Raw genomic sequence first — 72,089 nt, 5'->3', positions numbered from 1 at the left:
ATGATTGTCTTAAAGAAGACCACCTAAAAAGGTTCTTGGAAAAAGAATATCTTAAAGAAGACTACCTAAAAAGGTGCGGTGTGATGTATCGACCAATGTATGCATGATTTATGTATTTGCATGATGCTCCAATGCTAGGTTGTTGGTAACCAAGAGCGTATATAGCTTGCTAAAGTTGTAAGGTTGTTGGATGCTAGCGCGATTTCCCAATACCTGCTTTTGAACTTTGATGATCGTAGTTAGGAGAAAGATTTGTCGGATGTTGTAAAGCGTGAGAATGCCTTTTCCTTATGTTGTGCGCCTTGCCTCGGTTTGAACCTTTGAATTGCTCCACGCCTTATGGATTTGATATCCAATGCCCCAGTGTTTAGCGGGAAAAGATGCCTATGATCTCCAAGTTATGAGGGAAATGCTCCACGAAATAACCTTGACATATGCTTTGCCATTTAGATTTGAGGGTGTGCCCTTGATCTCCAGGATATGGAGGACTATCCATAGTGTTCTATCCTTTGTATTTAAATTCTTCCCATGTTTGACATGCCCCTGTTTGTTATTGCTTCGAGATGTGCCCCCAAGTCGATTGAACCTTAGGAAGAATGCCCCCTAGTAAATAGGATCTTTGGTTGTATGCCCCTGCAATCCTTGATTTTTTGCCCCTGTTAAGGGGAACCCCCTAGATGTGATTCCCCCCATTCCAGAGTCTTTATTAGCAATGATCGCCTTTGATTAACCAATTTCGAGATCTCCTTGATGCTAAGTGTATACTTGCGGATGACGTTGTACCATTTGAGAAGTAACTCCAATGCAATGTGTATGCAAGTTTTGAAATCGAAGTCCGTTATGAATTAGGACGGGATGATTTAGAAATGAATGCTTGAGGAAGCGCAGTGGTTAGAAATAGTTTTAATAAACTTTAGGAGTCAGTATAACGGAATCTTGCTTAATATGCTTTCGTGGTTGACCTTGCCTCAATTAGGACTTTTGAATGTTGTAACTTGGCCTTGGTTCAGGGTTTTAAGAAACAACAGATATAAGGCTCAAAATTTTATTTATCCCACCCCTTTCTCCTTGATGTTCTCCAAATCCTAAGAATTCGCCTAATCCAATGGATGTGCTTTGTATGTAAGAGAATCGTTTCAGTTTTGATGTTGAGCAGAAGCCTTAGTAGAGATCCAAGCACTGATAACAAAAATGTTGTGAAGATCCAAGTATTGATGTGAAGCTTTGATGGTTTAGCAGTCACAAGATTATCCTTTGTATTTCGCCTTTGTTTTTTTATCCCTTATTTTGCATGAACCCAATCCTTTGGATTTGATTCATCGAGATGCCCTAATTTTTGCGTAAGTCGTTTTTGTTTTCTTTTATGAAATTTTCCGTTTTGACTTATCGGGCGTTTCTCCTTTTTCTTTTGAATACTCCTTTTGATCTTTGGATTTTGAATATTGTGACTGCCATGAATTTGATTTGCAAGCTTCGTCTTTGGTAATTCCTCGATCTTGAATGATGTATTGAGGAAAAAGATGTTGTGAATGTTGTCTCCATTGCTTCCTCAATCTTGGATGAACGCGAGGAAGAAGATATGCTTGAACCCTCGCTTTGCTTGATCCTTATGCTTGCACCTTTGTTTGGATTGATTCTCTTGACAACCAAAATACACCATTGAATTAATCGAAATCTACCCTGCCCCTGGTTAAAATCAAGGTTTAATTGAAAAAGTAGAAACAAAATCCAACTCCTGGCTCGAGGGGGTAACGAGGGATTAACATCCTTATGTCTCCACTGTTTGGGAATTGAAATAATGCCTGTACATCCTCGGCTCGGTCTTACCTAGAAAGCATATGTTTAGTTGGACTTAGTTATTTGTATTCGTCATTCTCCCTTAAGTTTGTTAATAAATCCTAACCGTGAAATTGAGAATGGCACAGAAGTGCATGAGTGGAAACTCGTAGCGGTGAGTGAATGAATTGACTCCAAAACCTGCGTGGTCATCCCATTAGAATTGCTAATCCGAAGGTACAACTTTTATCCTGAGTGACACTTAGCGATCGTAAGGGTTGAAATTTTGACATGATAAACACCTATTAGTCCTAGGGACAATCTCCTTTGTAAATCCATTGATCTTGTTTTACTCCTTAGCTCTTTAGACTTGTAGAAGTAAGGGCAACCTCGAATTTTCCTTGGGCACGTCGAACCTGTCGGGAATAATTATAAGCGGTGGATTTTCGTCGTATCGGAACTTCATGAGTTTCCTTTGACTGAACCTCTTTTGCCTTTTTTTCTAAGGATAGCACCACGCCATTTGCAGCCTTCAAAGTTTGTAGATTGATAGAAAAACCTATGGCCTTTTTGCCCCTTGGTATGGAGTTAGCATATGTCGCATTCCCTCCATCGTAGTCACGCATTTTTGTTCGGGGTATTGCCCCAGTTGGATTAATCCTTGCTCCCAGGTTATCGTAGAGCGTCCTTGTAAGTTTTCTATGTTCGTAGATGAACCCCCTTATGACTAGATACCCCTTGAGTGTATCTATGAGGGAACTTCGTTGTTGAACTAATCCTTGCTCAATAATAACCTTTGTTGCATTCACAATCCTGTTACGACAAGGCGTGGACATGTGGCTGGCATGGTGAAAGGCGTCCTCTTTTCCTTAAGATCATTCTTAATTGTTTATCCTCCTTCTTTCTCCTCTTTAGTTTTTCTCCATGAATCTCGGGAACTCGGCTAGCACGGTAAGTGTGGGTGCGGGCGAAGATATGAATGCAAATGTAAATGTATGGATGCATGAAAATGCAAATGCATGCATATGCACAAGACTCCTTGTATTATAACTCCTTGCATGCAATGCAAACGTGTGACGTGTAATCCTAGGGATAGCCTTAGAGGCGAAAATTAGACCCTCGTGAAATACTTGCAAGATAGATGCTATGACACGCCAATGGAAATCCCTTAGATTCGGGAGTATGTAGAAGGTAGCGGTTGGTGACCGTTCAAGACAGTCGCCAAGTCTCATGGCCATCGAGAGGCCAATCAACGTGCATTAATGAGGACGTCCTTCATGGGAAGGATACGTCATTGTAAAAACACATCGACGTAAAAGAAAAATCCCTACAGGCTAGGGAGTACATAGAAGTAAGCACGGGGTGACCGTTCAAGACAGTCACTGAATCACATGGCCATCGAGAGGCCAGTTGACGTATGCCACTGAAGAGGTCCTTCGTATGAAGGGCACAATTTTGGAATTAGAATCCCTACAGGCTAGGGAATGCGTGGATGTAAGCACGGGGTGACCGTTCATGACGGTCACTAAATCGCATGGCCATCGAGAGGCCAATTGACGTGCGTAAAAAGAGGTGTCCTTCGTGGTAAGGACATGGTCTTAGAAATGGGGTCCCTGTAGGCCAGGTAACGCGTAGGTATACCTGCAAAAATTAAATGCAGGACATTCGCCGTATATAAATTGCATATGTAATAAGCATGTAAGCACATAAGCCCTAGGTTCATAGGTTCGACGTAGCGGCTTAGGGCGCCTACCCTTCCCATTGGTATGTTCTAGAAGGTCTCATGGGGTCGTTCGTAGCCGCCGAGACTCTCTGTCTCTTTGGATTTTAGAACAACTCATTTTATCCATGAGGTTCGAGTTTTAGGGGTAGGTTCCCAGAGAGATCAGCCAAATACCAAGTCCAGCCCTCAACAAGGTCAAGCCTCATATCAGACCTTTCCGGATATTCAACCCACTCTGAGTAGAATTATAACAAGACTCGTAGGCGATGTAATTCCCCTCTGGTCATTATTATAATTCCCACGCTTAGGTTTAACGCAATTTATATATAACCCAAAAAGTGCAGTAAAATAGCAAATATTCACGTAAACAAATATTTAATTAAATTACTGTAAATAAATGTAATTATTGTAAATAATTGAAATTGCAAGTAAATAATTGAAATTGCAAGTAAATAGATAAATAAATAAAATTTAAATATTTACAATAAACCATAAACCCTAAAATGGCGAATTAGCCTAACCCTAATAGCTAGCCACAAACCTAAATAGTTTGCCAAACCTAAACCCTGCCAAAACCTAGGAGCATAATAATTTACAGTTTTGTTATCACTATTCCCCAGCAGAGTCGCCAGCTGTAGCAACCTGCCCTAAAAATAAAAGTTTTAGAGTCGCCACCTATTCTGAAGGGCGAATAGGAAACCCTACGCAGTTATGAGATTCAGGGTAAGTTATTATAATGAGGTCGAGGGAAGGTGTTAGGCACCCTCAACCCTTTCTGATTGGCTTTGAATCTAAGGGTCAATTTTTATGGCTAAAAATTAAGGTTAATAGCTAAGGAATTGAATAGGGCGAAAATTGAGATTTGAAAGTGAATTGAAATTGTGAGGGGGGAGACTCGCCTTGTTGCCAAGTGCCTACGTATCTCCTTATGGAGAATCAGAGTCAACGTAGTTCGGGCACAGGATTGTACGCCTTAGAGTTTGAAATTGATTAAAGGCTTTTTGAATGGCCTGTCGTAGTTTTGAAAGTTGTGAATTGAAAAGGATGAACATCCGTAGTATCGTGGTTTAGTGTTTTTTAGATGTTTTGGGCGTACAACCCTGATTTGATATGTCACCGTTAGATGCGGTGACCAATGGATTTGGTCAGTATAGCTAACGGATTAAGGGCATTGCTGATTGCTCAGATCGATAGATTGATCATCGCGGGCAGCAAATTGAAGGTGTTTTAGTTTGTGTATTTTTATCTCTCGTCTAAAGCGACTGATAGCTTCAATCGGGTCGAGGAGATAATTAAATAAAGGATAAATTAATTAAAACATCATTTCTCGTCTAATGCGACTAATGGGTTTAGTCGGTTCGAGGAGAAAATTAATTTAGAATTAATTGAATTTATATTAACAAAAAAATCGAATTGATCAAAATTATTTCTCGCCTAATGCGACTAATAGGTATAGTCGGTTCGAGGAGAAAATTTAAAATTAATCAAGAATCAATTGAATTTTTGCCCAAATGGGATTGGGGCAAACCCTAATATTTGAATCCTATCTAGGGTTTTTATTATTTTTATAATTTAAATTAATTAAATTAATTAATCGGAATACTCGAAAATATCGGGAGAAATAATATAAACCTAAACCTAATCCTAATTTATTCTACTTCTAATCCTAATTAATTAATCTAAACACAAATAATTTATTAAATGAAAATACAAACATGGTTAGAGAAAATCTGGCTGGGATTGTATGTGACTGGGCTGAGTGTCCATGGTATGGACCTTCATCTCTCTGAGCGTTAGATCAAGATTGATGTGATCCTACAGTCCTCGCATGAGAGTGCATGCTGGGATCCTCCAGACGAGCAACACCAGATCTGAGAATTGATTTGTTTAAAAAAACATGCTTTTGCTTTGGGTGGGAATCGAACCCACGTCTTGCGCATAGAAACTTGAGGGCCCTCTCTCCACTACGCCAGATTTCACCTGTTGATAATAATACGATTGCGAAACATAATATATGAACATTTTAAATGCATACTTCGCGCGCCCAGAAACCCACGCCTCTTCTTCTTCTTCGTTTGCGACGCTGTGCTTTCGTTCACATGCCCAAATTCCTGCTTCCTGCAACGCAATCCATAAACGGAAAATGATATCATGATTCGACTTAAAATCAGGTTCTGAACATGATGGCATCCCTGGTTTGGTCCAATTCCAATTAGTTTTAGAAAACCCCAATCCGGAGCTTGAGGTCCCAACAATGGTGGATCTTACAAATGGCCACCAAAACCAAATTAACTCTCCAGAAAGATCATCCACATCCATATAAACGCAAACGTACGACCAAATTCAATCCATGATGCGCGTATTGTGAAAATCGGAGATGAGAAGATTTGTTCAAACTGTGACCAAGAGGGGCGTGATTCTGAAGTTATTGACGGACAAGAACGATGCAATTAGCTTCAGACAACCATGGAGAATCGTTTGGTAATCTTGGACTGTTCTGAATCAAATCGAACCTTGGTCTGCGATTTCACTCCCTTCCACGGATTTTGTTCTTCAGTAAAGGCCCTCTTTTTTTCGGCCAGCCACCCCCCTCTGCTTTGTACCTCCAAATTCTTATACATGGCCTTAGTTTTAGGTTAACAGAAATCCAGTCTCTCAATGTGATTGTCTTGTTTTGGGAAGATTTGATTTAATTTGTACAAAATCCATTTTAATCAAGAAATTGCACTTGATTGCAAATCACCATTAAAACTTCCCAATTTTGATCCTTTTCTATTTTCAACCTTTTTCACGTTTCTGCTTGGCTATTTGGGGTGTATATCACAACAAGACTTCTTTTCCCTTATTTATTTATTTATTATTTAAGTGAATAAAAGAAATCAAATGATTAAAAAAATAATGAAACTAATGCTAATCCTATTAATACTAAATGTTAACCCTAATATAATAAATAAAAATAACACTAATATAATATATTTTAATAAATCCTAATGATAATCCTAAGTATTAACAATGATTAACTAGTAAAAACAAATGAAATTAATAAATAAAAAAACAAATGTTAGTGAAAAGAAATGTAATCACAAAAAATGATAAAACCCTTGTCCTAATTGGGCCCAAGTGTTTGGGTCCCAAAATACTTGTTATCCACACCTCTATTCCAATTTATAGGAGAATGGGCTTAACAATAAGAATGTTAAACCCCCCGACCCTTAATTTAGTTCCCTTGATAAATTACTTTACCGGAAATGATTGGGCAAATTTTGGGGTATGACAGAGGGTACAAAAATATCTGATCATCTTAGTACTTTGAATAATATTGTTTCTGAGCTTGAATCTATTAAAGTTGAGATTGATGATGAAGATAAAGCGTTAAGACTTATTTTGTCCCTTCCACCTTCTTATATTCATCTCAAACCTGTTTTGATGTATGGGAAAGAAAAGTTGAGTTTTGAAGAAGTTGCAACTAAAATTATTTCTGAAGAAAGGAGGATGAAAAGTGATGAAAGTACTTCATCAAACTCGGCGTTGGTAACTAGAAGTGGGGCTAATGGGAAGAAGATCCATGCAAATAATATGGTGTGCTGGAAGTGTAGAAAGTCTGGGCATTTAAAGAGAAATTGTCCAGGTGAAGCAGTATCTGAAAAAGACTCTGAGGCAAGTGCTAGCAACGTCTCCCTTGTATTGGGAGATGATGGGGATCCTTTTTAGAAGATAAAGTGTGTCCTTATGGTATTTCCGCTATACCATGCAAAAGGACAAATCATTGCTAGCGGATTCAGAACAACACCGGGCATTGGTTGGCATTGATGCAAGGTGTGTGGTGATATGTATCGATGGCTGAAGAACTTCCTAAAAGCCAACATGGGAGTTGCACCATAGTATTTCAGCAAGGTTTCGACGAGAAGAAAAGTTTTTGGGATGATAGTTTCAAGTGTAGTATACTCTTTATGGTGGAGTATGATAATTTGATTTGTCAGTATAGACAATGAGAATTATGATTGTTGGTGTAGACAATGAAGATTGAAGACCATTACAATCAAGGTGGAGATTGTTGGGGTTGATTGTATGTCTAATGTTGCCTAAATTCTTAAATAAAGAAGGAAGTTAAAAAGTAGCTATTTGAGAAGTCCCACATTGCTTAGTGTGGTGAAGCAAGGGGGGACCAAGGCTATATATTGGACCTAAGTTCTTTGTTTTTAGATACACTAGTCAAAAAGCACTTTAAGCTTATATTTGATTTTCTTTGTTCTCTTATGCTCTTGTATTAGAGTGTTGTGAGATTTAGTTTAAATATTTGCTTTGTAAGAGTGTGGGTGTACTAGGGGATTGAGGTGAGAGTAGAGAAGTCTATGTGTTGTAAAATTTTCACATAGTAATAATTCTCTGGTTGTCTATTTAGACAACGGTCGTGGTTTTTCTTCGGTTTTGGAGTTTCCACGTTATATTCTTGTGTTATTGGTTGTGTTCTATTTATTTTTTTCTTCAGTTGTGTTATTTCCCAACAGGATTTTCCCGTTGCTAAATTATTTTTAAATTGGTTTAAGTCACGTGACATTCTATATTCTATATCAGTGCCCCTCATAATTTTATTAATTGACTTTAATTAATACAATGAACATAAATGATTAACATAATATCATTTGAGAGTTATGAGGCTAAAAACAATCTTTTAAAAATTAATGGACTAAGGTAAACTCGAATACAAAAGTATGGTTAAATATATTTTTGGTCATAATAAAAAATGACATGTTTTGCTTTCCACAAAATTATTATGCATATAGTTTTAGTCTCTACTGTTAAATCAATGTGTATTTTTGAATGATATTTGCAGACATGTTTAGAACATTATAAAAAGTTTCTAAAAAAAACTCAAAATTTAAATTTAATTTCTAAAATCATTATCTTTTAAAATTAAAAAAAATCATATTTAATGTTTTTTCATTCTAAAAAAAATTCTAAAATTTGATAAATAATATTTTCCATCATTCTAAACATGTATGAAAAAAAATTAAAAGATAGTAATCAAACAACTTTTAAAATTTTAAAAAACATCATAGACTAAAACTGCCTGCATAAAATTTTTGTAGGTACTAAAATATATTATTTTTTAATAGAGACTAAAAATAAAATTTAAAATATTTATAAGGATAAAAAAATATAATTTAAAAACTTATATTAAACGTTCTTTGAAATAGTTAAAAAATAAAGAATCTCTTTTATAAATCACTATTAAAAATTATTATCAAATACTTTCGTCTGTTTTAAAATAGTGTTGTTTAAATTTTTTGCACACAATAAGGCATTCTATTTTTATTAAATTATCATTATAATTTTGTTGAAAATAGTGTACATAATAATATTTACATAACACAATTATAAAAATAACAATTATTTCTATATTAAAAAGTAATAATATTTATTTCAAAACAAATTTTACTTTTTAAAACAACAATTACGAGTAATTATTCAAATAACTTTCAAAGTTAGATAATCATCGTTTTCACTCTTAATCCAACATTGGTATTCGGCTTTGTGAAACATACTAGTATATGGAAGATATTATTTTAGTGTAAAATATCTATGGATGAATGAAAAAAAAGAAGTTATGATTTTGGTGCGTCTGTTGTCAAAAAATAGTTTTTCATTCAAAGATGTGATCGTAATCTAAGTGCAAAGGTTCCATCAAATCAAGGATGGTGACCTCGTTATCCAATACAATACGAGCGTTAATGTTGCCTGCGACGTGTAAAGTATAGGAAACGAGGCATGTGCTTTCGGATTAGATTTCAATTATTTCATAGCCACCTGGTAATGCTCCTCAAAACATGACAAATTATCTAAAACAACCTCATATTTCATTTAATCACCTGAATATCAGTAGTCATACATTTCTACTAATTTTTATTACAAAAAAATTGATCTTTTAAATATGTTAAATAATAAAAAATTATCTGAACTATATATAAAATATTAGAAGATTTTCTTTTCATAACCAAATTTAAAAAAAAACCAAATAAACTAATATTTCAAAAAAAATTATCCTACTAATCATGTTTGGAGTTTTTTTCCACGTAAGTGCCATGTGGGATGATGTCTCCTATTTTTTTTTTTTAAATTTTACCTGCAGATTAAGTGTTACATGCGAATTTATCAACGAAAATATTTAATGTTTGGTCTACAGGTAAATCTACAAGTATCATGGTTAGTGTGGTAATTTTTTTAAAATATTAGTTTGGTATTTTTTAAAAACTTGATTATTTAAAGAAGTGAAAGAAAATATTACTCTATTATCTTTTATATTTTAATTTTGTGTTTAATGGAGATACAATGTCATCCAATGAGAATATATCATTTTGCCATGTCATCTCAGTAATTTAAAAATAACAGTATTAATTATTGAAATACATGGTCGTGATTGGTTGACATTGTAATATAGTGTCGCATTACCATTTTCTCTTTAATTTTTATAGAATAATTAAATTAATATAAACTATTTTATACAAATATTAAAAATAATAGTATAAAATTACAAAAACAACACATAAGCCAAAACCAAAGCAACACATAAACCAATATAACCGCGTAACAAAATTAACTACTCACAATCCTTAAGCCATCAAGAGTTGAGTGCACCATTGGTAAAAAAACAAAATTGAATTCTTTTATATTTGATTTAAGTTAACTTCTTTATAAAAAGTTTAAATGATACTATTTGGCACAACACATATTAATTTTCACTATGAAGGTATTTCATAAATTATCATAATTCTCTTGTTCCGATTCAGCCAAAGAATCAACTAAGATCTGTCTAATTCAAAGCTTCAATCTAGATTTCGCAGCTTAAAAAATAACAAACAAGTAAGCCGTCGTCAAAAAGTTAACATCGGAACCTATTTTTTATACCCATTGAAATCGTTGAAATTAATTCAATAGTCTATCATACTCCACACCAAATTCACTGGGAGTAGTTTTAAACGCCACTTATAAATAAACACGATCACATGCCATAAATATATACTCCCTCTGGCCTTATTTATAAGCAAAGATTCCTTTTATAGGTTCATTGAATAATGAATGTATCTGATCTGCATATTAGACTAGATACATTCATTATTCAATGAACCTGAAAAAGGAATAGTTGCTTATAAATAAGGCCGGAGTAGTATAGTTTATTCACTCTAAGTTGCATTTGATTTGTCTGACTTAGAAGTTAAATGTCAATCTTACTCCACTACTTAAGATCTTCACTACCATATCCGAGAGTTTCTACACCTTTCATCCACATATAATCAATTTCCTATTTTACGTTGGAATACCACTAATTTATTATTCTTTAATTATAACATTATATGATTAAGAACAAAGTTATTTGGAAATTACTTTTATATATCAAAAAACAAAAACAAAAAACACTTCAATATATAAGAATTATGGTTTAATAATTTGTTTTAAAATTTTATAGTTTTTTTATAGTTTTTTAATAATTAATTTTTTAACCAACAATACAAAAAATATCATAAGTTATTGATTATGAGTTTACTACAGTGATTTAGAGTTTTCGATATGATGGAGAGATACTGGTATGCAAAGTTAACACTTCAATGCTCATGATTGAGTCAGAGTGAAAAGTAGTGTTTGAATGAGAAAATATTTTAATATATGTAAGGTGACACACTTTCCTCTTTAAATATGAGAAATGGGTGGTAACTGCACGCGTGTGGAAAAATGTTGAATGCGCTCATCCGTTGGATTGACCAGGGCGGTTAACATGGATTTCACGCGAGAGATTGTCTGCTCAGTGGAGAGAAATGATATACATGTTACTGCTTTATCCTCTCAATGGAGATTTTCATTGTCCCTTTTCACAAACCATACCCTTCTCTTTTAAAGGATGAAGGCTTGTGTAGTGAATCACCTAAAATCATTTTCTTCCTTCTAGGACGATTAGTCTTTAACATGAGTTAGACTCTGATGCCACTTGTTGAAAAAATGACTCCAAACACAAGGGGTGGGGTAATGGATTAATGTTGTTGAAGATGAATTGATGTAGAAGATGATGATATCTTCATGATGTTGTTTTTGCTTTTTTTTTGGGTTGATGAATGTGATGAAATGTTTTATGGGTTTTTTCCGGATTGATGAATGTGTTTTATGGGTTTGAAAATTTTGGGTTTTTCTAGTACCAAAAAAATGAAGAAGGTGATGACTAGATGCTAATTGGGAGCCACACATGCCAAAATAGACACTATTAGTGGAAAATAGATGGAAAGGACGCATATGACACAGTTTGACGAAATAAGAGATTAAATTATTTTTTTAAGTTAAGGGACAAAAATGAACTCCGAAGTAAATATAAGGGACCAAAAATGGTATTTTACCTAAAATTTAATCCAAAAAATTCCAAGAAGTACCAGCAAAGGCATTCAACGGATAAACCATATGCTAATAGCTTTGTCTAGGTTCATCTCTCCTGATCAACCCATTTCGAGTGGACAGTGGAATGCAATGCCGTATTCACGAAGGTCAAAGAATTATTTTCACAACCTCCTATTCTAGCCAAACCTAACGAAAGGGATCCCCTTTTGTATATCTATATGTCTCTCCAGAAGCGAGAGGGACCGTCCTTGTACAAGAAATCACCTCTTTTAAAGATCCGATTTACTTTATATGGTAGAAATTGCAAGGGCCGAAGTTATGTTACCATAACATTGATAAAAAAATTGCTAAGAGTGTAAGGACCAGGTACTGACACCCCAATCAACGGTTAATGAATCTTCCAATCTATCACATATTTGCAAAAATCCAAACCAGAAGTTAAAGGACCAGCGGAAGAAGCAATATTAGAGGAAAGTCCAACTGAGGGAGGGATGGTAAGAGAAAAATCGACAAAAGGAGATCTGAATTTTAGGTCTCGTTAGTTGCAAAAAAGAAAAATGGAAGTCAATAAAATAGTATGGAAGAAAAATATTAAATAACATAACACTATGATATACCAAACATAACAAGAGATTCTTCTATTATGGAAGACACAAAGGAAAAAGTGTTCATACGGTGAAATGTGTTTCTCATATCTAGGGACATCACAAAGTTCTGAAATTTCCCAAAAGATTCTGAATCACATCCTTTTAGAACCCCGGGTTTGAGGCATACATTTTCCTAGTGTATTTTATAATGATCACAAGACCAACAATTATCAAAACACAAATTCACAATGTAATTGTGTCACATATCATTTTATCAGAAGTTTTAGTAAGAGGTGATACAATCACATACCACTAACGTTACCATTTTTAGAGATTGTCAAGCATTTCATGACAATACCCACAAGCAACAAACAACAAACAACGTCACTATAAACGCCATTATAGAACATAAAGAAAGTGAAACAAGTAAAGAAAAAGGAGAGGAACATACCAATATAATAAATCTCGAGGGAAAGATGAGTACAATACCAACGTGTCAGGAAAAACAAAGGGTGTAACCAAATGAGAATGAAGAAGAGAATTTTAAAGAACCTATCTAAAAATTAAGAAGACCCAAAGACTAGAGCCGGAGACAGAAAAGAGAGCTAAAGAGAATAAGAAGCAAATAATATTTATAATTATAGCACATTTTTAAGCTAAAAAGCCCAAAAGATCAAAGAGAAACTTCTAAATTAGTAAGAAACCAGTCACCAATGTTCACATGGCATTACAATGGAAGAGTTCCCAATGCTACATATTATTGCATATTGTTTTTCCGTACATTAATCTTCACACCTTGATTCTAAAGAGGAACACATTAAATGCACCATCAACCTAGAATTTCTAACACAAAACCTAAAAACCGTGGTGACACGAAAAAAACCGAAGGTCATGAGTTGACTGATAACGACATTCATTACTTGTCAAATGAAAAGGCACATGAGAACGGAGTGAAGGTCTCCCTAACAACAATTTTGGTGCCACCCAGCCAACCATCACAAATTTTTATTGAGTCGAACAGTAGAATCAGGTAGTGAAATATGCTGATATTCAAAGAAAGATCAACATAAAACTTGTGATCCCAAGACAACTATGCCTTTTAAGGAATCAAAATGAAGCAAAAAAATTTCTGTTGACATTGGCTTACAGACTAGTGTTCTGGTATGGGCCAAGGCCCAAGACACTTTGATCCGACATAATAAGAGATCCATATAGAAATTTATGACAAGGGTCGTCGGATCTATCAAAAGGACTTAGTAAAGATCTGCAACCATTAGTGAGACAAAAAAGAACAAAAAAGAAGTGTGCAAATAAAGAGATCAGACCATCAAATTAATCAAATTAGAGTGTCGTAGAATACATACATCATCCACTAACGTTGGGGGGGGGGGGGGGTTTGATAAAGTCACTCTTTTAGAGTAGTTATCCATAAGAATTCTAGCATAGTAGAACCTATGATGAACCCACAGTGAATTATTAGAGTGTACTTTGAAGGATGTTCTAACACGTGTTCCTTTTTTTTAGTTGTCTATTGTTCCGTGTGCTTTTTTTTAGTTGTCTAAAGGAGAAAGTTCTAGGTTCTTGAAAATCTTAGAACTCTACTATAAAGTCTATCACATAAAGTTATACACTATTCTAACCCTAAAGCTTTTCGCTATCAATCGACACTAACATAGGCGTCTGAGTGCTTGCAAATACCTTATCTTTCCCTCGCTAGAGCATCAAGACACATAAACCATAACTAAATTTACCGCCAAATCTTGATTCACACCTTCATATGTGAACCCGATAGATCTTTCAAATACCACATATACCATATACCTTTTTTTAATTATTTTTTTTAGAAATAATACATCTTAATAGCCATAACGATGATAATCCCTAAAACACATAGAAAGAGGGATGGGCAACACTTGTAGTTCTTGCATCAACCTGAACTCTATACCTTAAGCACTCTCCAAGAATACGATGCCATATGCGCTGTGTTAGATATATTGGACTATAGGTGTGATGACCAACTATATTTATTTAATTTGAGGGTGTGCTTATTTATAAAAGCTACATAAATAATATGTGGAATGATGATGTTGGTGTGTGTAGTCTTAGTGGGTCATTCTTAGGAAGCATTGGAGATTCGGAGTAGAGGATGAAATGCAGATTGAAATACAGTGGTCACACTTAGGAAACATGGGACTAGATAATCAAATGAATCAATCAGCGATGCTTCCAATTTTTCACCTTTCTTGCACATGCACATAAGCTAAAGCTGCCCCTTTCATGTGAAGAACAGACAAACTACTAGTACGTAAATTTGTGACTGTTGGACATTCTCATCATCGTAGCCTTCAAAACATTATCACTTCCCACTGAATAAGAACCTTAATTTAATGTGGTAGAAAACAAAGCTCCTCCCCTTCCTCATTTTGAATTTATCACCAATTGGTTCATAGAGATAATAACTATTTGAAAAAAAGACACGTACCATAATCAGCCAAAATATTGTAGAACCCATTTTTTTTCATAAGTTTACAAAAAAGTACTAACATTATCATTATTCACTCACTTCCACTCAATTAGATTTCTAACATCCACTTTACATTTTTTTGCCTATAAAAAGGTTCATGCATGCATTCAAGATTCAACCTCAATCAACACATTTAGTTTGTAAACTATAGTCATGGCTTCAAACAAATTCACTTCCATAATTTTGATACTTTCTCTTCTTTCTTACTCAACATTCACTAATGCTAATAACTGTCCGCCATCACCAAACCCAACGCCTCCTCCAACTCCAACTGCTTCTCCACCATCATCACAAAGTTCCTGCCCTAAGGACACCTTAAAGCTAGGGGCATGTGCCGATCTTTTAGGGTTGGTTAATATTGTTATCGGAGACCCTCCTTCGGGTAGTAGTTGTTGCGCATTGATCAAAGGTTTGGCTGATTTGGAGGCAGCACTTTGTCTTTGTACCGCTCTTAAGGGCAATGTGCTTGGAATTAATTTGAACGTGCCTATTTCGCTCAGTTTGATCCTTAGTGCTTGTCAGAAAACCGTTCCTCCTGGTTTTCAATGTGTCTAAGAGGTCTTGTGTCGTTGTTGAATAAGTATATCATGTGCATTATGGTGATTGTTTCTCGTATAAGAGAATTGTTTGCTTTTTAAAGAATTGTTAGCAACACATTCTCTTAACGTTTTTCGTAAAAACATTTTGCTATGTTATCAATTGAAGAGGTTGAAGAGCGTGTTACTACCAATTTTTTAAAAATTATTATTATAATTTTATGTTGTTGTTAATGTGGAGTTTGTTCAAACATTAATTTATGTAGATTTGTTAAAGTGTGTCTTAAACTAATAATTGGACAAGCTTGTTTGCCCAAATATTTCTCTTATGTTTTCAGTGATATATTATGAAATATTATGTTTGTTTGTGAAGTCCATTGAGCAGCACAGCACTTTACTATATGAATTCAATTTCATGATGTGAATAATAATGATTCAGTTATTTTTAATGGATTGAAATATGTTCTAGAGGTTTTCGTTTATCTAATTAACTTGAAGAAAATCTTTAAATACTTATAATTTTCATTTGTAAATTCTAGGCAATTAAATCTTAGCTAATAGAAGCAAATTTCTTAGCACTATACTTATATTGAGAAGATGAATTAGCAACATATTCTTCTTAAGTTGTGAATTGTATTGGTGGGAGTTTTGCAATGGTAATATTGTAGATAAGATGCAGGTTTGATGTCTAATTTCTAGAATGGGATTCATTGTCGAGATGTAATAAATAGGGTGGTGAATTGTAAGAATTTGATATAGGAGGTTCAAATTATTGTGATAATAATGGTTCATGCATGTATGGGCTATTTGGTTCAGGTATATGTGCAGGCATAAGTTGGTGTTTATGTTGTGGATATTTGATATTATCAAATAAGTCATCTAAATAGGAAAGGTTGTAATCTTGAGATTCAATGACAGGTGCATTATCTTCAAATGATTTTAACAGATAAGGAACATATTATTCAAAGAAAATGACATCTCTTGCAACGAATTTTTTACTACAATGCAAATCAAAGAGTATATGCTAGTTTTACTACATAAAATACATTTGGTGGCTTTCTGGTATAAGTTAGGGTGTTATGGTAAGTTTATCATATATCACATTAATTGGTCGAGGTGAAAAACTACACATGTATTATAGTGAAGTGATAATCTTGCTTTTTACATCGGTCACACAGTTAAGCCGAAGTGATAACCCTACTTTTTTTTTACCTCAGGCCTTTAGTGTAATCGATGGGATATCTATTAGATTTCACATCGCTTATACAGTTTAACCGATGTAAAATTCACTGTACTTTTAAAGTATAAATTTTATGTTTTCACATAAAATAACCTCTATTTTGTGCCAATGTTTACCCCGATGTCTTTAAAACTGTAACACCTATTACACACGTTGGTCGTAATGCCCAAGGTATTGTGCAAATACATGACCTATCTTGTTAATATTAGGGATGATCAAAACCAAACCAACCCAATAGAAAACCGCAAACCAAACCAAATTAAACCGAAACCGCAAAAAACCGCATTTGGTTTGGATTAGTTTGAGTCATCTTTTAACAAAACCGCACGGTTTGGTTCGGTTTGCGGTTTGTATTTTGTAAACCGAACCAAACCGAATCAAACCGCATTATGTTACAACCTAAATTTTACTTAACTCACATCCAACCAAAAATTAAACCTATTATACCTTAACCTTATGATTACCAACAATTTTCTCATCCTTACACATATAATTTTAGTCCCGATCTTTTCAAATCTCTAATAACATTATCGCACCTTCTTTGCCACATACATCTTCCTTCTTCTTCTATAATCTCTACTCTCTTATATTCTTTCTTTTTCACCTTCTATTTTTATGTAAATATTCCGTATTTCAGTTTCGTTTTTATCGCACATTTTCTTCTCTAATCTCTCAACACTTTTTTTTTTCTTTTTCACCTTCACTAATCTCTTGTCTCTTATATTATTTTGTTTCATTATATATTTTTTATATTTTTTATGTTATTATTTTATATTTAATATTCCACTTTTTTCTAATTTAATTTTTACATATTAAATGGAAAATTGTTGTCAAAATATGACGAGTTTTGTTGTTATTTAATAGTGTGTGAATGTCTAAATACAAAATTATGTTGTCATCTATATGTGTATTATGGCTCAATAAAATATTTGTAAAAAACCGAACCAACCGAACCAAACCAAACCGCATTAGTTTGGTTTGGTTTGGTTCGGATTTTTTTTAAAAGCCAACCGAACCAAACCAAACCGCACGAGTTTTTCTCTTGCGGTTCGGATGATTTTTTTCGTCAAAACCGCCCAAACCGCACCGCGAACACCCCTAGTTAATATGACTAAAACAAACAATATATATAGTGTATAATCATACATATTCATTTTGTACCCTAAAAATCAAACCCATCAAATGGTTCAAGTCCATTAGACTATAAGTCTTCCAGCAGGTTACAAAACGCTCAGATTGACTCATAAATCTCAGGAAAAGAAGTTATCTAATGTAGACAATATGTCATCGCCTAAGAAAGATGTTTGAACCTACAAGTGGAACAATATGTAAAAACACTTGGAATAATAACAAACTATCATTCAGTAAAAGTCATTAATATAACTAATTATAAATATATTATTTGCTTATATGAATCAATAATATTTGTAGAGACAATGCTTAACATATATTGCACCAGTTGAAAGAAGGTTTTTAGAATGAGAAGGCATAGACTTTGAAGAGGTATTTGTACCAGTGGCTAAAATTGAAACCATAAGACTAGTTGTTGGTATTACGAATAACAAAAATTGGTCTATCTATCAAATGGACGTAAAATCTGCGTTTTTGAACGATCCGCTTGAAGAGAAAGTTTATGTAGAGTAACCCCTTGGTTTTGATGTGAAAAACCAAGAAGGAAGGTTCTACAAGTTGAGAAAAGTGTTATATTGTTTAAAGCAATCTCCAAGATCTTGGAACAAGAGGATATATGGCTTCCTAAAGAACACTGACTTCAAGAAATGTGTATTCAAACATGGCGTTTATGTGAAGACGAATACAAGTGAAGACGTGATCATCCATTGTCTAGGGTTGTTCATGGTTCAGTTCTGTAAGAAAATTGAACCGAACCATACCGAACCATTACATAAGGTCACCCGAACTGAACTGAACCGTTTCAATTTTTCTAAAACTGAACTGAACCAAAGGTTTTGGTTTGGTATAACGGTTCTTAATTCCGAACCATACAACCATTCGAAGACATATTTTTTCAAACTAAACCATTTGTTAAAGAACCAAACCGTTATATTTAGTTAAAAAAGACTTTTCTTGTTTTTCGCAAAAAAATGTTTTTATTTTCGAAAAAATCAACTTTTTTGATTTCGAAAAAAAAAGAGACTTTTCAAATTTACGAAAAAAATAACTTTTTTATTTTAGAAAAAAAACCGATTTTTTTTATTTTTGGGACAAATCAAGTTTTTTTCCTCATTTTGTGAATGACATATTTTTTAGTTATTTAATCAACTGTTATTAAAAAAAAATCAATTTTACTGCATTTAAAAAGCGTTTTTAGTGTATTTTAAAAAAAAAACACAATTTTATTGTATTTTTGGAAAAACTCGATTTTATAGTAATTTTTTTAAAAAAAACTCAATTTTACTGTAATTTAAAAAAATTCGATTTTATTGTATTTAAAAAAACAATTTTACTATATTTTAAAAATTTTTTTTACTATATTTTCCAAAAACACGATTTTACTGTATTTTTGGAAAAACTCGGTTTTACAGGAATTTAAAAAAAAAACTCTATTTTACTGTAATTTTAAAAAACTCAATTTTACTATATTTTCATAAAAAACTCGATTTTAATGTATTTTTGGAAAACTCGATTTTAATGTATTTTTTAAAAAACTCGATTTTAATGTATTTTCAAAAACTCAATTTAACTATATTTTTGGAAAAACTCGATTTTACGTTATTTTAAAAAACCTAATTTTATTATATTTAAAAAAAAAACTCGAATTTACTATATTTTAATAAAAATCGAATATGTTGTATTTTCAGCAAAACCCATTTTTACTGTATTTTAAAAAAAACTCAATTTTACTGTATTTTTTCATAAAACGTGTTTTTGCTATATTTTTAAAAAATTCAATTTTTTTGTGCTTTTAGAAAAATGATTTTACTGTATTTTTCTAAAAATACAGTAAAATCGAGTTTTATGAAAATATAGTAAAATTGAGTTTTTTAAAATATAGTAAAATCGAGTTTTTTTGAAAATAAAATAAAGTGAAGTTTTTACAAAATTAAAGTAAAATCGAGTTTTTCCAAAATTACTGTAAATTGAGTTTTTTTGAAAATACAATAAAATCAAGTTTTTAAAAATACAGTAAAATTGAGTTTTTCCAAAGTTACAGTAAAATCGAGTTTTTTTTTCTAAAAATACAGTAAAATCAAGTTTTTTGAAAATACATTAAAATCGAGGTTTGTGAAATACAGTAAAATCGATTTTTTGAAGATACATTAAAATTGAGTTTTATGAAAATATAGTAAAATCGATTTTTTAAAAAAAAAATTGTAAAATTGAGTTTTTTTTTTATTTTTGAAAAAATCAAATTTTTATGTTTCATAAAAAATCGACGTTTTTATTTTTCGTAAAAACTCAACTTTTTTTATTTTCGAAAAAACAAATTTTTTTATTTAAAAAAATCAAAAATTTTAATTTAATTTTTTTATTTTTGAAATAGAAATTCAATTTAGAAACTAATATAACAAACTGTTCGGTTCGGAGTTAATTAGATATTGGTTAATTGCTTAATGGTTCGGTTCTTGACTTTGGTTTTTAACTTCACTTTGGTTCGGCGGTTCTTTTGAACAACCATACGTTTGTCTATACATAGACGATTTGTTGATCACGAGCAACGATGAAAAATGTATTTTTAAGTTCAAGAGTGAACTTATGATATAATTTAAGATGAGCGACATTAGTATCATGTCATACTTCCTTGGCATAGAGTTTCAAAAGTCCAAAAGGGGACTACTTATGCATCAAAAGAGATATGCTCTTGAGATATTGAAAAAGTGTGAAATGGAGCATTGTAATGCTATCATTACACTAGTGAAACCAAGAATGAAACTATCAAAGAATGAAGAGGAGCGAGATATTAATCCAAGTGGGAGCATGAGATGAGCAAGCATATTGAGACGCGATTTTAATACTTGAGGGAACTTGTTAGTGAAGGAATGTTGAGATTGAGATATTGTAAAAGTGAAGACCAAGTGGCCGATTTGCTGACCAATGGAGTCACAATTGACGTATTCAAAAGGTTGAAGATGAACATGGACATGGAAGACTTGGAGCACTTGATTTAAGGTGGCGTGTTATGTGAAAAACAATAATTCAAGTGCTGTAACTGGTTAACACGGGGGTGTACTCGGTTATAGGTATCAAAATAAGTCAAATAAGCTGAAGACAATGTGCTTTTGAAGTTGTTGTAACATGTTACGCGTTCACAGTAACCGGTTATCACTGTTGGTTAATTTTCTATTTTTAGCAGCTGTAATTAGTTACAGGTTTTATGTAAACCGGTTACATACCCAAGGAATTTGTTTTTCCAAATATTTTGATGATGTATCTTGTATCCCACTCAACTTGTAACTTGTATATATACCCAAAGGTATCAATACTAAATGTTAATGTCAATTCTCACCCTCAATTATCTCTTTCTAATTCTCATTTCCTCTCTTTCTCTCGCTCACTTTCCACACTCAAACCCTCCATTGTTCACCAAAGAGTGGTTTCAATTTCTAATAGGAGAACTAATAATTGAATACGTGTTTTGTAACACCCCATACATACATTGCCTAGGATATACGTATATGAAATTATAATGGTACTCGAAATCATAAACATAAGCAGCGGAATAGATAATGTTATTAGTACAAATACAAAGCCCAAACTGTCATGGCCAAAATACATGAGTTCCCAACAAGTACTAATACATATCCATGGTACAAAAGGTGATAGTACAAAAGGTTATGAACTACAAAAGAGCATATCACCAAGATACACCATCTCGAAGCTAAGCAATCTTACCCTTTCCACGATTCTGCCTCGATCCACCTGTGTAAAGAATATTTGGAATGGGGTGAGATTACTAAATCTCAGTGAGTCTCCCTATCCTACGGGTTCGCTCAGTTCTACAAGAAACATGCAATCAACAGATTCACCTAGAATTTGGGTTGTCCTCACAGCCAGGTATAAGTACATGTAAGGGTACACCATCATTGGAAGTCCCGTAGCTATCCAGTGAGGCAACAAAAACAACCACCGAGTCAAGCCAACAAATATGCAGACCCGTACCCTTGTACGAGGAATCCAGAAGTAAGTTACTTGCCTGCTACATAGACTACGCATCCACACCCTCGGTGAGTTACCTCTCATGCCTAATTATCGAGAGACTTGTACATGCACATCGCAGGTGAAACGAATAAGTCCTATGTGCTTTATCCGTGACGAGTTACAGCGGTGACTTGCCTATATGGCATCACGGCCCCATCAATCACTATACGCAAATGTGATTGCTACAATGTACAAAATGCCATCAAGACTACATGAGCTCACCGGGTGAAAGCCTAGTGATATTGTCTACATAACATCACTAGAGGCGAGTTTACTGAGAAATGCATCCTATATGGTACCACTACCTCACCATACCAAGCACGCAGATGTTTACCTGCTAGAGGAACGCCATAGAAGACCCTCTCAGCGCATCGCAATGGTAGCTCAGGTGCGTAAGATATACCAAGAACACACATCAAGGTATCCCAGATCACACAACAAGGCACGAACTAAAGATCTCACAACAATAGTCGTGGTCTTAAGCGATTTACCATCTATTAGCCAGGCCTACTCCGATTCAAGCATATACACACATCACCGAGATCACACAGCACGATATAAGCCAACACACAAACAATCACATCCGAATGTTCAACCGGAACAAACGGGAAACAATGCATAATTATACAGAACATTACATGTGATTCATAACCCATCAAACATGCATACCAATGTCATAAACATAGAATAATCATGCATTCAATCATCATAGAACATATATTTTTAATCAAACAATTCCACGATAATTCTCATCTCAAAACAAGAGGCTTTCGATTCCCGTTTCAGAACGAAACTGCACTCAATGGGGAAAAAATATCAATTCTGCATCAGGCTAGTTTGCTACAGCGAACTCAAACAGAAGCAAACTTCCTTCAGCCCCAGGCCAGTTCGCTACAGCGAACTGCCAACGAAGCCCCGATTCTCTACAGCGAACAGTAGCGAGCTCCAGCAAATAAATCAAGTCAACTCCCAAACTTATTCGCTACTCAGTTCGCTACAACGAACCAAAGTTCGCTACAGCGAACTCTACTGTACTCAGAAAAATAAAAAACGCATTTGGGGTCCCCAAGCTCCAAATTTCCACATGCATCCATTATTGATCAAATAACAAGTTATGGTAAACATACATAAATTCAACTATTACTAAAATGGAGTGTTAAACATGCATTTGTAAGGATCATTGAAGTATTTACTCTCAAAACCCTTAACCCCAAAATAGCATAAACCCATAAAATACCCCAAAGTCTCTATCTATGAGACTCACCTTGAAGAGGAGCAGTAGCAACTGCGAAAATCAGTAGTAGATGATGAAGATGGTTGGATCAAAGATGCATGAAAGGTTGAAGATGAAATTGTGATATGGGTCTTTCTCTTCTTCCCTCCTGTTTCACGTTTCCTTCTTCTTCTTCTTCTCCAAATTCTGTTTTTTGTTTCACAAAATGCCAAATAGTCCTTAGCCAAACATACCCTTAAGTCTTAGTATTAGGTGCAATGAACAAAACACCCCCAACTAGACTTTATTTACCACAATGCCACTTAGTTCTATCTCAACTAAGATGGAATTCCTATTATTTAATCTCTTGAAATTAAAATTAGGATATTACATGTCTCAATTATTTGAGATGACACATCAGTAACAATGTTCTCGATCATTTCAAAGTTTACGTGGATTTCATAGTAATAGCCAGTAGTATACCACTTTTATTGTTAGGGGATTTGGATTGTTTGGGTCATGAGCCTTTTCAAACTTTTGTGGTTTAGTAAATATTTTGAATGTGGATCCTAATCAATATTGTCTCCATTTTTATCACCTATGTTAGGCCATACAGTTTAAGAAAATAAGTGGAAGGGGGATCACAGTCGAAAGTTCAACTTTTTGTCAAATGAAGCTAATGGCATTATGTTTTGAGATAAGACATCACATATTATTGTGGTGGAGACATCTATATTGACCTCTAAGTGGCTCATAAATTCAAGTAAGGTAAGTTTAGGTAAATTTCCAATTGTATGTCTTAAAGTTTCAATTGTTGATTGATATGATATTAACCTTTAATCTTGTAATTAAAAAAATATAGTGTTTGTAATCTCGTTTGTGTAGGGCATGAAAAATAACAATATGTATACATATGTGAAATATGTCAACCATTGTTTTGACCACTAGTATGTCTCTTATAGTCGCCATGCCTTACTCAGGTCATCTAACTTCCGTTAGGTATTCACTACCTTTAAATGTCATCTTTCTCATTTTTCTAATAGTCGATCGTACGTCATATATTCATGTTTGTTTTACTTTTGTGGCCAATTATTTCCATTACAAAGGTTACATGTCATCACTATCGTGTTCGATTGCCTGAGATTCATCATCATATTATCTAATAAATCATGACGTAACTCATGGCTGAGTTTGTTTCCTATCTCCTCCTCAGTTGAGTTGATTTCATTGTTCGGTAACCTCGCTCTCTCATTATACTGTGGCGAGCTAGTCAATAATAGGTGGGATTCACATTGCCTAGGTTGAATTTACTTCACCGTGGTCTAGAGAGAATGAGTCATGTCTTGTCTATTCAAGGCGAGTTTGGGTCTCTACATATACTCTGCTACATATATTACATCTATATAATATAATGTAATTAAAGAAAAAGTATTTGAGCTCAAGTGGTTAATGAGCTAGAATTTAAGACTATCCCCGTTGTTATAACCTAGTCGTTTGACTGTAAAAATATTTTATATGGAATCCTTTTCAAATCCAATTCACCATATTTTTTCTTCTTGCAACAGTTTACTTAAGTATTGATTGACCAATAGAACAATAATTTTTTTTTTTATAAAAAACAAATCAGTCAAGAATTATGTTTTGGGGAAAACACGAGTTTGAATCTTAATTGAAACAATCATTAGTTCGACTGTATTTATCTTTCGACTAAACTCTGAATTACTCGAACCGATTTCTATGTAAAGGAGAAAACTTAGATACAATTCCTTAGATGTGATTTATATTATTTTCAAATAAAAATATGACAAGTGTATAAATTTCTCGTCCACATATGCAATTTTCTTCTATTTTCATTACGTAAGAGATATTTAAGTACTCTTATCGTATTTTCATTAGAAAATAACATAAACCACACATAAATAATTGTATTTAAATTTTCTTCCTATGTAAATAAGATGATTAATATAAAAAAAAAACTATATATAATTTAATCATTTCTTATGTTTTTTTTTTCTTTTGAAATGATTAAAATATTAAATGTTATTTTCTATTTAAAGGTGGGAGTTGAAACTATATAACTTTTTCCATTACTCAAATTTATATATTTTTTCTCAAACCATCAAATCACATTATGACTCCCCTTCCTTAAAATCAATATGTTTTCAAAATGGAATTCTCATCCCGTATTATTAACGGACTTCTATATTAGTGTTAATTTGATAGGAAAAATATTGAAAACTCAATGAAATGGATGTGAGAATATATTTATACCAGGCAAAAACAATCACTGCATTGCATGAGTACCATATTTATCGGGACAGACAATCAATAGCTCATTCATTGGACTGTTTTTTTTATTTATTATTATTATTATTATTATTATTATTATTATTATTATTATTATTATTATTATTATTATTATTTTTTTTTTTTTTTTTTTTTTTTTTTTATATTAGTAAAAGCTTCATATTATAGAGGAAGGGATTATCAAGCATAGATTATAAGCTGGAAAGGTCGTAGGTATTTATCGGTAGGAGGAATTGAAGAGTTGTACTATAATGCTGAATTATTCAATATTGCATTGTTAGTTAAATGAAAATGGTGCATATAAAATATTGAATGTAACATTTGGTTTGATCTATTATCATAAGGTATAATTCTTTAACTTCAAAAGTCATTGACATTGAAATACTAAGAATTAGATTAAAAAAAAACTCATTGTGGCGGAGTGGTTAAATTCTCCTACACAGATAAAGAGAATAATATGTTTCTTATGAGAGTATAAGTTTAGCATTATCAAAAAGCTGGTAAAGATCACACATATCACATGTATCACTTTGAGAAAAAGAAGAAGAAGAAACACTTACCAGATTAGTATATACATGATTGATTTAAGATTTTGAACTCATTTTTTATGAAAAAGAATTTTTTTTTTGAAAGAGGTTTTGTAAAAATATCAACTAGTTCATTAGATGAGGATACAAAGTTCAATTACTTAATCCACTTTTTGAACATGATCTCTAATAAAATAGTATCTAATTTTAAAGTGTTTTGTGTGAAAGTGAAATACCCGGTTTTGTGAGATTTATGGCGCTAGTGTTATCGCATTTTATAAGGTCAAATTTGTGATTAACTATGTAATCACTTAATTATTGTTTTATATATCCAGATAACTTGCACACAACTATTATCTGTAGTGGAGTATTATAGTTCAGTTGTGGATAACACAACGCTTGCTTGTTTCTTGCTATGCCAGGAGACACACAAACTCTCAAATAAATATTACCACTGGTACTTTTTCAATCCAATTTACAACTAGCAAAATTGTAGTCTAAGTTTCATTTGGGTTACTAGAAACCCATAACTAAGATGCTATCGAGATACCTCACAATACGTTTTACCATAATGAGGAGTGATTCTTTGGGTTTTTCTTTGAAAATATGCACACAAACGTATGATATTAAGACGAGATGCAGAAAGATAAATGAGAAAATATTTAGAGGTTGATAAACATACATTCCCTTTTAGATGTAACCGTTCAAAAACATATTCTTTACATTTTTACGGCCTCTAATTAACTACATGAGCATGAGTTTCATCGAAATCTATTCTTTCATGTTGATTGTATCATTTCATGACCCATTTGGGTTATTCTAGAGGAGCGTATCATTTCTTTATTTGTTAAAACATTTTCATTTTCGTCAACCTTCTTGCAAAAAAAACCTATTTGTCTCTAATCACAATTTTAGGTGAAGGTTTGCAAACAAATTTTTAAATATTATCTCTCAAATTGATTTAACTCTTCTTGCATATCACGAAATTAATGTTCCTCAATTAGAACTTCATTGACGTCTTTTAGCTTAACTGAAAAAACTAAATCCATAATTTTACATACATGGTCAAGGGGGTGTTAGTAAGGGTGGCAAAACGGGTCGTGGCACGTCGGGTCGGTCCGCGCACCTGCCACAAAATAGCGGGTTAGGTTGGGATTTTAGGCCCGCCGCTCGCCAAAGCCCGCCGCGCTAAAACCCGTCGCCCGCCAATGTCCGCCGCCCGCCAAAGCCCGCCCCTCCTCCAAAATTCTCTCTTTTTTAATTAACTATAGTAATTCCAATTCTTGATGGTTTATTTTATATATTTATTTGTAAATATATGTAATATTTTTTTAAGTAAAATTTGTTAAAAAGTTGTTTTTATAAAAAATTATTTTTGAAAATAACTGAAAAATTTAATTAAAAGGTAAAAAAAACTTATTAATCTATTTAAAAAAATAAAAAAATATAAATAAAAATAGCCGGGCTTGCTGGCCGCCCGCCAACCTACCATCTTGACGGGGCAGACATGATTTTTATGCCCATTTCATTTGGCGGGCATGTCCGCCCCGCTCGTTTTTTGGCGGGCTTAAGGCGGGGCAGGCGACGGGCGAGGCAGGCGGCCCATTTTACCACCCCTAGGTGTTAGGATGTGACCACCCCTTAGAAATATCTCCAATAATATTCTTGATGAATGACTTTTTTTTCTCTCCAATAAAAATTATAAAGGAAAAATTATTTTCAATGTTTTTTAAAATGTTAAGTTCAATTTTTAAAACTAATAAAATAAAGAGATCAAAATTGCAAATTCAAAAATAAAGAGACTAACATTAAAAAATTAGTAAAAAAATACCAAAAATTTAAATTTAAAAATCAGGGAACCCTAATTTGAAAGCAAACTAAAGAATGGCAAATTAAACTTATCTTTTATAAATTGATATCTCACTATTTTCTCATTCTCAATGTCATAACCTTTTATTGTTAGTTAATGTCTTTTTAATTTCGGCAAAGGTGAAAAGTTTGTAAATCCTATATCTAAAAAAAAAAAGAAAAAGGAAAGAACTGAAATAATTGTGGGACTTTTTTGCTCATCTAGATACTTCATATCTAATATCTTTCAATTATTTTACAATTTTTAGAATATTAGAAGACTTATTTTTGATTTGGTCCCATTCTTTTTTAAACTATTTTTTTTCTTTTTCAATATACTAGTTTTTATTGAATTTTTTAATATTCTTAGTATCACAATTGTTCTATATTTTTCTATAAATGTTGTAGTCACATACAATTATACAAAATGTTCAATAAAAAGATGCTTTATTTGTGTTATATAGAAGTTATGTAAATGTATGTGGAATGATGTTATTTGTGTTTTAACACATACAGTGATTCTTTCAACTAACACCTCACACTATTTTTTTCCTATAAATAAGGGTTCACATATTCAACCTCAATCAAGACACATATTGCAACATTTAAGAAATAATAGTCATGGCTTTCAAAAAATGCACTTCCATAATTTTAATGCTTTCTCTTCTTTCTTACTCAACATTCTCTGATGCTAGTGGTTGTTCATCTTCTCCAAACCCAACACCTTGTTCTACTCCTCCACCATCACCAAGCCCAACACATCCACCTTCTACTCCTCCACCATCACCAAGCCCAACACATCCGCCTTCTGCTACTCCACCTTCATCCAAAGGGAAATGCCCCATTGACACCTTAAAGTTAGGGGTCTGTGCTAATGTTTTAGGATTAATTAATATCGGAAGTCCTCTTTCGGGTAGTAAATGTTGTGCTTTAATCGATGGGTTGGTTGACTTGGAAGCTGCGGTTTGTCTTTGTCTCGCACTTAAGGCAAATGTGCTTGGAATCAACTTAAACATACCTCTCGACCTCAACTTGATCATTAGTGCTTGTCAAAAAACTCTTCCTCCTAAATTTAAATGTGCTTAAGGATTTAAAAAAAACTATGTGTCATTGATGAATAAATATGTATGGCTGTATGCGTATTATAGTAGTTACTTCTAGTATAATAATTGTGAACATCGCATTCTCTAACACTTTACATTATTATTGGTTGAAATTCACATCTACATCTGCTTTAGAAATGTGACCAACATGAATTAAATTCATGTGAATTTCAACCAATAATTTAAAATGTTTTGCAAAGTGAATAGATTGAGTGCGTTGTTGTTAAGATTATTATTATTGTGTTTTGTCAAACTAATAATTGGCAAGTTTGTTTGCCTAAATTAGTATCTTCTAATTTCAATGATATATTGTGAAATATTATGGTTGTTTGAAATATGTTGTAGAGCTTCTGTATTTCTAAGTAAAAATCTTCTAAGTATTAGAGTAAGTAAAAATATAATTAAGAAAAATGATTATGAACGGTTGGAATATGTAAATATAATTATTAGAAATTACTACTCACGATTATATGTGATTATTACAAATAATTACTCCTAATTTTTTTAGAAATAATAGAGGATTATTTTTGTAATATTTCAAGAATCAAATCAATGAATAAGACGTTCAATATTTCACATATGTTATCAGTAAGCTCTTGGTCCTGATCCTTCTTTCACTACAACACACTGCCCCTCCCTCTCAGACGATATCCTCAATATCATCATTGAGTGGGATTGAACTTCAAAACTCACAGAATAAATTATTTGACATCTTTTATGATAACAAAATTCTAGGACTCTCGACCTATAACAATAATTTTTGCAAGTGCGCATGGAACAATTTCTCGATATTTTATGTGATTTTTCTTTTGAGTGAAGTTACTTGGACACAGTTTTAAACACATAGTATTAAAATACCTATTCACTTTTTTATTATTAATTTTTTTTCCAAATTTAAAATAAAATATAATGTATTATACACAGTGGTATCATGTTGTTTATTCTAATGTCAAATAGAAAATTGGTGATGAGTTGATGAATCCACTGTAAAAGGTACAGTGGTGAAAATCTCTGATGAATAGAGAAGAATATCTACAATATTAGCACTTTAATGCTTAAGTAAGTGACGTCAAGAATATCTATAATATTATTTAAAGCTCGTTTGGTGCGCAGGATATGATAGAGACATGATAGGATATCAAACAGGATAAGGATAGGATATGATACAGACATGATAAGACTTATCCTATCATGTGTTTGGTTGACACAGGATAACAGAGAGTATATAAATATATATATATATATATATATATATATATATATATATATATATATATATATATATATATATATATATAACTATATTTTTTTCTAAATATTTTTAAATTAATAAATTGATAAAAAAAATAATATTTTTCAATAATAAAAAAAACTCATTGATACTATTGAGTAAATAATTTCAAATTATATATATATATATATATATATATATATATATATATATATATATATATATATATATATACACACACTCTTGTAAGACAATTAAATTTTTTAAAAATTATTTTGTAAAATATTTTAAAATTTATAAATTGGTAAAAAAAATTATAATTAAAAAAATTCATTAACATTATTGAGTAATTAATTTCAATATTTCTTGAAAAAATCATGAATTTTCGTGTTTATATATATATATATATATATATATATATATATATATATATATATATATATATATATATATTAGACATATAAATTAAAAGTATGTGTATGTGTGTTTATATATATATATATATATATATATATATATATATATATATATATATATATATATATATATATATATATATATATATATATATATATGATAAAATTATCCTTGCAAGAACATATATTTAATTTGATAAAAAATATTTTTTTAAAATTTTAATAATTATTTTATTTTAAAATATTCTAATTATTTTATTTTATTAAATTAATTATTAATATTTTTAATTTAATATCAAATGAATTTTTATTTATATTTTATCATATTTAATTTTTTTATTTTAAATTATATTTTATAGGGTTAAATTAGTAAATCATTTTCTTATCCTATCCTGCCGGATTCTAACCCAGCTCATATCTACAATATAAGAAAGTTAACTGCTCTGGAAAAACCAATTTTGCCCTTCTTTTCTCACAGCTTGCCACGTGGTTGCTCTTACAAAGTTCCATTTCTATCACTTTTGTTATCTTTCTTTCTCTTTCATATAATCCACTTTCTTTTTTTCTCTTTTTCTCTCTCTTCCTTATGACGATCTTTCTTTCTCCAAGTTCTCATATTTTTCTCAAATCTCTAACCCTAAATCTTCTTATTTCTTCTCCTTCTACATGTTTGCTGATTATATCGTGATGTTGATTCTGAACCGTTAATGGTTGTTAACGAGGGTTACGATCGTGAAAATTTATGATGATGTTGGTGACGCTGAAAGTCACAGCAAATCGGTGAGATCTTTCTTTGTTTTTCGTATTTTAATTCTATAATCTTTCTTCTTCTCTCAATATTTTCTGAAGGGTTTGTGTAAAAAATGAGGAAGATGATGATGAAATAGGATTTCATGAACATTATTGTTGTATCAGATTTACTGAATATGAACTGCGTTCTTTTTCTTTCTTCTCATTGTTTTTGGAAAATTTGTATAAATGAGGATGATGATGATGGAATTTTAGGGTTTTGGTTTTGTATTCTGCGGCTGGGTATGAACTGCGTTATTTTTCTTTCTTCTCATTCTTTTTATATTGACAAATTTAGGATTTTATGTTACTGTTAGCAGGCCCGAGGAAATTCTGTATTGGGCTTTACTAATGTTTCATTCTGATCTTGTGTGAATTGTAATCCCCTGGTACTGAACCGTAACTGTGATGTTATTGTTGATTTACTACGGTGAAAAATGTAACTCAGTTGTTAACTTATTCTTTTTCTCTTTATTATGAACCCAAAGTTTATTTGTGATTTGTAGTAAAGATTAGGCCTATGATTATTCTATGAAACAAAGCTTCTTTTGTGTAATTTGTAATGAATATTTGAATCTTTGGATGTAATGAATATTTGGTTGGTTGTTGATATTTGGCATACAGGAAAATAGAGCAAATGGATGACTACAAGGTTTTAGCGACTATTGGACCGTCCTCATTATCTATTTTTTCGTTTGCTGGTTTGTTGTTTTAGGTTACGATTGATTGTACTAATTTTCGTCATTGATTTACTGTAGATTTGGAGATGAAAACATTATTGATGTGTGATATTGGAACTAATCTATTGCTGAATGGAAGCTACTGGTTTTGTCTCTGCAGGTGTTGGGCTGATGGTGTTGAGCATGATCATCGAGAACAAGGGTTGAAGGCTGCTTTCGTTCAAAAGTTGATATTATCAACCATATTCGAGGAAATATGATCATAGAATTTAATTTAGTCGCGTAAGTCATGGATTAGCCTCAAATCTAAGGTTGATTGCAGGGGAGTGTTGCGGTTTTGAGTGAAAGGATGAGGGAGTAGTTGAGAATAAGTTAATTGGTGTTTGTTTTGTGGGATCAAAAATGACTTTTTTTTTTTAAAATTGAAATAGAAAACGCGTGAGCTTGTATGAGTATGTATGTAATTGGTAATGTTTAATAGAAATTCCTTTCTCCGAGTTTGCAGGTATTATATGGTGATGATAATGGTGAATCGATTCCTTTCCATTTTCAAGTGATTTGATGAACTTGCAGGTATTATATGGTGATAATGGTGAATTTGCAGGTATTGTATGGTGAATTAATTCCTTTTCAATTTTCAAGTTATTTGATGAATTTTCTGTACAGATTATTTGAATCCATTCCACGCACATGATGAGGGAATCTTACATGGCGGGTAACTGCTCATTCTTAACCTTACTTTTTATCAATGGATGGGAACATATTTCTGGTTGTAACTTCTCTATTAATAAGTTGATTTGGTCGGGGCGGCGCCGAAATATTTGACTCAACTTGTGGTGACTTTGGAGCAGGAATGAGTCTGGGCAAGGGTGAGTATTTCAAATTAGACTGTTACATGATTTTATTTTCTCATCTATTATACTATGTGACTTTTAACTTTTTTCTTTCGTTTTTAGGCAGTAACCATGGATGATGGTATTCGCCGCCGATGAGTCCACAATAGGAAAGGTTACTGATGTGTTCCAACATGCATCCTCGGTTGGTATGTTAGTCTGTAGGACTTGGGCCTTCAATGATGGACAATGGAGAGCCCTTAAGAAATCTCCATCTATTTATGATCAAGAGGTGTTCAAGGCTCTGGATTTTTTAGGAGTGAAGCATAATATCTCAAGTGGGGTAATGTTGCTGGCCTTAACTTGATGTTCTTCAAGAATTGGTTTCCCGTTCACTTTCATTTATCAAAATCGACGTGGCAGGTCGGTGATCCCGTTGCAGATCACAAGTGTTGGAATAAACCTGAGTCAATTACCGAGGAACGACCTCTCTTACAAGTGAGAACATCCTCTCCCGGACCAGATGTTGCAGGTGGAACTGCAGCAGCCATGGCATCAGAGTCTTTGGTTTTCAAAAAGACGAATTCTACATATTTAAGCAATCTCCTCAAGCATGGCATCAGATACTGTACTTTCAAATTTGCTTTCTTATCTTCTAAATTATACTTTACAAATGTGATGTTGATATTCTTCTATTTGGATATTCCTAATTGTATCATTGGCCTTATCCTTTTATTCAATATGCGATTTTCTACGTGTTTCTTAATTGCATCCACGAAGCCGAATCAGTCACATTAAGAAATTTCAAGATAAGGCATAGCCAACATAGGTTTCAGAAAGCTTCACTTCGTTGAGTGTATAAAAGTATATACATTTTGTTTAATCCAATGCTATTGACTCCACACTGCAGATTGTGCCGCTATTTGGAGAATATATTTGTCGATTGTATAGTTCCTAACTCTAACAGTAACCATCCAACCTCGGAAACAAGGATATAAACATTCATACTGCAAAAAGGTATGGTTCTTGCAGATTATATAGTTAAGTGTTGAACCACCAGTGAAAAAGTTTTAGAAAGAGAATGAAACTAATTTGTTATTGAATGGAAGCTACTGGTTTTGTCTCTGCAGGTGCTGGATTGATGGTGTTGAGCAGGATCATCGAGAACAAGGGTTGAAGGTTGTTTTTGTTCAAAAGTTGATATTATCAACCATATTCGAGGAAATATGCTCATAGAATTTAATTTAGTCGCCTAAGTCATGGATTAGTTACAGCTTCTTACATATTCAGATAGTCTATGTATTGTGTTGCTGGTCCACAAGGCACTGGGTTTTATTGCGGTGGTTCTGTTTAGGATGTGAAGTCGTATAAGCAATAGTTATATTGAGGCCAAATGTATTTCAGGACTCTGTCAATTTAAGTGTGATTTTTCGGTAACTCCATTGAAGATTGCTTTAAATCTACTTTACTACAGCTTATTGAGAGCATGGTAACATTGAGAGATTGCACAGCCTGCAAGTTGTACCAAGTAAGTAGCATTTGAACTATCAATGATTAAATGTTTTTTGCATCTCTTTCCAGGAACTCCAACTTCTGCTGCTACTTCTTTGATAGGACCAGATGGAAATGTCATCTTATGTCGAGGTTTTGTTTTAGGTGTAAATTCTATAATTGGTAACTGCAGTCATGGATTAATACACAAGAATTAAGTGTCAGTATCATAAAGATATCTTTATAGGTACTTAGTATATCATTCCAATGGTAATGTACCTGAGGTTTAGAAGTATGTGATCCCTGATTTGCAGAATTAAGGGTTACTTTTTATAATTATTCTTTTCTGATTCTCTTGGTGAACCTGTTAGGAAATTCGGTTAGTCATTTTCTCTATCTTCAAGTTTCTGTTTAACCGTTAGTTATGGACTATGCAGCTTGGTTTTTGAATCGGTTTCCTCTTGCAGAATTTATGTCGGTGAGTTTGTATGCTTGTGTGCAAGATTTCAGTTCGGTTTAATGACGTTGAACCGGTTCACGTGTTCTGATTATGCAGGTCAGCTTATTGAAGGGAGTTCATTTCGGTTCAGATTGAATTTGAGGAAATAGGAGAGTTATTATGTTATATTTTCCTGTCAATTTTTGTTACAAAAGTTAGTCATGAACCTGACTTTAGTGAATATAGGGACAATATTAGTGGTGTTAGTTTTGAGTTTTGGAATTGGAAATGCACAACAAGTACCTTCCTATTTTATATTTGGAGATTCTTTGGTTGATAATGGTAACAACTACCAGCTGACTTCTATGACAAAAGCTAATTATGCTCCTTATAGAATTGACTTTCCTGGCGGACCAATAAGAAGATTTTTTTATGGCAAAACTTCTGTTGATGTAATTGGTGAGATTCTGCTTTTTTATTCTTTAATATATAGTTCTATGCTGCTTGCAAGTAAATAGTTATGTTGCGTTGATTTTTGAAGTTCATACAGTAACTCTTCTGAGAAGACCTTACATTCTCCCAAAAAGTTAGAACCACGTGGTCATAGAGACCAAGCTGCACTTAAATTGCAGAAAGTTTACAAAAGTTTTCGAACCAGAAGACAACTTATAGAACAAAGATAGTTAGTTGATTCGACTCATTTTTTTGAAGATTGCACCCTTCTAGATTTATTGACCTGGACGGAGAAAAAATATACCTCCTGTATAGGTACATCCGGACAAGACGGTGTTTTTCCGTCTTGGTGGATAAATCTAACGAGGGGCGGTTTTTAAGAATCGTCTCCATCAAACTATAGCATAAAGTGACAATCATGTTTAAGTTATTAAACTGAATACATTCATATGGAACATGTTGTGTTGCTTGCACTAAGAACGGTAGGAGCAGACTGCTCAACTTCTGAACTGTATGAGCAGACTATCAAGTATCAGAAAGGCTCCTTAGTTAGTTGGATCTTAAACCCTTTGACTTGGCTACAAAACTTATAAACAATGGTATGTTGAAGTTGATGCATCCCTTATCAATTGGTGACTTCAGTATAACATGATCAATCATAATGGCAGTAAGAAGAAGCCTACAGAGTTGACGGGGCCTGGTAGCTTCTATGTGCGCTCAATGTCTTCTTGGAATCATTTTATCAATTTCCTATGTGAATTAGCATTGGGCTGTGTTTTTGGTTTTCTTGTAGGTTGTACCAAACATCACTTATCCAAACATTTGTAATAAGCAGCTAATTTTGGAGGCTTGATGGCTTTAAACATATATCTGCTGTCATGAAGGCAATTTGGTGATGTATTCCCGTGTTGGCTGGGTCTGATTTTGTAGTTGTGTGGTTAGGCGGTTCGATCGTCAATAGCAGATTAGAAACAGGAATGCATGATTTTAAAGAATTGTCCTTGGTTGGTAGAAAAGCTACATGGATGGCTTACTTGGTAAGGTTTTATATGTGTTGTATTTATCAAATTTAAATTATCAACCATAGAAATAATGCATTGTAGGTTCCTTGATGGCTGGTAACTCCAATGAGCATTTTCCATCTATAAGGCTTTGTGATATTTTACTAACTTTTCTTGGGTAATCTCTACTGTCAATAAAAAATGGTATTTTATTTGTTAGTTGAAACTTACTCTCCGTTAGTTGAATTAAAGCTGAAACTTACACAAACAGAATGTGAATTAAAGCTGAATTCTCCGTTAGTTGAAACTTGAATAGTATTTAGTTTACCTTGTGATGTTGCAGTTTTGTGATCGAACCGGTATCAATTGGCCTGAATGTTGCTTTGAAATCTACTTGTGAAAAATCTGATCATTCTTTTCTGAACACTTAATTCATGTTGATCATTCTTTTTCAGAAAATCGAACTCATGTTAGATTTGCTCACAAATGTTTTACTTTTAAATATGATTCGACGCTTGATTAATTTCAGTTTCAGGATGATAGCGGTGGTGAAGCACTTGAACGAGTTTACGAACGAATGGAAGCATCAACTATAGAAAAAACGTGTTGCTGCTGAAATTTTATTTGATTTTGGTTTCAAGAAGCTCTTGCAGGCAAGGGAGGTTGCTGAATTCTTGGTCTGCTTTTTTGCCTCTGTCATGAATGTTTGATGTATTATATTGAATCTAAAGCTTTTGATATTGTGCACGACTTGCAGCAGGCGAATTTTGTGATAGTTACTGTAAATAATCTTATCAAAATGTGACTTTTGGTAAATATCAAATATATAAATATGAAGATACATTTACATATGTTTCATATTAAGCAGAAAGAAACTATAGAAAAATTAATATTGGGTTAGAGAGGAAGATATGAAACAAACTAACAAAAGACAAGTTCCATTGGAATTGGAAGTGGGAGAAAGGAAAGAAAAAGATATGGAAAGGGTTTGGGTGAGCATCAAAGTGATTCATCATCCCAAAATTGTTGAGTTGTTAGAAAGTTCAGCTAAAGAGTATGAATACAAGCAGCAAGGTGTTCTTAGAATCAGATATGATGTTGACAACTTTAAAGCCATTATAAAAGAGAGTGATTGGCTGATAGCATCAATTTGGAGATAGTAATTTTAATTTCTTTCTAAAAAATTCATTCTTTAGGTTTCATCTACTCTAAAAATAATATTATTGAAGATATTATAGATACTAAATATAATTATGTCTTTTATTACAAGTATGGTTATAGAAAACTTCTTGAGAAAATTACATGATGGAATTTTAAGCATAAATAAGAAGTCTTATATTAGATGAAAGTAAACATGTTGAGCAACATGTAAATGAAAGGATTTATATACTTAATATTTTATTTTATTTTTGGTGAAAATGATGTATGAAATTTATTTGTGTGGTTGTTTGTAGCCTAATATATAAATATTCCAATACTTTAAACTCCCCCTAAATCTAATACAGTAATAATTAAAGTCATGATTCAGTCTAACGGGATGGAAGAGTAAATCCATGTGTTATAAATTTTGTATCAAAGATGGAAGAGTAAATCCACATGTTATAAGTTTTGTATCAAAATTCTTCTTGAGTGTATTGTGAGAAACTTGTATTTGATTGAGAGTGAGATTATTAAAAAAAACAAGTGTGAAAAGTTAATCTCATTTATAGAAATGAGTTAATTCACATTCAATAACATAAATAATGACATAAATAAAAGAAGTAACTCTAATATGAAATGCCTTTGTTTAGGTGAAAATCTATGTCAATTTTTTATGCTCAAAATATAAATTAAACTATGTTTTTCTATTAAAAATAATAAACGGTTATTAATGAGTGTAACACATTGGTGTAATTTGATCCCTTTATATATATATATATATATATATATATATATATATATATATATATATATATATATATATATATATATATATATATAAAATAAAAGAAGATTTATATTTCTAAAATGAAATTAATAATATCTTTTAAATTAGTTTTAGTGTATAAAATGTGATGCAAAATAAGATTATGTTTACTAAACCTTTTGTGAAACGGGACATAAAGTTATTGATCAAAATATTGATTATTAACGGGACATGAAATTACTGATTAAAAAAATAATTTATTAATTATACCTTTAATTATTATTTTTTTATCGATAACTAGACATTTTTTTATTAAAAATATATATCTGAAACAAATGCGCGTCCCATACCAGAACCCGTGCGAACGCACGGGTTTGTTACTAGTTCAGGATAACAATTTGAACTAGTAAGGCAGGATAGGATAAGTTTCAGGATTAACTTATCATATCCTGTTGTGTCAGCAAACACTGGATTGAGATAGGATATGATACAGAAATCCTATCCTATCTTTTATCCTGCGCACCAAACGGGTCCTTAATGTTTAAGTAAGTGAGGTAAGAGAAAATTAAATTGCAAGAGTATAGTGAATTGTATTTCTATGTGATGCAAAGCCTTATATATGTATGCAGGTTAGAACTATCCGCCGGTGAATGTGTCACTTTGTGTGGGGTACCGTCGATGGATTCCCAGGGTTGAAGTGAGTGTGGTGCTTCATGTTTGGCCACTCTCGTTGGGTCACTTTGCCGATGCGGAACATTTTCCCTCTAATTCTTGGCTATTGGATACAGAGCTAAGATTGTTGTAGAATTGTCGAGGCAGGTCTAAAGAACATCTCATTCTCTTATTCCGCCACCATTGTAAGAGTTCTTAGGGAAAATGGGGGAGACCCATGATAAGTTGAGTGAGAGTACACGGTCTTAGGAACACGCACATTAAATTCTTGTCCTGTTACTGAAATATTTTGTTAGGAGGTCCTCCATGTGGACTTAGACTTCTAGGCTAGAAATTTAATGTCTTTAGAGTGCTCGAGTGCCGTTATAGAACTGAGTCCAGATAAGTATCGTTGATCGTTCTCTCGTTGCTTCCCTTATTCTTGATCGTAGATTTTGAGGCTACTAGTTTCCTACATATGCTGAGGGAGTGAAGTTAGCTCTTATTTTTCATTTTTGTTGCTTCAAAGCATTACTCTCTGTATTCCTGGTTGCTTTGAACCCTTGCACCCTTTTTCTTTCTTGTACTTACTTTATTTGTTACGAAGTTCTTCCTTAGGATCTAGTGTTTCATCTTCTTTGTTTCTCAAAACTCTTAGGTATCTCAAGGTAACAATATTTTCTTTTTATAATTTTAGTTGTTTTCTACTTATTTTTTTGGTATGGATGCTTTAATCATGAAACTGGTGAGTGATGATGAGCTTTATCACACTTCTTCTTAAACTGGTGCATAAGTGATATATCTAGTTGGTTTAGAAGTGTTGTTTGACGGGGTTAGGAGTTTAGTTATGAATGTTATAGTAACTATGGGCTTGTTGGTGCTAGGAATCCAAAGATAGAAGTTCCCAAGAACTAAGGTATTGGTACTAGAATGGAGGGGGGATGTGCCTATGTTGGCATCAACATCAAGGTAATTTCAAGATAATTTTCTTCCCCATATTTGCATTTTCCAAACCGTAAATATGTAGGTGATTTCAAGAAAGAACGAAAGGTACGACAACTTCTTCATCGATGTAGGTCCTTCTTTTGATTTGGGGTGTTATCCCCTAAAGTGAAAAATTATTGTGTAGTCGGTACGCTAGACGCGTCCTTGCCTTACATGAGTGAATGTTCTCGTGGATGGGGTTTATACCTGCATTTAACAAATTTAAGGCGAGGGTTAGCAATCTCCTTGGAGTTGCATCATGTGGGTTGGGCCTATGTTAATTTCTTTTTTAATATTGGTGCAAATAAAAGAATGGAATCTCAACTTTGTTGCTCTTCTCCCATCTCTTCCTTATTCTGCAAACTTTGGCTAAGTCAGATAGAGATCAAGGGTTTATATCGTTTAGGCATACAAATATATTTTGAAGTATACAAAGATAGTCCAAGATATTTCAAGGCCATGTATTACCTAGTCATTTCTTAGCAGTACTACTCATGAGAGGATTTGTGAAATTCAATATGAGCTTCTTTCAAGATGTAACAACAAATTTTCAAAGTTCTGGTGACAAAATTATGTTTATGTGTAGAAAGAAGACCTTATGCAATTAAATGCATGAAAATGAAAATGCATGAAATAAAATTAAATCTTTTTTTGGATTTTAAATGGAACGAAAGTTGACTTTATATTGACTTTTACTGAACTAATGCATGAATAACTGACCAATGATGCAAATGCTTTGATCCATGAATGACTTGGGATAAAATTAGGATATGACTGTACCAACATATTTAATGTAAATATTTCACTTATCAGTTAAGTCCATCATTGAATTGCTCATGTTGCCATAACAGGGTGTTGATAGGGCCAGTTCTGAATTTTTAGAGACTAAGGCTAATAGTAAAAATGGACCCCTAATTAAAAAACTAAGTAATTAACCTTGAATTCTGGTCATATAATAATTTTTTAAATGTTTAAAAATGGACCCCTAATAAAAAAACTAAGCAACTAACCTTAAATTCTGGTCATAATAATGAACTTTAAAAAGAAAATAAAATTAAAAAGGTTATTAAGGAATAAAATAATTAACTTTAGAATCTCACAATTTTTTTCTAAATTATTATGAGAGAATTGGTGTTAAGAAGTTGATGGAAAATATTGATGTTGCTCTAATGGTGGATAATTACACCATTAATTCTTAATGATGTTGCAACAATATTAATATACATTCGATTACTTAAATAAATACTTAACATTAATAGCCGAGTGGTTGGGAAGTTCTCACTTTTTCCCTTGGACAGGGGTTCTATTCACCCATACCTCAATATATTATATTTGAATTTTGGCAGATTTTAAAAAAAACTAAAAATATTACATATGTCTCACCAAAGTATCGAACTCACAGCAACCTGACTTCAAAACAAGCTATCGCTTCCGTTGCGATAATGGTGCAAGAGTACTTTAATTTTCAAGTAATATTATGTATATAAAAATATTTAATCATATTATTAAAGCCCACCACCCAAATTTTTGAGGCCCTGGACTGTGAGCCTGGTTGCCCTGGCCCAAGGTCGGCCCTGGGTGTTGATCTCCACTAGTAACATAACGTCTGAAGCATAAACTATCAAGAATAGTGTTTCCTTAATTGATGAATGAAGGATCGTGTGATATGACCATAGTACCTCGTATAGTTGTTCGACCTTAACCCATTGGCTTCATCTAGCTTTTTCTTCATACCCGACAACACGACCTTGTTGGTGGCCTCAGTTTGTCCGTTCGCTTGGGGATGCTTGAATGATATAAATTTCATTCAGATTCCCAAGTTAACATTGAGTTCTATTATAATTGAGATGGAGAATTGTGTCCCATTTTCGGATAAAATGGTTTTGGGTAGGACGAATTGGAAAATGATACTCTTCCTATAAAAATGCCTTACTCTTTCTTCTGTTATTTTAGCCACCACTTTCGCTTCCATCCATTTGGTGAAATAGTCAACCCCAACAAATATGAATGTTAGTTTTTCTAGGGCCAATGGAAATGGACCCAATATGTTCACACTCCACTTGTCGAATGGCCATGACAACATGATCGAGTGTAGAAGTTTGCCAGGGTGTGGATGAAAGGTGCATACCTTTGACATTTGTCACACGGATTGATAAACATGGCGTTGTCCCTAAGCATTTCCAGGAAATAGTACCCGACTCTTAAAAACTTGCTTGTTAATGTTCTCCTTCTGATGTGGGTTCCATATATACATTCGTGCACTCCGGCCAACACTAGACATACTACTTCCTCGCATTGCATGTTAGCCATAATGTTTCCATAAATGCCCTTGTGTCTTTATAAGTTACTCAAACACACAAGATCGGGCGAGCTTGCACACTTCCTCTATTTCTAACTCTAAAGCTTCAAGTATTAGCGTAATTATCTTTGACTTTAGTATTATACAATAGTGTTGAATCTTCTTAAGGAGGCTTGAGATATCTTCATGTTGAATACTATCATATGATAGATTGGGAGGTTAAACCCCTAGTGATCCTTGAAACCTAAGCCTTCACTTGAAATTCATTTGACTTTAGTGTTAACTTTGGATAGATGTTGTAATACGGTGGGAGAACTGACTTTTTGAAATGTTTCGCAAACAATGTTGTGGTGAGCAAGAGTCGCCACCGACTTTTATTTTATCCAATTAGGAAAGGCATAAAAGAATAGGAAAGACCTTCTTTGAAAAGAGATTGAGTTCGGGGGGTAGGTTATACTAAGGGAAGGTGTAAGCACCCTTTGTATCCATGGTTATCCATGGGCTCTTAGCTTGCTTAGCTCACTTGTTTGTTTGAAATGTTTGAAAGGTGTCGTGTGTGTTTAGAAAAACAATTTGATTTTGAGAATGTCTAAAAAGACAATGTTAGAAAACTTGGTGTGAAAACTATTTGATTTAGATTGATTGTGAGCAAGCACTTAAGAGTTCCTACCCTAAGTTCGTAAGCTCTTTCCCATTCTAAAGACTTTCCTTGAGCGATGGTAATATCCATACCATATAAGGGTAGGTAGTCCTATACATTGGATGTGCGGGTCATCGAAGGGTCATCGAATCGTCATAGGGGCTATCCATACCATAAATAGGGTAGGAAGTCCTATGCGATATGAATAGTCATAAAGGCAACAAGTAAGGATACCTTAGCCATCGAAGGGACTATCACCATTTAATCGAGGGACAAGATCATTTATATCGAAGGCGACATCGAAGGGACTATGATCTTTAAATCAGAGGGACATGGTGATTTTGAATCGAAGGCAGCATGGGCTAAGGTATCCCTACGCTCAAAGGGACTTGACTATTATTTTCCGAAAGGCAACTTAAGAGGGGAAACCCTAGAGGTGAGTATGTGAACAGTAAAAAGGAGTGTGTTTATGTTCAGATATTTAATCTTTGAAATTAGTAAGCTAACGGTCGATTAAATTATCTTGCCATACACGCCCTAATTAGCATACATCTAAACAGTATAAGGTTTGCGGAAAAAAATAAAGTGCGGGAATGTAAATCTACGCTATTACAAAAAAAATACTTTTTGCAACCTATACATCGATTTCTAGAAATTTAAATAAACACTTAAATAAATAAAAAAAATATCAAACACGCGACAATCATAGATTTTGAGATGAGAAGAGAAAATCGCGATAGAAAACTACGAGACGTTAAGTTTCTTTGAATTTTTTAAGAGCAAGCATAATTAATTCTAAATTAAATCTAATTTTAAATTAAATTAAATTAAATTAATTACACCTAATTATATGTAATTATCTAATTAACCTAAAAACCTAAATAAGTTAAATAACCAAATTGAATTTAAGAAGAAAAAAAATATTTTTTGTTGTTTTTATGGTTTTATTAAATTAATTACTACCCTAATTAAATTAATTAGTAGTCCTAAAAAATTGGTTTTCCTAATTAGTCAATAAAAATAAGTAGAAAAAGGAGTAGAAAGAAAAACAAACAAAACACTAAAAATCGTTGCATTTTTCAAAATTTAATCTCAATCATTCCTTTTTCAATCTGACGGTTCTTATTCGTTCTCACATTCTCATATAACTTATCAATTCTCACTAGACATGCCCTATATATATTACACTAAAATCAAACCAAAATTTGATACGTATCAATTCGAATAAAATCTAATTATTTCCTATTTTATTCCATAAACTACCACAAATTTGTACATAACCTTAGTTTATAATGTCAACATTTCACCACAAGTTTCCTACCTTATAGATAAAATGGTGGGTCAAGAGAGATAATAAAAAATGGGAAAAGCACCATAATCAACCAAAATATTACAACTATCATTTCATAAGCATACAAAAGTACCAACTGGAAACATTATCACATTACTCACTCACTTCCACACAATTAGATTTCTAATGTGCACCTCACAATTTATTCTCTATTAAAAAAGGTTCACTCATTCAACCTCTCAACCAAAACACATTGCAATATTTTCTTTGCAAACCATAGTCATGGCTTTCATGAACAAATTCTCAGCCACCATTTTAGTACTTTCTCTCCTTGCTTACTCAACATTCACTGAAGCCAACAGTTCATGCCCTCCATCACCAAAGCCAACACCACCACCTTCATCCCAAGATCATTGCCCTAAAGACACCTTAAAGCTAGGGGTTTGTGCAGACATCTTAGGATTGGTTAATGTTGTCGTTGGAGATCCTCCTTCAGGTAGTAATTGTTGTGCTTTACTCAAAGGTTTGGTTGATTTGGAGGCAGCAGCATGTCTTTGCACAGCAATTAAGGCCAATGTGCTTGGAATAAACTTGAATGTTCCTATCACACTAACTTGGATACTTAGTGCATGTCAAAAAGATGTTCCTCCTGGTTACCAATGTGTTTAAGGATTCAAATTATGTTGTGTCTCGTTGTTGGCATTATGTTTGGGAGTAACACTTTCTCAATAACATTTGTTTTATTATTGGTTGAAACTCATGGAGGATATTTACTCTTTACCGTCGAAACATGACTCGTGTGAATTAGTGAAACTCTTACAAATTTCAACCAATAATAAAAAGAAATGGAAAGAAAGTGCAAAAATATGTTGTTAGTCTTTTTCTTTTTCTTTTTATTATTATCATTTATCATGTTAAGGTGTACTTTATTTGTGCGAATTTTTTTATTGTGTTTCGTCAAATTAATAATTAGGCAAACTATGGTTGCCTTAGAAACATTGTGTATGTATTTTTTTTTTATTGTGTTTCGTCGTTTTAATAATTAAACCAGCTTTGGCTACATAAATAAGTATCTATTTATTTATTTATTTATTTGTTTGTTTATTTATTTATAATACATTTGTGATTATCGTTTTTTAATTGGGTCATCTAATTAATATTTTTTTCTTTTAACTCTATTACTTAAATAGAATTGGATGACAAGTAGGGGTGGGAATAGGTTGGGCCGAGCTAGGCTTTGCCAAGCCTGAGTCTGGTCTGCTATAATATTCAAAGCCTAAGCCTGGTCTGTAGCCTATCATAGGCTTATTTTTTTGGCCTGGGCCCGGCCTTTTTGAAGGCCTGATTGGCCTATTAGCCTACTTAAAAGCCTATTTCATTTGAACATTTGTAAATAAGTCATTCAACTCGTCTTTATATAGACTAACAAATTAAAAGATCAGTGAGATTAAATGTTTGTTTGCATTAGTTTATTTAAGTTTACCTAATAGCATAAATTTTGTGATATTATTTGTTTGAGAGAACTTATCGAAACAACTTATGACATTGTTCATAAGATTCTTTTCATCTTATTTTCATAATTTCTTCAAGATAACTAAGATTTATTTTTATATTTTTAATTCAAAATAAAAAATATAATATAATAATAATAAAATTATTCATATTTATTTAAATAGGCCGGCCTCTTAGAGTTAAAAGGCTTTTTATGTGGCCTGTGGCCTAGCCTTTTTAACTAAATAGGCTTATAAAAAAGCCTAGGCCTTTTCTATTTATCTAAAAAGTCTGACCTGACCTAGGCCTATGTAGGCTGGGCCGTAGGCCCCTGTTAGTCGGCCTAGCCTATTCCCACCCCTAATGACAAGCAGTCAACTAGTCGAGACGCTAACTTTTATATGTATGACAAAATAAATCTTTTTGAAAACAACTTTTATAGGTATAAGAGATATAATTTTGCTATGCATAAAATTGAGTTTTTGTAAAAAATTCACTGCATCTAGTATTAGTATTAGAAAGTTTAAATTATTAAATGTAAATAGTATAAAAACAAGATTATTCGAAAACAATTTTTTTTATGTTTGACCACTTTGCTTAAAGTGACATTGACAATTTTCTGTCCAATTGAAAAACTTTTAATCCACAATTATACAAATGTAAATGGTATAAAAATATGATTATTCAAACACAATTTCTTAAGTTTGACCACTTTGTTTGAAGCGACATTGACAGCTTTCTGTCCAACTAAAAAACCTTTAGTCCATAATCATACAAATGGGGAAACCATAGTCAAGTACACACATGCATATTTTTCTCCTATCTAGATGTACACTAGAACATCTGAAGGCCTAGTTTCATTTTTTCCATGCGTGACTTTAGGTGGTATAATGTTCTTGCTAGTAAAATTACTCTGATAAAAATAATTATTATACCACTAAGGTCATTCAAAATTCTATCAAAATCAAAGCCCACACCACATATCTTATTGTATCTATATATATGATTTTGTAACATCTAAGTTAGGTAATGGAAGCAGCCATTAACGCATATGAAAGATAACCTCTATTATCAAGTACAAACCTAACCTCGCAACCTTAATTGGTACAAAATCCATCCACTATTGAAGGTTCCCAAAGAAAAAACCTCCACTAACCACAATGCCTTTGATTTCCCCTTGCAACTCTATATCAAACCAAGTAGATGCCTCCTCCATGTGAATCAGATGACACGTCCTCAGGCTAAATTTTTTTAAAGATACTCATTAAAGATCGAAGTAAAATAAGTTCACTATATGGATATTCTAACTATCAAAGAAGATAAATTACCCCATGGAAGATAAAACTGATTTTACTTTTTAATGGTTTGACTGGTTCTACTAGTTTTTATTAATTTTGACTACTTTTTATATTTTTTTTTTCTAAAAAAATATTTCAAGGAATCTCAATATTTTGTTTCTTATTTCTATATGCTTTTATTGCATATATATATATATATATATATATATATATATATATATATATATATATATATATATATATATATATATACTTATTATATTTTATTTATTTATTTTTTATATTTTAAAAACAAGTTTAATATAATTTATTTAATTAAATTAATATAAATATAAATTTTAGTTTAATTTGAAGTGGTAATAATTTATTAAATTAGTATATATTACAACAATATTTTTGAAAATATAAGGTTCAATGAATAGAAAAATTAGGTGATTTCAATTGCAAATTTGAAAATAGTGGGTATAAAATTAAAAAAAAAAAAAAAACAGGAAAAAAAGGCGACCAAAACTTTAATTTAAAATATTTTTATAAAATAATTTTACAAAACTATCTTCAAGCTAATACACATGGGGTATGCATTTATCTTTTTGATAACACTATTTCAAATACGGATGTAATCAGGTAAGGTCGGGTGCAGGTTTCAAACTACCTAAACTCACATTTGAAATTACCATCGGAGCCCAAATTTGAATCTAAAGGCTATTCGAGTGATAAAGTAACACTCAAACCTGAACTCGCAGCAAAACACATAAAATACAATAATTTTCATCAAGTTTCTTACAACTTTTCAACAACGACATTACAAATTTCCGTCAGTAATTTAATGTCTAAGCGGGTGTAATTTCGGGTGCGAATTGAAACTACCCAAACCCGCACCCGAACCCACTTAACTCAAATTTTCACCTGTTAACTCGGATTCAATGGCGGAGTTAGAAATTTTAGAGAGTCCGGGCAAAAATTTTATACCTTATTTTTACTAATTTTACACCATATTTCTACTAATTTTACTTTTGATTTTGTCAAAAAAAATTGTCCTTGATTTTGTCCAAAAATTTTACACTTTATTTTTACTAATTGTTCCCTTAATTTTATCTAAAAATTATTAAATGTGTCCCTGGTTTTGTCTAAAAATCGACTATTAGGTGGGAACTATACAACGAAAAGAGGGGTTGAGCCTGGACGCATGCCCGAGCTCGCTGGACTGTAACTCCGTCCCTACTCGAATTCGAGTGCGGGTGGACTCCGCGGGTTTGAGTCTACCTGTTATCCCTAACCACAAACACATATGTGCCTCTATTTAACAGTATAGGGCCTCAGATGGCACCCGACTTCTAGTGGTGTTATTTTCAACAAATATTACTCAAATCATCTTGGCAGTTTTTCTTGCAATATAGGTAACATAAATGCATCATAGGCTGAGATCATGGTAGCCATTTGTGCTTTGGAGCATGCCAGCTCTAAAATTTAGCTTAACTTCTTATGCTTTGGAGCATGCCAGCTCTAAAATTTAGCTTAACTTCTTATTGGAATATTATTCAAAGCATGTGGTCCTTGCTTTTAGCAACCCTTCCTTAGTTTCTTGGCACTTAAGAAATAGATGAGATAAATTTATGCTTGCAATGAATTAAAGATACTTGATGGTCACACACATCTTTAGGGAGGGCAGCCACTTTGTAGATAAGTTGGCAAGTTTAGGGTTAACTTTTACTAATTACTCTTGGTGGGATGACATACATAGAAATTAAACTATGGACTTTTATAGAAGAAAATTTCTTCACCCACCTCCTAACCTTCTTGCCCATCCCTGGTGAATTTACCACACTACCCCTTGTTTCGGAAGTTCATTTCCGAAAAGGTACTTTTTTTTGTTAAAAAAGGTGTTTTCGGAAATGTATCTCCGAAAACGTGTTTTTTTAATATAAAATATTGATTTCGGAGATGCATCTCCGAAATAAAGTTACTTTTCAGAAAATGTGGTGTTTTCGGAAGTTCATCTCCGAACGCACCCCCCTTGGAGGAATTCGGAAATGAACTTCTGAAATATTCCAAGACCAAATTGGTCTTGGAATGTTTCGGATATACACTTCCGAAATAATTAATAATTATTAAAAAAAAATTAAAATCAAGGTGAATCAATACAATTAATAGGTATAAAATCAAGGTGAATCAATAAAATGAAGGTGAATCAATAAAATCAAGGTGAATCAAAACATTATAAACTATTTGAAAGTTAAAAATTATTTTACTAACTTATATAAATCAAAAACATTTTAATTCCATAAGTAAATTTTGAATTATATAGAATTAAATATAAAATTTATTCATTAAATAAAATTAAGACAAAATCTTTTTTTAATTTTTTTAAACTAAATAAAAAATTATCTCATTTTTAATTATGAATCAGAATAGAAATATATAAATATATAATAATAATTATTAATTTTGTAAGTGAAATATATAAATATATAATATATAAATATACAATAATTAATATATAAATATATAATAATTATTATAAATTAAAACACACATTTTTTTAATTTTTATAATTATTATATAAATATATAAATATATTTATAATTAATATATAATAATTATTATATAAATATATAAATATATAATAATTTTTATAAATATATAATAATTATTATAATTATTATATAAATATATAAATTAAAACACTCATTTTTTTAATTTTTTTTGTAAATACATAATGATTATTATAAATATATAAATATATAAATAAAAAATTATAACTCATTTTGTAAGTGAAATTGTTTTAATTTTTTTAATTAAAATTATTTTAAATTTTAAAATATGAATCAGAATAGAAATATATAATAATTATTATTCATAACTAATAAATTATATCAAAATATATAATTATTATTATTTATTACTCATAAATTATATCAAATTTATAATATATAAATTAATTCATATCCTAAAATTAATTTTTGGAATTTTTAGATTTTTTTTTTGTTTTTTCGGAGATGCATCTCCGAATTAATCAAAATCCCAATTTTGAGGAAATTATATTAGTGTTTGGTATTTGTCCCCGTCTATTGTAACTCTTTGTTTACTATACATCTAAGGGCTTTTGCCTTTTTGCTTTAAATTTTTTTAAGTTTTGAAAATTAAAAATAATGAAATAGGTTTTAGACGTGTATAATTTCACTTCAGAAAATTAGGAAGAGATTTATAAATTCTTAAATTCACATTTTATTTTTTAAATAAAGTTTTGTCCCCCATTTTCAAAACTAAATTTTTGGTCTTTCTATTTTAGTTTTTTTTTTCCTTCATTTATTTTGAGGTCATTTTGATGATGGGGTAAGTGTTGAATAAATATAAATGAGGGATCGATTTTTTTTTATGCAACATGTTGAGTCTAGGCTGTTTTTTCCATACTTCTAAACACTTTTTACATGTAGACTCTACCTCTTTATTTTTTAAAATTTGATAAATAATTTTAATTTATTTTAGTGTTTTTTGCATATAAATTTTAGTTCTTATTGTATTTTTCTATTTATTTACAAGGAATGTTTCGAAATATTATTTTATTTTTATGTTTTTTAAATAATTAATATAATTTTTTTGTTAAAATTTTATAAATTTGAATTTAATTTGGCATGGTAATAATCTATTAAATTAGTAACTAAGACATCAATATTTTTTAAAATAAAAGGTTCAATTTCTAAATATTGAGAAATAGATAGGCCAAATTTGTGATTTGAAAATTAGGGAATGATGTCCAAAATTTAGTTTAAAAAAGGGAGACCAAATTTTTAATTTAAATATAATGAAATTTATACGGTAATTTTACTTATAAAATATAATTTTTAAAACTATCTTCAATTTAAATTTTTCATGTTTATATATATAAAATATGTTTTAGAGATTTTGATTTTACATTAGAAACTTGGCAAAAGAAATATAAAGGTTTAAATTTATTAATGTTGATAATGTCACGTATAATAAAATAGGTTCAAAAATAGGGAGGATCAAAACTCTAAAAAATTGAAATTTACATACCAGATCTAGTATATCTATGATATTTTGTAATTAAAATATAAAAGAAAGTATATGAATTATCTTTTCTTTTTCTTTTTCTTTAGTCAAAATAACGGCTAGTAAAGGAGACTACTATACCAAATGAAATTTACATAGAAGGATTAATAAAAGAAAGAAGGGGGACCAATAATGACCTTCTAAAAATGAAATGTGTCTAAAGAATGGTAAACTAATAAACTAAACCTATTGATGCTAAAAATATTCTAAAGAGCTTGTTGGATCTCATTCTAAAGTATCTGCAGGCTAGTTTCCTTCCGTCAAAATGCAAGAAACCAAAAAATTGTTCCATTTGTTTCTTAGACACAAATCATTACGAGACACTTTTAGTAAAAAGAGAATAGAGAAAATAAAGGAAATAAAGATTATATTTTTTAATCGAATTGTACAAATAATAATAGAGACTATGATTATTTATTGAGAATGCTAACGAGTGCCCCCGGTGTACTGGTAAAGCATTCCAAACAAAGAAAATATTATGAATTCATTGCATTAAATAAACACAATATTCTTTAGAAAAGTTAATTATTTATGTTTTCAATGCATTGAATACATATATTTTAGGTAAAAACATATTTTTTTACTTTATTAAACAAAGCTCAACTTACCTTTTTAATCTTTTAACCAGTGTCCCGAGAACACTCGTTAGCATTACCCTTATTTATATACAATCTAGATTGGACTTGAACTTACACAACTTGAATTAGATTTGATATTATTAGATTAGATTATATTTGATATTGTTATATTAGATTATATTTGATATTATATTAATAATATCAATTCCAATACTATCTCAACAAATCTCAATAGTATCTCAACATACCCTCTATAATTCAAGTTGTCGAACAACTATAAAAATAATGAATTTGAACTATTCCTAATTTATTTCTCAAATTTAAGAATTTGTCGATATCTAATCCTTTGGTGAAAATGTCGGTCAACTGTGCTTCACTCGAGCAATGTCTAACTTCAAGTTCACCCCGATTTACGTTTTCCCTTAGGAAGTGAAATCTAGCTTCGATATGCTTACTCCTTCCATGCAGAACTGGATTCTTCGCCAGATTTATGGCTGACTTGTTGTCGATTTGCAACACAAGAGGTTTCTTCACTTCGACCTCCATTTCTTCAAGTACAGATCTGATCCAAATTGTTTGACATGCAACATAGGATCCTGCTATATATTCAGCTTCACACGATGATAATGCCACCACAGGTTGTTTCTTCGAACACCATAAATTGGGGCACCAAATACTTGAAAGAAATATTCAGTTGTGCTTCTTCATTCTTCCTTATCTCCATACCAATCAGCATCTGAAAAGCAAGTAACTGTGCTTCTTCGCCTTCAGAGTCTCATCGAAATAGAATTCCATAGTCTATCGATCCCTTTAGGTATCTTAGAATTCTTCTTGCAGCCTTCATGTGTGACATTCTTGATTCACTCATGTATCTGCTCCTTAATCCGACTGCGAAACATATATCAGGTCGACTGTTACACACATATCTTAGAGATCCAATAATTTACTTGAACAAAGTTAAATCAACTTTGTCTTCCACTTCATGCTTCTCCAACTTCAAGTTTGTTTCGACAGTGTGAGGATGCATAATTTGAATCATCCATTCTAAATCTCTTAAGTATATCTTAGACATACTTCCTTTGATGCACTAAACCATACATTACTTTGACATTTGAAATTACATGCCTAGGAAATAAGACAATTTCCCCAAATCTTACATTTTAAATTCCTTCATCGTCAGCTATTTGAACTTTGACAGGTTCTCCAAGCTATTTCTAGTTACCAGCAAATCATCGACATATAAGCAGATAATTGTTATATTTTGTGCCACAACCTGAACATAGATATCATACTCGGATTTGCATTTGACAAATCCTAATTCGACTAAGTATGAGTCGATATTCTTGTTACATGCCCCAGGTGCTTGCTTGAGACCATACAGTGCTTTGTGCAACTTATATACTTTACTCGCTTTCTTCTAAATCATAAAACCAGGAGGTTGTGTGACATAGACCTCTTCGTCTAAAGGACCATTCAGAAATAATGACCTCACATCTAAGTGAAATGTCAACCAGCCTTAATTGCATGCCAATGCTACCACTAGCCGAACAGTCTCCAATCTTGCTACTAGAGCAAATACTTCAGAGTAGTCAAGCCCTGGTCTTTGAAGAAATCCTAGAGCTACTAATCTTGCTTTATGTCTTTCTATCGATCCATCATCATTGTGTTTCAGTTTGAACACCCATTTTACATCGATGGCTTTTTTATGTGTAGACAATTCGACTAACTCCCATGTGTTGTTTCTCTCGATTGTCTGTAACTCTTCGACCATAACTAACTTCCATTGTTGAATCTTTAAAGCCTCGATATAGTTGATTGGTTCAACACTTGTAAGTAAAGCAAAATGAACTAATTCTCCATCTGGTGTGACTTTGTCATCACCAGCTACTTCATAGTCCTGAAGTCTTACTGGAAAAATTCGAGTTCTTTGATGTCTTTGTGTTGTAGCAGCCACACCTTCTTCGACTTCGACTGTGTCAGGAATGTTAGCAACTGCTTTGACTTCGACTGGAGTTTTGACAATTGCATCAAATTTGACTTCAGTAGCTGCTTCTTGAAAGTCAGAGCTCATAAATGGCTTGTTGATTGAATTACTCGAATTCAAATCCAAGGAAGAGTTTTCATCAACCACAATATCTCAACCTTCTGCTTCTAACAAACTATTATTAGTAAGTTTTGCCTTTTTCTTCTTCGATTCATCGAAATCTGCCAACCACACCTTGTGACCAGTCATATGATTCGAGTAGCCTGAATCGAGGAACTAGATCTTGGATTCGACATGGTTATCTGCAACTTCAGCCATAACCACCATACCTTCAGAATCATCTGAATCTTGGCGTGCAAGGTTCGCTCCTTTGTCCTTGCCTTTTGTTGATCCATTGGTTTTCCTGTACCAACACTATTTAGACAACTAACCCCACTTCTCACAGTGGTAGCACTGAACACATTTCTTATCTTCTTTATCATTTCGATAGTTTCCTCCTCCTCTTTTAAAGGATTCATAAGTTATATCTTTGACATGGTGCTTGTGAGAGTTCGACCAAGGCTTCTTGCCCTGAGTCTTGTCGAATTTGCCTTTGAATTTGTTGGAAACACCATTATTTTTCAATAACTGAGCCTACAAAGCTTGTATTGAATCTTTAACTCTTTTCCTTTCGACAATCCTAATCTCAAGTGCTTCCAATGAACCAACCAAATCTTTCAATTTTAGGGTTTCAAGTTGATTGGATTCTTGAATAGCTACAATAACGTGATCAAAGTGAAAGGTCCACGTACGCATTACCTTCTAAACTATCATCTTATCAGTTAGGGTTTCGCCATAACCCTTCATGAGATGGACGAGTTTCTGCACCTTTGACATATACTTTACAACCTTTTCGTCTTCTCCCATTGACAACAATTCATATTGTTGACGCAAGGTCTGCAACTTGACAACCTGGAATTTCTCACCTCCTTCATAATATTTGACAAGAATATCTCATGCCTCCTTCGCCGATTCAGCATGAGAGATTCTGTCAAAATTTGTAGTATCAACCATTGTTTGAATCGAATACACAGCCTTGCAATCCTTCTTCTTGGCTTCGTTGTGATCTGTTTTCTGTGCGTCGGATGCATTTGCAGCCAGCGCATGAACGTCGTCGGTAACCACTTCTATGGTTTCATGAAAGCCAAATAGAGATTGCATCTATTTTCTCCATCAAATCTAATTCTTGCCGTCAAGCATTGGAAGAGAATTCAGAATACCATTAGTACCATTCATCATTGCAACGATTGATTCATGTTTCCTCGAAACACGATCATTGGCGTGAAGTTCTTGAAAACAATAACCGGAAACTTTGGATACCAATTTGTTAGTGCGTGAGACACTTTTAGTGAGGAGAGAATAGAAAGAATAAAGAAAATAAAGATTATATTTTTGAATTGAATTGTACAAATAATGATACAAAATATGACTATTTATATACAACTTTGATTGGGCTTTGACTTACACAACTTAGATTATATTTGATATTATTATATAAATTTGAGTTTAATTTGGCATGCTAATAATTTATTAAATTTGCGATTTGAAAAATAGGAAATGAAATCCCAAATTTAGTTTAAAAAAAAGGGAGACCAAATTTTAAATTTAAATATAATGAAATTTATATGGTAATTTTATTTATAAAATATTTTTTAAAAACTATCTTCAATTTAAATTTATCATTTTTACATAAAATATGTTTTAGAGATTTTAATTTTTGCATTAAAAATTAGGCAAGAGAAATATAAAGACTTAAATATATATTTTTATCCTCTTTTTTTTTTTAAATAAACATTTTATCTCCCAATTTTCAACACTAAATTTTAGTCCTCCAATTTTTATTTTTGTATGTTTCATCGGTGTCCGCCCTATTTTGATGTTCATTTTGAAAACATGGAAGTGCCTAATTGGAGAAATTTAAGATGACATGTACGCAAAATTGCCCCTAAAATATGAGATAGATATTAAATTAATAAATGTTGATAATATCACGTATATTAAAAAAATAGAGAGGGTCAAAACTCTAAAAAAAATTAAAATTTACGTACCAAAATTAGTATTTCTATAATATTTATTTAAATATAAAAGAAAGTATATGAATTTTCTTTCTTTCTTTTTCTTAAGTCAAAGAAGGATTAAAAAAAGAAAGAAGGGGATCAAACACGACCTTCTAAAGAGTTAAAAGCATCATCAATGTTGATTTTTTTTTTTTAACAAACTATCAATGTTGATCTTTATCCAACTAGAGAGAGGAGCATGGGATTTTTAAGAGGAATGGTGGAACCCTGAACCTTTTAAGTATTATGAAATTTTACATGGCAGCTAAAGAATTGGGTTTTCTATTTTTACCTGATCCAGAGAATTAGGGGTGTTTATGGGTTGGGTAAACTCAACAAACCCAATAAATTCCACCCAAACCGACCTAAAAAAAAGTGGGTTGGGTCGGGTTATTGGGAGAATACGATTTTCAAAAATGAAAATTCATTCATAATAATTGGTTTTGGGTAAACCCACACCCAACTTATAAAACCCATGGGTTATTGAGTGACTATATTTTTCTCTTTTTTGTAATTTGACAAGTGATGATTTTGATGTTTTTAATTTCGCTTGCTTCAATTTCAACCTTTTGAACATCTTTATTTAGTAAGTAATGATTTTAACTTATTTAGAATGCCACACTTTGATTATTTTGATGCTAATTCTAGTAAATTGCAATTATTTTATGCAATTCTAGGTTTTACTGTAATGTAACTTTGGTTTTTACAAATATATGTTTATGATAAATTTCATTGTATATTTAGACATTTGATTTAAAAAAAACAATAATATGTTAAACTATTTATTAAAAAAAAATTTGACATATCATTAATATCTATATAAGAAAAATATATTGGGTGACCCACTACCCAACTCAATCCAACTCATAAATTTGTGGTTTTATCTAAACCAACCCAATAATATTGTGGGTAGTTATTTTACCTCACCCAAACCAATGTACCATGTACGGGTTGGATTATGATTTTGGCTAAATTCAACCCAAACCGACTCACACTACTAGAAATACTCTAATTTCCTGCGGAATTACCTGCGGATTTTCCTGCGAGTTTTTTCCCAACTAAAACCTTCGTGGGTAATATTTTCGGCAGAAAATTCCGCAGGAAACATCCGGAGGAAATTCCGCAGAAAATATCTGCAGGTAAATCCGCAGGTAATATATTTTTAAAATAAAAAAATATATATCTATATTATTATTTGCTCCCCTAGCAGTATTCCAAGGAAGGGTGTACCCTGTCTTGTTGGACTTTTCAGAGCATGCAGGTCATTAATAATTATCTATTACTGCATAAACTAATTGCGTAACATCATTATATATGCCAAAACTTAAATGATTTTATTACAGTCTAATTTTTACCATATATTTTTTAAACTATAATTTATACTTCTTCTTAAACTGCAACAAATTGAAGAATTACATAAATATATATACAAATTTTCATACCATTTTTTTCATTAAAAACTAAAATTGAAATTAAAACTAAAAATTTACTAAAATACACTATAAAAATAAGTGACAGTATAATATTTTTTTTTAAAAAGTACTTTCGGAGATCATCTACGGAAACTGGAGGCATAAATGAAATTTTGCGTGGTGTCTATAAGATTTATGGAATGCATTGAGAAATCATCAACCATGTTTGGGGGTGTTTTTCACGTAGTCTGTAACACCCCTTTTTACCCCATAAAATAACAAGCATATAATCAGAGAATAAGCATGCATATAACTAAAAAGGGCGTCACATCGACGTATAATCATAATTCATCCAGAATATGCATTAACAGCGGAAAGTAATACTCATGTGTTTCATATAAATGATACATGTCCCATACCATGATCATAATATTTGGCTTAAAGCCTCTTAACAACAAGTAACCAATTAAACAAGTTCACAAGTTATAACAAAATACATAAACAAATAAAACATGAGTTCAACATCTAAACTACCCAGTGTTACATGACCAGAGCATTGACTCGCTACTTAATTACCAAGCAACTCGGGAGAAACTCCGACTAGATCACACGCCAGCTACTAAACACCAAGCCTGCATGTCGCCAAACGAGGGCAACATTAAAACAGAAGGGTGAGAATACGAACCATTATGAAGAAAGTATAATAAGATACAATGGTTAAATCAACAATTATAGAAAGACATTACACCTTGCCTAATCATGTAAATTAATATTAATCAATATAATCACATACTTTAAACGTACAACAAGTATAAGCGTATAATATCTCAATACTATATTCTCAATTATGCACATAGCCATAATTATCACATATTCCCGCATTTAACCAATTACGTATTCAAACATCACCCATTCTCAATTATCAACTAATACAAATATCACTACAACACCAAGTGTACATAATCAATTACCAAACCATACACATAGCATTATGACATCAATGAACATAATCAATTGTTCACTCGTACACCTATCACAAAACATAATGCACATAACCAATTATCACAATCATGCACATATCACGATATCATAATGTACATAATCAACTATCACATAACTCTAATGTGACTCAATGAAACATGTGACACTATGCATGTGGTACCAATGTGAAATTCTAAGTTTCACCGACCTCCGATTCATATCTCTAGAATCTAAGCCACACTTCCGATCCGGACAAGACCAAAGTCCACCAATTGTAAACATATAGTTTACGGCTTCCGATTCACTCTAGAATCCAAGCCCGCTTGTGTTTCAAAGCAAATCCACCTGTGTTTCAAGGCACACTATGATATGAATGTATGTACAATATCACAAATATATGCAATTAAGATCATCTCTACCATCTTAACATTCTGCATCTCACAATAATTCAACTCGATGAATTATCCACCAATTGTACACAACATTCACAACACATACATATCATTCACATATAAAAGGCCGATTAATCAATTACGATTCACAAAATCCAATTAACACTAGTATCCATACTATCTCATGTCAATTCACATTTACCACATCTATATGAATATACACATTATCAAAACAAATCATTGGCATATCAATATATTATTCTCAACATAAATATTCAAGCTAAAATATAAATTCGGTCAAATTCTCAAAATACCGTAATTTACCGATAAACCGAATAATTAATTCAAGTCCAAGTATATATATTCAAATCAAATCGGCTCAATTCAATTAATACAACTATTAATCATCCATTAATAGCACCTACTGACAACAAAACTATTTTTATTGAAAAGAATGTCACGCTAGCTTTCTAACGCTTCCAACGGTACTCAAAACGGATTCACGGTTTGAAAGTTATGAATTTGTAAAGTTTTAACGAGAATGTAAACACCGACATCATAAACTGACAACTCTAAACATGTCAGAGTTACGCAAAATAATTAAAAGTATGAGTCTTAATAACTCGAAATAAATCTGACAACTTTATTGACAACTCTAACGACCCTATTGACAACTCTATTAACACCTCTAACAAAGTTGAAAATACTTTAAATTAGTCAATTAACTCAAATATTTATCCCTTAACTCATACTCAAATATTTATCCCTTAACTCATAACTCCTAAAATGTTATATTAATAATATTTACTATTATCATTATTATTAATATTATCCTAATAAAATATTGTAAAAACAAATGTTAGAAAAACTTAAATTAGGATTTTTCATAAGAACTTCTATGGTATGCATCATGACATCTATCAGTATATATGACATGCCAAATGACTATCTAACAGTAACAGAGCAATATATATTTTGTTTTGACAACCAGCGAAGCAATATACATAAGTGTTCCAGTATATACATATTAAAGTGACATTACACAGTATACTTATTAATGAAAAGAGGCGCTACAATTAGAAAACAATACAATTATTTCCAATTTCTAATATATGCTTCACTACAGTAAGTAAACTATAATTCATACTTACTGTAGGTAGATGAAACCAAAAACCGAAACACTCATACCAAACATTTATTTCCACACAACGCTACAGTAATGAAGGAAAAGAACATATATATTTTACTTGATGCGCTACAGTATATATATATATATATATATATATATATATATATATATATATATATATATATATATATATATATATATATATATATATATATATATATATATATATATATATATATATATATATATATATATATATATATACCAATTTGTAATTCTCTATCATCCCCTAATTTCACCAATGTATCAATTACTAACATCAAAACATATTTCTAACATCAATTTTATGGATTCTCAACAAAACCTAACATTATCAAAACCATAAAAATTAGGGATTTCAACCTAAACATATTTCTACCCATTGACTCAATCATACTAACCCATAATAATAATAAGGATTCTCCCCCTTACCTCTTCAATGTGCTTCAAACCCTAGCTTTTGCCCCTTGTTGCTCTTCCCTTTTCTTCTTCTCTTAGTCTCCTTTCTCCTCTTCTTTTGCAAATGAAAATTATGATACCTCTACTCTTCCAACCCTTACTATATTATTCATATTGGGCTTACCCAAATAATTCCACTTTCTAACTAAATAGGCCCAATCATAAAATAGAGTAGTCAAATAAATAATTATGCTCCAATAAATAATATTATTACCCTTAATATTATTTTCTGATTAATCCAATTAAATCCGACTTTATCTCAATTAAATAAAATCCAATAATAATATTATTTCTAATATTATTTCTCTACATATTCCACTTTATTAATTCTTCGATTAACCGAATAAATTCTAACTTCACTTAATAATTTGAACACGTTTCTCAATAACACCGATGATCCAATTAATTATCAAACTTCGTCCAAATTAAGTAAATGAATCCTTATTTAATTTAATTAGCCAAATAATAAAATTCGGGCTGTTACATAGTCGCCATTCCATTCCATATGGCGCCACCTACTTTTTAAAAAAAATCAGTGATAAAATATTTTAATGTCCGATCTGCAGGTAAATTCGCAGGTAAATCTGTAAGTACGGTAAATCCGCGAGTTATTGAAATTTTTTTAAAAAAATAAGAGGCACAATATAGAATGGCCAAATATGGTTATTGAGTTAATATTTTTGAAATCTAAATTACTTAAGTATTTTTTTTAAAAAAATTTCTATAAAAAATCTTCGATACCCATTCTCAAAATTTTTAATACCTTTTATTAATTTTATTTTTCAAATTTTTTATACCTTTTATTTCATTATAAAATTAAGATGAAAATTTAAAAATAACACAATTCACATTAAAACATTAATTAATATATGATTAATTATTAAAAAAAATTAGACAAAAATTACTAATATTTTAAGAAAATAGTAAAATTTGCAGCAAAATTCGCAGAAAATTTTCCTGCGGAATTACCTGCGGATTTTGTATAATAGTTTGTTTTTAGTAAAACAGATATCCGCAGCAAAATCTGCAGGTATTCCTGCGGAATTTTCTGCCAAATCCATATCCGCGGGAAAATTTATTTTAATTAAGAAAGTCCCAGGAAAATCCGCAGGTAAACCTGCGGAAATTTTTCCGCAGGTAATACGTGTATTTCTAGTAGTGTCATGTGCACTCCTACATAGAATCATCTTTCTTTATGAATGAAAATATATTAAAATTTCAAATAAAACTGTAAATAATACCTTTAATAATTTTTTTTATCTTTCATGTTTCATAACTCTTATAATTTTTTGTTTGCATTTAAGAAAAAAGGGCATCCTTGTATTTCTTTTTTTCTTTTTTATTGGTTTTATATGTTTTATGTGTTATTAAACAGGAATTTTTTATAGTGAAAAAAAATATTTATAATTTCTAATTAAATTTAATAAGATGATCGTATTATTTGAATTTAAAAAACTAAAGCACACAACAAATATATTTAATTTTCAAGAAAATTGAGATATTATAATAGTAAATAAATTCAACTCATAAATTTTAGTGCTTTCTCTTCTTTCTATCTCAACATCCATTGATGCCCATGGTTTACCATCATCACCACCAAACTCAGCACCTTTCCCTACTCTTCCACCATCACCAAAATCAACACCTTTACCTATTGCTTCTTCACCTTCATCCCAAGGTCACTGCCCCATAGACGCTCTAAAGTTAGGGGGTTGTGGTGGTCTTTCAGGATTAATTAATCTTGGAGAACCTCTTTCGGGTAGTAAATGTTGTGCATTAATTGATGGTTTGGTTGATTTGGAAGCTGCAACATGTCTTTGTATCGCACTTAAGGCAAATGTGCTTGGAATCGGCTTGAATATACCTATCAACCTCAGCTTAATCCTTAGTGCATGTCATAAAACTGTCCCTCCTGAATATAAATGTGTCTAAAAATTTAAAATATATTATATGTGGTTATTGAATAAGTATGTTTATGCATTGTAATAGTTTGCGTTATGATAATTGTTAACAACTCATTCTCTAACATTTGAATGGTTATTGGTTGAAATTCATGAGCTACATCCAACTTAAGGTTGTGGCTAACATGAATTAATCAAAGTCATGCGAATTTCAACCATCAATATAAAATGCTTTAAAAATGAGTAGATTGAGTGTGTTGATAACATTCTATTATTATTATTAAGGTGTTTGTCAAAATAATATATTGGGCAAGCTTGCGTGCCTGATTTAGTATCTTATATTCTCTATGATATATATTAAAATATTATGTTTGTTTGAAATATGTTTTAGAGGTTTTAGTTTTTCTAATTGAAAATCTTTTAGTTAATGCTTACTTGTTTTTAAAAATAAATATGATGGAAAAATTAGCAAGGAAGTTGACATCTTCGTGTTAGCATTAAACTTTGTGTTGGCAATGAATAGGCTGCGTAATTTTTCCTACATAATTTAAAACAATTAAATATGAATAATAGAGATTTTACATCTTATTAATTTCTATTTGAGATTTCTTAATGAAGACAACTTATTGATCTTAAACTACAAAAATAATCTTCATTTAAAAAATAGAATTACTTGAAATATTATATATACATCATAGTACATATACATCATAGATGTCGACACAAAATACTAAACAGAAAGACTAAATAGAAAGTAATTACAAAAAAATCATAGATGATATCTGATTCATGTAATTACAAGATCCAATCATAGTACATATACATCATAGATGTCGATACAAAATACTAAACAGAAAGTACAACGAAAACACAAACAAATAGATAACTAGATCTTCAAATCCTCTAGGACACCTTTCCTTTTACTTTGTCATGCATTAAAATACCTAAAATATTAAACATAGGGTGAAATACCACTATCTTAATGGATTTATAACTACACCATAAGTCCACTCCGCCATTGGGTTATTTTGAAATACTATGATACTACATTCCTTTTTCTTACGGGATAAAATCAAATTAAAGTATTTGAGGTCTCTTAACCTCCTACTATGCGAGAATGTTAACCCCATCGCCTTTATGACCAATGCTCATCAACGAGAGATAATGGCTTACGAGAAGAATATTTACCAACTGGTGCTTACTACGTGCAGCCCAACTCATGGGTTATATGACTTCCAATAAATTTCACTCTCGTTTATGGGCTTACATTTACGGGCTAGGTGTGCTACTAAACATTCTTTATGCGCATGGTACAAAACCATCTCCTTCGAGACAAAAATCGTCGCTTACTTCCACTTAGGAGAACGATTAGACACATATATGTTCATACGTATATGCTCAAGGTTCCATAACTAACCCTATATTAGTATGGATTCTAGGGTTTTAGTTAATTCCTCAAGCAATGAATACATACATTTATGGAAGTTTTATTCACTTTGGCCTACTTTCCCAGTCGAAAGGAAATACATATTATTATGGCTTTGTCTATTTTGAGGCATAGCATCCATGCTATTACGGCTTCGCCAATATTGAAGCTTAGCATTCATGCTATTACACCCTCGTAAACATTGAGTATAACATTAATGCTATTACGGCCTCGTTAACATTGAAATGTAGCATTCATGCTATTAAAGACTCATTAACATTGAGACGTAGCGTTGATGCTATTATAGTCTCGTTAACATTGCTACATGGTGTTACATTGCCATAGCAAATCTATCAACTAAACTCACAAGGATGAGGGAATCAAGTGAGAAAAACAAAGTTGAAGGGGTGTAACCGGTTATCAAAAAAGTGTAATTTGTTACATGTCAGTTCTGCTTTAAACTTGACTAAAATACCCAAATGGTAACTATAACACCCTAAACGCCAACACACAATTTATAAGATAATCATAGCAAATTTCTCAAAAAGGGCGTCATATTTTCTCTATATAAACGTCTTCCTCAAAAGTATATTTATTAGCAATGGAAAATAAACTATTAAAAACACAACTTCATTGTTTCATCAAAATAGAAATCATTCTAACTCAATGAAATATATATTTGGGTAAAAATAACAACTTGCAGAATAAAACAAGTAAATGATCCCAATCCAAGTGTTACATTATCATAGCGACATAACGTAACTAAACGACATAGAAAAATAGTAAACAAAGAAGGCCACTAGCCATCTTGCATACACGCAGTAACTATGGCTCATCAGTCTCTATTTGAGTATTTGCACCATAGGCGTAAAGCCAACACAAGAAACAAACGGGGGTGAGAATACATTCATAAATGTTAGCGGTGTATAAAACAATAAGGGATAGATCAAATAACATATATATTCAATAACTCAAGTCATTAGCGTCAATCATCAATCACAAATGCAATGCTTATGCAATGTATTCATCCCCTCTACTACATATGTTTATCTGATCTCGAGAACTCAACACCACTCAGAGCAAACACCTTTCCACTAGCTTGCGCGGCTTTTGACACTTGATACTAATATGAATTGGTTCACCATAGTTGAAATAAGTCAGTACTGCACATTGACACTCAGCACCACAATGTTCCCTTTTTTCCACACTTGAAACATATAAGGAATGTGCTATTGCACTCAGCACCACAGTGACCTAAACCTCTGTATTTGAAACATTCTAGAGAAGCAGACATACCTCCCCCACTAGTTTCTTTCCCACTTACAGCCTTTTGGCGAGACTTCTGTTTTCCCTTATAAGCAGGATTCATATATGCCTAACTAAGATTCAGACTCCTAGCCTTCTTCTCACTAGCACTCTTGTAGTAAGCATATCTAACCTTACAATCTTCATCATATATTCAACACTTGTTAACAAGCACAGAGAAATGACAGATCTTCTGATACCTAATGAACTGTTTGATCTTAAGAAGTAAGACACTCTCAAAATTCACACATTCAAAAGCCACAAGATCCACACCATTATAGTGAGGACAAACCATGACCAGCTCTTCAAACTTAGTTGCATAGTTAGCCACCGTCATATCACATTGCTTCAATTCCTGAAATTCAATCCTTTTCCAGCTATGAACATCAGCAAGAAAGTACTTGTCCAAAAACTCAGTCTTGAAATTAGCCTAAGTAATCTCAACATTCACAACTTACAACCTCTAACGGGTATTCTCCCACCAATACTCAGCTTCCTTAGACAACATATCTCTTTTGTTCAGAAAGTATGCCACGTATACAAAAAAAATGAAACATCAACATATTTTTGGACGAAAAATGGGCTTGAGAGACCAATTTTATTTAAAAAATTAATAGGAGAACTGATTTCGTGATTTGGTCAAAATAGGGGGACCAAAACTGTAATTTAGCCAATAAATTTTATAAACTATCTTTTATGTTTGAAAAATTAAAATAAAATAAATTTGTTTCAAATGTTTTGATTTTTAATTTTGAGAATTGAGAAGTGAAAAATGAAGGCATAGATATACTTTTGATCATCTTATTATTTATAAATGATGTTTTGGACCCCATTTAAAAAATTAACTTATTGGTCCTCTCTCTCCCTCTCTCCTAATTTTGACTTATATGCTTAGGAGAATATCAAGTGGGATAAAAAATGCAAATATAAAAATAGGAGGATTTAAAAAAAAGTTGATACAATTTAAATTTTAAAATAATTAAAGTTATTTGATTATCTAATTTTTAAAAATAATTTTTATAAAAAATCATTAATTTATAGATTTTCAAAATTAAAACAACTATAATAGATTTTAGAGATTTTGATTTTACTTTAAAAAATTGGGATGAAAAGAATAAAGTCTTAAAGGTGGTTCATGGGTGTTTAAGTAACACATGAAACAATTGTATATCTGTTACTCACAATATTGATGTTTTTGGTTTCTCGTATTTTTTAAGAAAGGGAACCAATGTGCACATATTTTAGCTAATTTTAACTTAACTTTACTCAATTAAAATTTTTGGAATCAGCTCCCTTGAACTCTTTTGGATAGCTTTAGAAATGTTACATTTAGTTTACCAAATTTTAGGCACGTTTCACCTTGAGAAGATTTTTGTTTGGTCCCTTTTCTTTTTTTTGGGTCCACTAATTTGACACGTTTTACCTTGAGACGGTTTTTATTTGGTCCCTTTTCTCTTTTTTGGTCCATCTTTTATCAATTCCATTATTTCTAGTAGTTCCCTCATCTAGGCCTCCTTTATATTAAAAAAATAATGGTTGAAATGCACATTTTATCCTCCTATAAATTTTTCAATAAATATTTGGTCCTCCATTGTAATAATCAATTTTTTTCCTCTAATTTTAATTGTTTTTGTGTTTTTGTCCCTTTTGAGTTTATTTTGATGACAATTTTAAATGACTTATAAAATTTTCTCTAAATTATGACATTTATATTAAATTTGTTGATGTAAACATTGTCACGTTAATAAAATTGACTTGGAAACCTAGCGAGGGTCCAAGACTCACCAAAAAATAAAATTAAGAGATCATATAACATGCTCTTAAAATTGAACAATTAAATTTCATTTTTCTATGCAGCATGTCGTTTCTAGGATGTTTTTTTTCATATATTTAGAAGGTTTTAGAATCTTTAATTTTTACTTTTGAAAAAGAAAAATTAATGTCTTTTGTAACAAAGTTAAAATAATGAAAAAAGAGACACAAACTATAATTCCTACAACGTTTGTTTCAAGGATGCTATTTAATTTGTGATGAGAGGAGTGTAAATAGGAGATGAACGTTAGCATATGTATCTGAATTTTCCTTATAATCAACATTTTAATTTCTTTCACGGAGGATGTGGATAACTCGAAACATCATATTTTCAAGCAAGATATATTTGATACTTTGAATCAACATTGCATGTTTATGATACTTATTCAATGGAGGCTCAATGAGACTGATACCAAGGGATGATTTTGTGTAGCAAAACCAAGTCGATAATGTTCGTATCTTTGCTTAGAGAGAGACTTTTACGAATGACCCGTAGTTCTGCTTGGAGGATATCCAAGGAAATCGAGATGAATCCAACGAAATTGTATTTCCATGTTTCAAATGAGGTGCAAAAGATTTAAATGCACTTTTGATATTTTTTTATAATGTAATGTTTAGGTCCCCCATTTTAAAAATCAATTTTTTTGTCCTTTTATTTTATTTTATTTTCTTCTGAGTTTTGGTCTCTTGCCTTATTTAGAGGTTCATTTTGATTAAGTGAAAGTATTTTGTTTGACAAATATAAGAGGACTCATTGTCAATTTTACCTCTAAAATATGATATGAATTTTAAGTTTGTCGATCTAAGCAGTGTCACGTCAACAAATTTGACTCAAAAATATATTCAGGTACTAAATATTTGAAAAATTAAAATTAAGAAATCAAAAGCTGATTTTTAAGATGAATAGATAAATTTTTTATTATTTTTAAAAATAAAGTAACCAAAAATAAATGTACGTTAAGTTAAAATATAAAATATGATAAAAAAATTCCTTAATGACATACATGTAATATTATTTAATTTAAAACATTAGATATATGAATTATCTCTATGTTAAAGTTACAACTTATATTGTACATAATATTTAGAGTACATTTTTCTTTTATTTTTCAAGTTTCATTCTTTTATGAGTTTATTCATTTCGATAACAAAAAAGGTTTTTCTTTTTTATTAGTTGTATCTATTTTATGTGTTAATTACTACTACAATATTTTTTTTTCAATAAAAAGTGTTTACAATTTTAAACTAAAACTAATAAGATAACAATTATTTAAATTAAAAAACTAGTACAATATCCGAGACCGTATAAAATACACGGTAAATTATTTTTTTTTTCAAAAGAATAGAGCTTAATTAATAATAAAATATAAATTTGTAAATTTATGCATATCTCTTGGAAAAAATTGTGTTTGCCAAATGTTTTCAAAATAGTGGATAGTTACACACATTTGATATAACACATACAAAGAAAAATATAAATAACAATATAGTCATACTTATTTGATAGTCCCAAAAATAATTATAACATGCATAATGCTCTCCTTCATATGAAAATCACTCTGGAAGGTGGGACACACTTTTTTGAGAGACACATCACATATTCACTCAAAATTTTAAGATGATAGATGTGTGGATACTCTCATTTATAAAGTGTTCAATTTTCATTTTTTTAATCAATATGAGACTTTTTCCTCCCATTTGATTCTCAACCGATACTAATATAAATATTATTAATGTAAAATAGAGAGACTTAGATGTAAGTACGAGGATTCTATTATTCATCTCGCACATATAATTATAATTGATTTTAAAATATAAAAAATTGAAAATATATCATGATTTTCACATTTAAATTTAAGGTAAAATATTTTTTTTCTCCGGTATGTTAACCTCAAGGTTCATTTTGTTCTCTTAACTTAAAAAGGGTTCGTATTAGTTCTTAACATTCAAAATATTTAATTTTAGTCCTTTTATCTAATTAACGACGGAAAAACTTAGAAATCGGTCGCTAAATTCGTCGCTAATTAAATAAAAATGACTAAAATAAAACATTTTGAAAGTAAAGGGATTAATATAAAATCTTTTTAAGTTAAGAGACCAAAATACTCCTTGAGGTTAACATACGAGACAAAACAAATATTTTCTCTAAATTTAACATTTATATCTAAATGAAAATAATATATATATATATATATATATATATATATATATATATATATATATATATATATATATATATATATATATATATATATATATACATATATATATATATATATATATATATATATATATATATATATATATACATATATATATATATATATATATATATATATATATATATATATATATATATATAATATTTTGTTTATTTGTAGGATATATTTTATAAATATATCTATCAAACAATTATTTTTATCTTTAAAAGTGTATTAAAAAATAAGAATAATGTGATAGAAAATAAATTTGTTCGGTTCCTATTCACTCAAATTAGATTTTTAACATCCACCTCACACCTTTTTCTTGCTTATAAATAAGGTTCACACATTCAACCTCAATCAACTCACATTACTGCTATTTAACTTGAAAACTATAAGCCATGACTTTGAACAAACTCTCTTCTATAATTTTAGTGTTTTCTCTTCTTTCTTACTCAACATTCACGGATGCCACCGATGGCTCTTCACCATCACCAAACTCAACACCAATTGCTGCCTCACCTTCACAACAAGGTCAATGCCCCATAGACAATTTAAAGTTAAGGGATTGTGTTGGTCTTTTAGGGGTGATTAATTATGGAAATCCACCTTTTGGTGGTAAATGTTGTGCATTAATAGATGATTTGGTTGATTTGGAAGCTGCAACTTGTCTTTGTATTGCACTTAAGGCCAATGTGCTTGGAATCAAGGTTGATATACCTATCAACCTCAGCTTAATCCTTAGTGCTTGCAAAAAAACAGTTCCTCCAGAATATAAATGTGTCTAAGGATTTAAAATAAGTTTTGTGTGGTTGTTGAATAAGCATGTATATGCATTATAAAAGTTGTTTGTGATATGATAATGGTTAACAACATGTTCTCTAACATTTTGCATTATTATTGGTTGAAATTCGGAGCTACATCCAGTTTAGAAATGTGACCAACATGAACTAAAAAAACTCATGGAAATTTCAACCAAATGTTTTGTAAAATGAGTGGATTGAGTGTGTTGTCAACATAACATTTTAATAATAATAATAATAATATTATTATTATTATTATTATTATTATTATTATTATTATTATTATTATTATTATTATTATTATTATTATTAAGAAGGTGTTTCGTCAAGTTAATAATTGAGCAAGCTTGTTTTCTTAAATTATTATCTGATATTTTCAGTGATGTGTAGTGTAATATTATGTTTGTTCGAAATGTGTTATATAGATTACGTATTCTTAAGTGAAAATATTTTAATACTTATAATTTTTATTTGTAAACTTCAGGCAGTTAAAATTTAATTCAAAAGAAACAAAATGTTTTAGCCAACAAAAATTTAATCCAAAAGAAAACAAGAGGGATAGAGAGGCAAAGCATCTCAATAACTAAACATTTTATAACTAAAAATTTTATAGCCAAAGGGATAAGAAAGAAAAGAATGCAAAGTATCCCAATAACTAAAAAATTTAAAAGTCAAATCATACTATTTACAATCAAAAAAAATATTTTAAAAATTTATAAAACTTAAAAGGGCTGTATAGATTTATTTATTGGGACTGTCAATCAATAGCTCATTGTACAATTCATATCCAGATTGTTAACACTTTCATGGCGAATAATTGGAAAACAGATATGATGACTACCATCTTATCTTATATATAAATGCAAGGTTGTCATGATGGCAACCCTAGCCATGTGTCATCATGATAACAACTATTGACAACCTTTGACACGTATCACTCTAATATCAATCATAATTCTACTTTTTTAAAAATTGATTTTACATTAATAATTATTAATAAAAACTCTAATTTATAAGTACAAACTCTAATTATACAAATTCTATACTAAGATAAATAATAATAAATATTATTATATTTATAATAATAATAATATAATAATAATAATAATAATATTTAACCACCAGTATTAATAATAATAATTATATAATATCTAACTAATAATAATATTGAAAATAATAATAATAATAATAATAATAATAATAATAATATATTCAATTAGCACTATTATATCCTATTATTCTAATTCTCATTTTTTATAAAAAAGTCTTTAATTCTCCAATAATAATAATAATATAATTATTATTCTAATATTCTTTTCATCTTACTCGCACGCTTTTCCCTTTTTCAATCTATGTTTTACTTATTTTCTTATAATTGATATTTTTTTATATTAAAAATATAATTAACAAATTATTAAGAGCAAATTATACAAACTTACCCGTGCATCGCACGGGCAAACTACTAGTATATACAAATGCAAGGTTGTCATGATGGCAACCCTAGCCACATGTCAACCTGATAGCAACTCTAAGCCCAAACCCTAATTCTAAATTTACTAATTTGACCCCACACCCTAATTTTAACTTTACTAATTTAACCCTACATTAAGATTAAATATAATAATAATAATAATAATAATAATAATAATAATAATAATACCATTAATAATAATAATAATCATAATATAAATAATAAGTAATATATATTACAAAAATAATAATAATAATAATAATAATCATAACAAAAATAATATTAATAATAATATAAATAAATAATAAGTAATATATATTTATTGCCACAATCTTAAATCTATTAGTTATTAAATTGACAAAATATAAATAATTAAAATAATAATAATCATAACAACAATAGTAATAATAATAATAATAATCATAACAAAAATAATATTAATAATTATTATTAATATTAATAATATAATAATGATTATTAAAATAATACTAATCATAACAAAAATAATATTAATAGTAATATTAATAATAGTTATTAATGTTATTAATAATAATAATATTAATAATAATATTAATAATAATATAAATAATAAGTAATATATATTTATTGCCACAATTTGAAATCTATTAGTTATTGAATTGACATGATATTAATATTTAAAATAATAATAATAACCTTAACAACAACAACAAAAATAATAATCATAATAAAAATAATATTAATAATAATATAAATAAATAATAAGTAATATATATTTATTGCCACAATCTTAAATCTATTAGTTATTAAATTGACAAAATATAAATAATTAAAATAATAATAATCATAACAACAACAGTAATAATAATAATTAAAATAATAATAATCATAATAAAAATAATATTAATAATTATTATTAATATTAATAACATAATAATAATAATAATAATAATAATAATAATAATTAAAATAATACTAATCATAACAAAAAAAATATTAATAGTAATATTAATAATAGTTATTAATGTTATTAATAATATTAATAATCATCATAATATAAATAATAATAATAATAATAATAATAATAATAATAATAATAATAATAATAATAATAATAATAATAATAATAATAATAATAATAATAATAATAAGTAGATATGGTGATGTATAATCTTCAAAATAATTGTTGCCCAACCCTAATTTTATATTCACTTTTTTGTCCATCTAATTTATCAAA

General features: G+C 31.0%; 4 protein-coding genes and 1 long non-coding RNA gene across 7 annotated transcripts; all 5 read left to right on the top strand.

Annotated features, from left to right (window-relative positions):
* Positions 1–15,089: 15,089 nt before the first annotated feature.
* LOC131655146 (14 kDa proline-rich protein DC2.15-like) lies at positions 15,090–15,974 on the top strand. The gene has a single exon (XM_058925049.1). The coding sequence runs from the start codon at positions 15,143–15,145 to the stop codon at positions 15,542–15,544; it is 402 nt and encodes a 133-aa protein (XP_058781032.1). The 5' UTR covers positions 15,090–15,142; the 3' UTR covers positions 15,545–15,974.
* Positions 15,975–28,394: 12,420 nt separating this feature from the next.
* Positions 28,395–29,258, top strand: LOC131655145 (pEARLI1-like lipid transfer protein 1). The gene has a single exon (XM_058925048.1). The coding sequence runs from the start codon at positions 28,439–28,441 to the stop codon at positions 28,901–28,903; it is 465 nt and encodes a 154-aa protein (XP_058781031.1). The 5' UTR covers positions 28,395–28,438; the 3' UTR covers positions 28,904–29,258.
* A 2,406-nt stretch (positions 29,259–31,664) lies between these two features.
* Positions 31,665–34,975, top strand: LOC131655144 (uncharacterized). 3 transcript variants are annotated; one of them, XR_009299665.1, is made up of 11 exons: positions 31,665–32,057; positions 32,197–32,318; positions 32,542–32,609; positions 32,703–32,751; positions 32,829–32,905; positions 32,993–33,212; positions 33,293–33,497; positions 33,780–33,886; positions 34,000–34,358; positions 34,451–34,838; positions 34,917–34,975. It is a non-coding gene; the product is annotated as an uncharacterized LOC131655144 (long non-coding RNA). The 3 variants fall into 3 exon arrangements; XR_009299666.1 differs by having other exon boundaries at positions 32,888–32,905; positions 34,000–34,838; XR_009299664.1 differs by having other exon boundaries at positions 34,000–34,838.
* Positions 34,976–44,216: 9,241 nt separating this feature from the next.
* Positions 44,217–44,866, top strand: LOC131655142 (14 kDa proline-rich protein DC2.15-like). The gene has a single exon (XM_058925047.1). It carries the CDS (start codon positions 44,307–44,309, stop codon positions 44,691–44,693), a length of 387 nt encoding a protein of 128 aa, XP_058781030.1. The 5' UTR covers positions 44,217–44,306; the 3' UTR covers positions 44,694–44,866.
* Positions 44,867–68,978: 24,112 nt separating this feature from the next.
* LOC131655141 (pEARLI1-like lipid transfer protein 3) lies at positions 68,979–69,767 on the top strand. Its single transcript, XM_058925046.1, has one exon. It carries the CDS (start codon positions 69,001–69,003, stop codon positions 69,385–69,387), a length of 387 nt encoding a protein of 128 aa, XP_058781029.1. The 5' UTR covers positions 68,979–69,000; the 3' UTR covers positions 69,388–69,767.
* Positions 69,768–72,089: the final 2,322 nt, after the last annotated feature.

This window comes from Vicia villosa, linkage group LG3 (genome assembly GCF_029867415.1).
Source record: "Vicia villosa cultivar HV-30 ecotype Madison, WI linkage group LG3, Vvil1.0, whole genome shotgun sequence".
NCBI classification, from domain to species: domain Eukaryota; kingdom Viridiplantae; phylum Streptophyta; class Magnoliopsida; order Fabales; family Fabaceae; genus Vicia; species Vicia villosa.
Note: the sequence above shows the minus strand (reverse complement) of the source record. Positions and strands in the feature narration are given on the sequence as shown.

Excerpts from the sequence above, each read along its gene's own strand:
- LOC131655146 (XM_058925049.1), top strand. The coding sequence starts at position 15,143 with ATGGCTTCAAACAAATTCACTTCCATAATTTTGATACTTTCTCTTCTT.
- LOC131655142 (XM_058925047.1), top strand. The coding sequence starts at position 44,307 with ATGGCTTTCATGAACAAATTCTCAGCCACCATTTTAGTACTTTCTCTC.
- LOC131655141 (XM_058925046.1), top strand. The coding sequence starts at position 69,001 with ATGACTTTGAACAAACTCTCTTCTATAATTTTAGTGTTTTCTCTTCTT.
- LOC131655145 (XM_058925048.1), top strand. The coding sequence starts at position 28,439 with ATGGCTTTCAAAAAATGCACTTCCATAATTTTAATGCTTTCTCTTCTT.